General features: G+C 43.3%; 1 protein-coding gene across 3 annotated transcripts; it reads right to left on the bottom strand.

The window, feature by feature from the left end:
* Positions 1 to 13,963: 13,963 nt before the first annotated feature.
* On the bottom strand, positions 13,964 to 69,529 carry tma16 (translation machinery associated 16 homolog). 3 transcript variants are annotated; one of them, XM_048534383.2, is made up of 8 exons: positions 69,395 to 69,498; positions 65,261 to 65,337; positions 54,209 to 54,318; positions 49,186 to 49,223; positions 47,902 to 47,986; positions 44,021 to 44,169; positions 15,380 to 15,422; positions 13,964 to 14,656 (listed from the first exon to the last, which is right to left on the bottom strand). In XM_048534383.2, exons 2-8 carry the CDS (start codon positions 65,324 to 65,326, stop codon positions 14,506 to 14,508), a joined length of 642 nt encoding a protein of 213 aa, XP_048390340.1. In that variant the 5' UTR covers positions 65,327 to 65,337; positions 69,395 to 69,498; the 3' UTR covers positions 13,964 to 14,505. The 3 variants fall into 3 exon arrangements, with proteins under 3 accessions (XP_048390340.1, XP_048390361.1, XP_048390350.1); XM_048534404.2 differs by lacking the exon at positions 65,261 to 65,337 and having other exon boundaries at positions 69,395 to 69,529; XM_048534393.2 differs by lacking the exons at positions 65,261 to 65,337; positions 69,395 to 69,498 and adding an exon at positions 60,436 to 60,549.
* Positions 69,530 to 72,089: the final 2,560 nt, after the last annotated feature.

Genomic DNA, 72,089 nt, shown 5'->3' with positions numbered 1-72,089 from the left:
AACTTAACTGGGGTAGGGACAAGAAGGGACTGGAGACCCCAAATCCAGCATGTTCCCATCCATTAAATGCCACAACACACCAACCTTTACATTCATTTTGGGAGGAAGGGCACCATTTTTTAGAACATAGAGCTATAGAACTGTACAACACAGAATGTTGTGCCAAACAGGATGCCAATTTAAACTAATCCCTTCTGTCCATATCCTTCTATTCCTTGCATATTCATGTGCTTATCTAAAAGTCCCTTAAATGTCTCTATCTTATCAGCCTCCACCACCACACCTGGCAGCACATTACTACTCAGTGTAAAAAACTTGGGCCTTGCAACACCTTTGAACTTGCCCCCTCTAACCTTAAATGCATTCCTCTTAGTCTTAGACATTTCAACTCTGGGGAAGTTATTCTGTCCATCAATTCTATCTATGCATCTCATAACTGCATAGGCTTCTATCAAGTCTCCCCTCAGGCTACACTGTTCAAGAGGATACAATCAGAGTTTGTCTTTGTGCTCCTTATAGCTCATACCCTCTAATCCAGGCAGCATCCTGGTAAAACTCTACCGCACCGTCTCCAAAGCTGCCACATCCTTCCTGTAATATGGTGACCAGAATTGAATGCACTACTTTAAGTGTGGCCTGACCAAAGCCTTGTAAAGCTGCAACATGACGTCCTGATTCCTGCACTCAATTCCCCAACCAATAATATCAAGCATGCCACACACCTTCTCTACCATCCTATCTACGTGCATGGCCACTTTCAGGGAGCTACAGGCTTGAATCCCAAGATCCCTCTGTATGTCAACGCTGTTCAGGGTCCTGCCATTAACTTTTCTTTAACTTAACATTTGATCTCCCAAAGTGCAGCACCTTATATATACCCAGATTAAACTTCACCTGCCATTTCTCTGCCCATATCTGCAAATGATCTGTATCCTGCTGTATCCTTTGGCAATCTTCTGACTATCCATGACTCCACCAATCTTTGTATTGTCTGCCACGTACAAATCCACCCATCTACATTTTCATCCAATCATTTGTATATATCACATACAGCAGAAGACCCAGTATGGATCGTTGCGTAACACCGCTAGTCACGGACTTCCAGTTTGAAAAACGCCCTTTCACCACTACCCTCTGCCTTCCATGGGCAAGCCAGTTCTGAATCCATGCAGCCAAATCACCATGGAGCCCATGCATCTTAATCTTCTGAGTGAGCCTACCATGAGGGACCTTGTCAAAAGCCTTATTAAAATCCACATAAACAACATCCACTGGTTAACCCTCAATCGCCTTCATCACCTCCTGGAAAAATTCAAGTTAGTAAGACATTACCTGCTTCTCACAAAGCCATGCTATCCCCAATTAGGCCATGCCTTTCCAAATGCACATAAATCTTATCTCTAAGAATTCTCTCCAATAGCTTCACAATCACCAATGTGAGTCTCCCCAGCCTATAGTTTCCTGGATAATACCCATTTCCCTTCTTGAACAGAGGAACAACATTAGCTACTCACTAGTCCTCCGGGACCTCTGCAGTAACTAGCGAGGATACAAAGATCTTGCTTAAGCCCCCCGTAATCTCCCCTCTTGCCTCTCTCAATAAACTGAGGTAGATGCCATCGGGCCCTGGGGTCTTATTCACCTTAATGCTCTTCGAGAGACCCAACACCACTTCTTTCTTGATCCCAAAATGCCCCAGCATATTAGCATGCTCCACAAAAATCTCACCATCCTCCATATTCTTCTCCTGGCTGATTACCAATGGAAAGGGGAGGCCATGGTCTAGTGGTATCATTGCTGGACTGGTAATCCAGAGATTCAGATAATGTCCTGCGGACCTGGGTTTGAATCCACCATGGCAGATGATGGACTCAATAAATATCTGGGAATTAGAGTCTAATGATGACCATGAATCCATTGTCGACTGTCGGAAAAACCCATCTGGTTCACTAATGTCCTTTAGGGAAGGAAACTGCCATCCTTACCTGGTCTGGCTTACCTGTAACTCCAGACTCTCAGCAATGCGGTTGATTCTTAAATGTGCTCTGAGGAATTAGGGATGGGAAGTAAATGCTGCCTAGCCAGCGATACCCTCATCACATGAATGAATTTTTAAAAAATTAGGGTCTAACCTATATGCTCTGCTTCCAAGCACAACTTCCTTCTTCTATCCTTGGATGGTCCGACCTTCTCCCTTCTCTTATTTTTAATGTATGTATAGAATGCCTTGGGATCATCTTTAACCCTACTTACCAAGGTCATTTCATGGTCCTTCTTGCTCTCTTAATTCCCTGCTTGAGTTCTTTCCTGCTTTCTTCATATTCCTTCTTTATATCTTGGCCCAGAAGTTCAATAAACTCCGTTGGATAAGTTAGTATACAGTCACAGAATCATCATGGCGTAGAAGGAGGCCATTTGACCTGACAAATACATGCTGTCTCTCTGTACAGCAAACCAGTCAGTCACATTTCTCTTTTCTAGTCCTGTCAGCTCTGGAAATTTATTTTTCTTAAGTTTGTATCAACTATGTTTGAATTCATTCATTGACTTCGCTTTCATTATCCCTGTAAGGCAGTGAGTTTCATGTCATTACAACTCAACAAATGGAAAACAGAGATTCTTTGTCAACCTTATCTAAACGTAACATAAATATTGTACACCTCTATCAAATCCAGGCTAAACTTTCTTTGCTTCAAGGAGAATAACCTAGCTTCTCCAATTTATCCTCGCAGTTAAAATCGCTCATTTCTGGAACCGTCCTTTTAAATTTCCTCTGTACCCTCACAAGATGCATCTTCACTGAAAATTGATAACCAGAACTGGACATAATATTCTAGTTACGGCCTAATAAGAGCTTTATCAATGCTCAAAGTAAATTCCCTGTTTTTCTACTTAATACATCTATTTCTAAAGCCCTTTCCTAACTGCTCTCTCAATATTTCCAGCTACTCTGAAAAATAAATGCATACAAATCCCAGGAAATAGAAGAACATTTGTAAGCAAATTTCTACCTGTGCATAAGAGAACAGTAATACTGGGAAACTTTATCCCAATACCAATCGGGTTTCAAACAATATAAAGGGACATTGAAGGTGAAAAATTCGTGAACAGTATCCAGAATTCTTTTTAAACAATATGAGACAAGCCCTATGAACAGAGGTGTAATTCTGTATTTATTTTTGGGAAATGAAGATGGCAAGTAGGTGACCATATTGGGGATAGTGACCACAATTCTGTTAGATATAGTATTGTTCTGGAAAAGGGCAGAAATAAATCAGGAGTAGAAATTTTAAATCAGGTAAAGTCAAATTTTATAAAACTGTGAGGTAATGTAAGTGAGCCCCATGTTGTCTAGAAAAACACAGGGGAAGATTATACAGAAAACTTTTGATAGTCAAAAAAACACTCAAAACTGCAGATAGCCAGAAGAGTATAGGTAAGAGTACAAGGATTAAATTTATAACAAAAAGGAAATCAAAGAGAGAGCATGAAAAAAGACCAGGGAAAAGGAAAACCCAAAGATATTCTAAAAGCCTTTAAACAGCAAAAGGATAGTTAAGGAAAAAGTGGGAACTTCAGATATGAAGAAGGGAACTTGTGTGAAGAATTTTAGATTTTTTGTTTGCATCCGCATTCACAAACAAAAGAGATGTTGTGGATATACTAATCCAAGAGGACCAGTGTGAAATATTGGACAAAATAATCATAACATTAATCATAGTGTTCGCGGAGTTAGAATCCTTCAATGTCGATAAGTTGCGAGGTCAGATGGGCTGTTACCTGGTATGTTGACGGAGGTCAGGGAGGAAATGAGTTGCATAGTGGTTAGCACTGCTGCCTTACAGCACCAGAGACCCAGGTTCAATTGCACCATCAGGTGACTGTACATGTGGACTTTGCACACTCTCAATGTGTCTGCATGGGTTTCCTCTCGTTACTCCTGTTTCGCCGAACAGTCAAAAGATATACAGCTTAGATAGATTGGCCATGCTAAATTTCCCACGGTGTCCAGGGAAATAGGTGGATCGGTCATTGAAAATGCAGCATTACAAGGACAGAGACGGGCATGGGTCTGGGTGGGATGTTGTTTGGACAGCTGGTGTAAACAGGATGGAGTGAATGGCCTGCTTTCAAACTGTAAAGAATCTATGACCCTAAGGTTCTGCTGTTCCTTCACTTGATTTTTAACAGTGTCCATACTGCAATTCACTATCCCTTCTGTCAAAATGTATTGCTTCAGAGCTTTTTGTGTTAAATTCTATTTGCTTGTCTGCCCAAAATGTTAGCCTATCTCTATTCTATTGTAATCCATTAGTATCATCCTCAACATTTGTCACCAAATTTGGTATAAAAGGTAAACTTCAAAACATTGCTGTCGGCTCCAACATACAAGTTTTATACTTATTCATATTTATATAAAAGTAGAAATTCTAACACAGACTTTGGGAAAAAAAACCTATCATCCAGCTTACAAAACAACCATTTATCATCTGATGAAGGGTCTAGGCCCGAAACGTCAGCTTTTGTGCTCCTGAGATGCTGCTTGGCCTGCTGTGTTCATCCAGCCTCACGTTTCATTATCTATTTATCATGACTTACTGGTTTCTGTTCTTAAGCCAAAGTTTTTGTCCAAGATGACACTAAACTTCCTATACCATAAGCTTCAATTCCAAGACCATAAGAAGTAGCAGCACAAATAGGCCATTCAGCCCATCAAGTCTGCTCTGCCATTCAATGAGGCTATAGCTGATCTGATAACCCGCAACTTTACTTTTCTGCCTTTTCCCTTGATTCCCTGACTAAAAAACTGTCTAGCTCAGTCTTGAATAGTCAACACAGTCTCAATAGCCTTCTAGAACATAGAACATAGAACAGTACAGCACAGAACAGGCCCTTCAGCCCACAATGTTGTGCCGACCATTGATCCTCATGTATGCACCCTCAAATTTCTGTGACCATATGCATGTCCAGCAGTCTCTTAAATGACCCCAATGACCTTGCTTCCACAACTGCTGCTGGCAACGCATTCCATGCTCTCACAACTCTCTGCGTAAAGAACCTGCCTCTGACATCCCCTCTATACTTTCCACCAACCAGCTTAAAACTATGACCCCTCGTGCTAGCCATTTCTGCCCTGGGAAATAGTCTCTGGCTATCAACTCTATACTGTAGAGAAAAATTCAATGGGTTTATTTCCTCCTGAGTGGAGAAATTCTTCCTCATACTTGTCTTAAACGTGTGACTCCTTATTTCGAGATTAGGCCTTCTGGTCTTAGATTCTCCCACAAGGGAAACTTCCCACATCGATCCTGTCAAGTCCCCTAAGAATGCTTCAAGGTTATCTTTCATTTTTCTAAACTGCAATGAGTACAGTCTTAACCTACTTAACCCCTCCTCATAAGATAGTTCCTCCATACCAGAAATCAAGTATACGAGCCTTCTTCTATTTCTTGTAATATATGTGGAACATATATATTGAGCACTGTTATAGAAGATCAGGATTTTGACCCATTAACATTGAAGGAATACTGTTTTAGTTTCAAGTTTGGTTAGAAACTTGCAGCTGATGGTATTCCCCTGCATTTGTTTCCCTTGTGTTTCTGGGAGGTAGAGATTGCAGGTTTCGTTTGGAAGATGCTGTTGAAGGAGAATCTGAAGCCCTGCCTCCTGTGCCATAGCTTAACCAATGTACTGATCCGCCCCATCTTCCTCATTGCAGCTCAACTCTAGAAGAAATCTAAAGATGATTTTAACTTGTTTCTGAGGTCCTACTTTATAGCTTACTCCTTTGCTGTTGAAAATCTAACCTGAAGACCTCAATATTTGTTATCTAGTTACAGAAATGGCTGTCTACCTCTTTCTTGTTTCTGTCACAAACTTGAAATCATCACACTAGCCCTCTTAATGCCAAATTCAATAGATGCCAAGATTAGCAGCCCACTTGCCATGTTCAATACTAATTATAGCCCATTTAATCTGTTTTCATACTTTATGTTGTCCACATAATTTTCAACTGGACATAACCTCAGCAAAGTTTGCACCAGATATGAAGAGGTGGATATGGGTAGACAGAATTGATTGCAGATGGGACTATGCTGATACAGCAAAAGACAATCTGGTAAAGGCAGGAAAAATGCGATGCTAAATGTACATTCATTCATCTTTTTCAGTCCACACTTGCTAGGATGACAATGAAGGCTATAATCACAGAATCCCTGCAGTGTGGAAACAGGCCATTTGGCCCAACAAGTCCACACCGCCCCTCTGAAGAGCATCCCACCCAGGCCCATTCCCCTACCTAACCCACCTAACCTAAACATCCCTGGTCACTTTGGCCAATCCATCTACCTACACATCTTTGGACTGTGGGAGGAAACCCCTGCAGACACAGGAAGAATGTGCAACGCCACACAGTCACCTGAGGGTAGAATCGAACCTGAGTCCTTGATGCTATGTGGTAGCAGTGCTAACCACTGAGCCATCCCTATAAACAAAGATTAATTAAAGTTTGTAGATTCGAGTATTGGGCCTTATCCTTCATGGGCACAATTCACTCTACATGAAGCTTCTCCTCCAGTGAGGAGGAAGGAGGGAGAAGGAAATGAAGAAAAGTCAGTTAGCAAGGGACAACCAACAATGGTCCACTGGTCCTGTGGTCCTGCAAGGCAAGGGACCTGCGCAAGGAAAGATATTTGCAGCAGAGAGATAAAGGTAGGTGAAGACAGTACCCTGTCAATAGTTTCAACAGGGGAAGGACAATCTACTTCCAAATGACAGCTTGCCAGTACCCTAAAACAAATCTCCAGAGTCAGTCACAATATTGACCAGAGAGTGTGTTTCCAATTATGTTGATACCCATCCTCTGCCTGTCACTTTGGAAGTTACTGTGGCCTTGATTTTTTTCTTTAAATGTTTTTGTCCTTCCATGCCAGGCAGCCATTTTCTGGTGTTGTGGCCTCCATAGCTGATCCTGCGGGAAAAAGAAGTCTCATCTGTGCACTGAGGTAATGGAAACTGCAGATGCTAAAGAATCCAAAATAACAAAGTGTGGAGCTGTATGAACACAGCAGGCCAAGCAGCATCTGCTTGGCCTGCTGCGTTCATCCAGCTCCCCACTGTTATCTCATCTGTGCACCACCCTGTTCAACACAATTTCTAGGATGTAGCCCACAAGCAGGATACTGAATTCTCACTGCTTGCCGTGGTGGGGCATCTGTCAGCTACTGTACATAGAACTGCACAGCAACATACAGATTGATTCTTTGAAATTCAAATGTCACTAGCTACTGACCATTAGCCTGGGACCTTTGGAATACTTCTCCAAAGAAATCATCATTATATCACTGCCTTTCTTCAGTATAATGGGGTTTAATGATGTCCGAGAATATGCCCAAAGTGAAACTTGTTCCTGAGAAACACGAACTAAGGGGTAGCAGGTGAAAACATGCTTTATCATGGGTATTCAGAAACAAGTAGAGGGGCTGAATTATAACCCCCCCCCCCACCATCCCAAACAAATGAAAGTCAGGGATAAGCCACTAAAAATATCACACTAGGTGCCAGTCAATAACAAGCTGTTCCAGATGCCAGCAGCGTGGAGGGAGAGTACAAGAAGAACCTGGTCTCCACCCCCATTGTGGGCCAAATAGCTTTCTTCTGTTCTATACTTTTCTACTTCTGATGTTAAAACCAGCTAACATGAATGCCCCACCAAGAGCAACACACTTTGAGATGAGGGCCACTGAGTCCTATGACAGCGCGTAGGAAAGGCAATAGGTCAGATAAGAACATAATATGGGGACAAGTAGGCCATTCGGCCACTCAAGACTTCCCACCATTCAACAAGATCACGGCTGACCTGTCCTAGATCACACCTAGTTTTTGCTAGCTCGTCACAGCTGTCAATTCCTTGTTATATTTAAATATTTTCATTGATCAAGCCACCACCACTGTGGTAGAGCATTACAGACATTCACTACTTTTGAGAGAAATTCCTTCACAGTGGAAGGGGAAAGGAGCAGTTACCAGGGGAAGATATTTAACTGGGGTAAAGGAAATTATGACACCATCAGACAGGAGTTGGGAAGTACAGATTGGGAGCAACTGTTCCACAGAAAGGGCACAGCAGACATGTGGAGACTGTTTAAGGAGCAGTTGTTGCGAGTGATATATAAATTTGTTCCTCTGAGACACGTAAGAAGGGGTAAGATTAAGGAGCCTTGGATGACAGGAACAGAGGTGCTTCTTGTCAAAAAGAAAAAGGCAGCGTACGTAAGGTGGAGGAAGCAAAGGTCTAGCACAGCTTTAGAGGATTACAGGCTTGCTCGGAAGGAGCTCAAAAGTGGACTGAGGGCGGCCAGGAGGGGGCACGAAAAAGGCTTGGCAGGAAGGATTAGGGAGAACCCGAAGGCATTTTACTCATACGTGAGGAATAAGAGAATGATCAGGGAGAAGGTAGGGCCGATCAAGGATAGTGTAGGGAACGTGTGCGTGCAGTCTGAACAGATAGTGGAAGCCCTAAATGAGTTTTTTGCTTCGGTTTTCACTAAGGAAAGGGACCTTGTTGTTTACAACATACATACATACGTTGTGTATGAGAACTTTGAGGAGCAGGAAAACAGGATTGAACAGATCAAGATTGAGGAAGTTGATGTGCTGGAAATTTTTGGCAAACATTAAGATTGATAAGTCCCCAGGGCCTGACCAGATTTATCCTAGGTTGCTCCGGGAAGCGAGAAAGGAGGCTGCTAAGTCGCTGGCGAAGATCTTTGCCTCCTCACTCTCCACGGGAGTCATACCAGAAGATTGGAGGGAGGCAAATGTTGTTCTTCTTTTCAAGAAAGGGAATAGGGAAATCCCTGGAAATTACAGACCAGTCAGTCTTACGTCTGTGGTCAGCAAGATTTTGCAAAGAATTCTGAGAGATAGGATTTATGACTATTTGGAAAAGCAGAGCGTGATTAAAGGGAGTCAGCATGGCTTTGAGAGGGGCAGGTCATGCCTTACAAATCTTATTCAGTTCTTTGAGGAAGTCACGAGACAGGTTGACGACGGTCGAGCAGTGGATGTGGTGTACGTGGACTTCAGCAAGGCATTTGGTAAGGTTCCCCATGGCAGGCTCATTCATAAAGTCAGGAGGTATGGGATACAGGGTGATTTGGCTGTCTGGATTCAGAATTGGTTGGCTGACAGGAGGCAGAGAGTGGTTGTAGATGTTAAGTATTCTGCCTGGAGGTCAGTGCTGAGTGGAGTCCCGCAGGGCTCTGTTCTTGGGCCTCTGCTCTTTGTAGTCTTTATAAGTGACTTGGACGAGGAAGTTGAGGGGGGGTTCGTATGTTTGCTGAGGACTCAAAGGTTGGAGGTGCCGTTGATAGTATCGAGGGCTATTGCAGGCTTCAGCAAGACATTGACAGAATGCAGAGTGGGGCTAAGAAATGGCAGATGGAGTTCAACCTGGATAAATGCGAAGTGATGCATTTTGGAAGGTCGAGCTTAAACGCTGAATATAGGATTAAAGGCAGGATTCTCGGCAGTGTGGAGGAACAACGGGTTCTTGGTGTTCAAGTGCATAGCTCCCTCAAAGTTGCCACCCAGGTGGATAAGGTTGTTAAGAAAGCATATGGTGTTTTGGCTTTCATTAACAGGGGGATCGAGTTTAAGACCCGCGAGGTTATGCTGCAGCTCTACAAAACCCTGGTGAGACCACACTTGGAATATTGAGTCCAGTTCTGGTCGCCCTATTATAGGAATAAAGTAGAGGCTTTGGAGAGGGTGCAAAGGAGGTTTACCAGGATGCTGCCTGGACTGAAGGGCTTGTCCTACAAGGAGAGGTTGACTGAGCTCGGACTTTTCTCTCTGGAAAGAAGGAGGAAGAGAGGTGACCTGATCGAGGTGTACAAGGTAATGAGAGGCATGGATAGAGTCGATAGTCAGAGACTTTTCCCCAGGGCAGGATTGACTGCCACGAGGGGTCATAGTTTTAAGGTGTTAGGAGGAAGGTATAGAGGAGATGTTAGAGGGAGGTTCTTCACCCAGAGAGTTGTGAGCGCATGGAATAGTTTGCCAGTGGTAGTCGTGGAAGCGGAGTCATTAGTGACATTTAAGCGACTGCTGGACATGTACATGGACAGCAGTGAATTGAGGAGAATGTAGGTTAGGTTATTTTATTTTTGGATTAGGACTATTCCACAGCACAACATCGTGGGCCGAAGGGCCTGTACTGTGCTGTACATTTTTACGTTCTATTTTCATTTTAAATTAGTGTCGCCTTGTTCTATAATTATGTCCCCTTGTTTGAGATTTCCCCACTCAACATCTATTTCTAAACTCTAAAGAACAAAGTCCAAATCTTTGTTAGCCGTTCATCATCAGTCAACCCACTTCAGCCAAGCCTACTGAATCTCGAACTACCTCCAATCATTTCTAAAATACAAAGGCCAAAACTGTAACACTACTCCAGCCTTACCAACACCCTGTACTGTTGCAACAAAACTTCTTTATTTTTAAACTCCAACATCCTAGCAATGAAGGCCAAAATTCCATTTGTCATCTTCATTAGTTGCTGCACCTGCTCGCTAACCTGGTGCGTTCCATGTACAGGAACACTCAGATCCTTCTGTTGCACTCTTTTGGAGGCTCTTCCCAATTAAATCATAGGATGCCTTCTGTTTCTCCCGACCAAAGTGTATGACTTCACACATCCAGATTCAATCACTGAATTTAAATTTCACCAGACAGATCGTTAATCTGGATTGTTGGAATACTTCTCCAGCAACATTATTATTACGTCACTGCCTTCCTGCAGAAAAACAGAGTTTAATGGTGTACAAGAAAATGTCCAGTGAAAATTGCTCCTGATAAACACTAACTGTGAGATAGCAGGTGAAAATGCATATTATCCTCATTAGGACTATTCAGAAACAAGTGAAGAGACTGAATTTTCATCTCCCCACTGCCCTACACAAACAAAATCCCAGAAAAAGCCCCGATAAATATCACACTAGGTGTCAGTCAATTGCAACAAGCTATTCCAGATGCCAGCAGAGTGGACGGAGGGTAGGACAGGATCTTGGTCTCCACCCCATTGAAGCTTGTTTAAAAACTTAAAAACTTAAGCATTCTTAACAAGGCAATGGTTTAATAGCAATGTCACTGGGCTAATGTTCTTGGGATGAGAATACATATCCCATCATAACAGATTGAGAAATGTGAATTCAATAAAGACGTGAGATCTAGCCTCGTTGAGGTCATGTAACCACTAACAATTATTGTAATAACCTCTCTGGTTCACTAACACCTTTCAGGCAAGAAATTCCACCATCCTCTTGCAGTCAGGTCCACTTATGACTCTTGAATGTGGTTGATTCCAAACTGCCCTTGAGCAATGATGAATGTGCAGTAAGTGCTGGTCTAGCCAGCAATGCCCACATCCCATTAAAAATACAACATTAAAAAGATAAAGATTTTGAATGAGGTGCACAGGATGGTAATGATCATTGAATGGAGGCGAGTTTCAGGACATGGCTATCCAGGCATTATCACAGCTCTAAGAGAGAATAACATGGTCTTTTCCAAGGGAAGCTCTCAACGTTGTTCAAGTCACAGACACAGTGGTCACTAAGTGCATGGGCTTTCAATGGAGCCTATACCCCCTCACATCTCACGGACAGAAAAGTGGCTAATTTAGTAAAGGACAATTGAGTAGCCACTGGCCAAATGGAAGGCTCCAGTATGCAACGGGGTTACAACCATCAGTACTGGAGCTAGTGGCATTGCAGGGTAGCACACTACTCAGGAAGGCCAGAACCCTGGGCATCAAGGTGGTACAGCAGAAGGAAGAGGAGCAGGCAGGCAACAGAAGCCAAAATTTCCTACATGAGAACTATCAAATTCATCCACCTGAAAAGGCTCAGGAAATTGTAACTCTTCTATTCTTTTCAGTTATAAGCTTACTAATCATGGAACCTTTTTTGTTAAAGAAAACTGTAAAAATCATAAAGAAATTCTTGAAGAAACAATATATTTTAAGTACATTCATTAAACAAGAACCTTATTAACATCAGAGATAATGGGAACTGCAGATGCTGGAGAATTCCAAGATAATAAAATGTGAGGCTGGATGAACACAGCAGGCCAAGCAGCATCTCAGGAGCACAAAAGCTGACGTTTCTGGCCTAGACCCTTCATCAGAGAGGGGGATGGGGAGAGGGAACTGGAATAAATAGGGAGAGAGGGGGAGGCGGACTGAAGATGGAGAGTAAAGAAGATAGGTGGAGAGAGTGTAGGTGGGGAGGTAGGGAGGGGATAGGTCAGTCCAGGGAAGACGGACAGGTCAAGGAGGTGGGATGACGTTAGTAGGTAGCTGGGGGTGCAGCTTGGGGTGGGAGGAAGGGATGGGTGAGAGGAAGAACCGGTTAGGGAGGCAGAGACAGGTTGGACTGGTTTTGGTATGCAGTGGGGTTGGACTGGTTTTGGGATGCAGTGGGGTTGGACTGGTTTTGGGATGCAGTGGGTGGGGGGGAAGAGCTGGGCTGGTTGTGTGGTGCAGTGGGGGGGAGGGGACGAACTGGGCTGGTTTAGGGATGCAGTAGGGGAAGGGGAGATTTTGAAACTGGTGAAGTCCACATTGATACCATATGGCTGCAGGGTTCCCAGGCGGAATATGAGTTGCTGTTCCTGCAACCTTCGGGTGGCATCATTGTGGCAGTGCAGGAGGCCCATGATGGACATGTCATCTAGAGAATGGGAAGGGGAGTGGAAATGGTTTGCGACTGGGAGGTGCAGTTGTTTGTTGCGAACTGAGCGGAGGTGTTCTGCAAAGCGGTCCCCAAGCCTCCGCTTGGTTTCCCCAATGTAGAGGAAGCCGCACCGGGTACAGTGGATGCAGTATACCACATTGGCAGATGTGCAGGTGAACCTCTGCTTAATGTGGAATGTCATCTTGGGGCCTGGGATGGGGGTGAGGGAGGAGGTGTGGGGACAAGTGTAGCATTTCCTGCGGTTGCAGAGGAAGGTGCCGGGTGTGGTGGGGTTGGAGGGCAGTGTGGAGCAAACACTGCATCCCAAAACCAGTCCAACCCCACTGCATCCCAAAACCAGTCCAACCCCACTGCATCCCAAAACCAGTCCAACCTGTCTCTGCCTCCCTAACCGGTTCTTCCTCTCACCCATCCCTTCCTCCCACCCCAAGCCGCACCCCCAGCTACCTACTAACCTCATCCCACCTCCTTGACCTGTCCGTCTTCCCTGGACAGACCTATCCCCTCCCTACCTCCCCACCTACACTCTCTCCACCTATCTTCTTTACTGTCCATCTTCGGTCCGCCTCCCCCTCTCTCCCTATTTATTCCAGTTCCCTCTCCCCATCCGCCTTATTAACATCAGTTCACTTTCACATCCTTCAAGAGAGGTAATTTTATAGGATATTTTCCTTTGACAATTTGCAATTATATAGCACAGTATAAACATATAAAATATCTCAAGGCACTTCATAGGAACATTATCAAACAAAACCAAAAAAGAGAATTCAACTTTATTACTCTCAGCTTACACGAGAGATGTGTGATCCAAAACAAAAAATTAGCTGAAATACTTTTGTAAAGTCCATGCCAACAATTCAAATACAGAATATTGCTCAGGTAGTTCATAAATAACATTGCAGGGAATTCTGGTTTAATTTCTAATTGATATAAATTCATTTTCTTATTGATAAAAATCTTTACCCCTCCCCAATCCTTTTTAGGGCAAAAAATTTTGATGCGTGCCAGGATTTGTTTTAAGTAGGTACTGGACTTAAGACTAATCTTTCTCGTCAGAACCCAATCACTCCTCGTCCTGCCACATCAGCAACATTTAAATATTGAATTGGTCATAATAATGCCAATCAAAAAATCTAAGGTATTTATATATTAATTTCTCTAGTTTTCTCTACTTCCTATTGAGCAATCTAAGAATCCCATTGCTATTGAGCAATCTAAGAATCCCATTGCCTTTTTATTGAATTAATGATAAAATCTTCTTTAAATAAAAAGCAATTCCTGTATTTACCAAACTGTGGCAGAAGAGGAGAAAAAAAACAGCTTTACAATTAAGTTTAGAAACTGTAACTTCACAAAATAAATGTTTTCACAATGTTGGGAAAATGAAAGAAACATTCTCAGCAATAGCAACACAGCAGTGAAGGATCAACAGAAACATGCAGCATTTTAAACATTTCATAGTACTTGCTTCTTTTAATAAATATTGGTTTCTGAGCCAACTTCCTTTTGTAAATATAAAAAAATGTACTCGATAATAGCTAATTCAAAATGAATTAAAGTCTACATCGGATATTTTGATGGAAACCACTTCATATGCAATAATGAGGCTTGCTGTACAGCTTCTTGAGACCATACATTCAAGGTAGGAATCTGAAGAAGCTAACTCATGGATCACATTGGTCAATACCTGGTCAAGTGGCTTTTCCCTAATGATAATTTGGCAATCTCTTATTTTATTTCTGTTTCCTTAATGTTCTGACACATGCTCTTGATCCACCTCATTTTGCGAACCTACTCCTCTTTCATCTTTGCTTCTTTTCTGGTTAGCAGCCGAATCTTTTATTGAGAGTTTCTTCATCTTCACATTTGGAAGCTTTTTAAAATTTCCATCCCACTCTCTTGAGAGTGAAAAGAAAAATGAATCAGAAAAATTAAAGCAAAATGAAGGTTCTGAATACAAAAGACTCAACTGATAGCTTTCTGTTGTAAGCTCTATTCATTAAACACACACTTGAATCAGTTGGTGGCTTGCTTGCTGGAAAATCAATGTTGTATGCTCAAGTTGACACAGGACCAATAACACTACTTAGTTTGATACTCCAGGACAGAGGGAATGTTTCCAAGAAGGTCTGTATTAGCACATGATGTTCCTTTCACTACCATGCAATGTCAGTTTAATTAATAATTCAGACATCTGTCCAATTATTCATGTACAGAAAAAGTCATTTAATTATGTCTAGAATTTAAAAACAAATGACCGGTATATTAAATAGGTAAGCATTAACTGAGTTTTAGGTGGATGCAATCAGATACCCTGATAAAATATTTTACTCCTCACTTATTCTATATCTTGTTGTAATTCCAATTCGGGAGTTTCAATCTATTTAGAATATGGCAAATTCAGCAGGCTAAACCTATGTCATCTGCTTGACTTACTGAAATCTGAAAAGATGTATCAAATCAAATAACTGAATACCAGCTCAGTATATTTTAACACACAAATAAACTGTTCAAAACCACTTAATAGAAGATATTACAGACTAACAATTCTCTTTTTTGATGCTCTATAGTTAATTTGTAGATTGGGAATTGAGACAATAAAGTAAACATAGTTCTTTTACCTGAAAGCTTTCAAATGCTTTGTATTGATAATATCTGGTATTTCTACAGAAAGAAAGAAACAAATCATACACAACATAGCTTTTTTTCTGCAACAGTAAGAATTTTTTTAAGCTATCAAAGCCGTATATAAATTAATCCAATCACTGAAGTTGTTTCAGGGACTGTAATGTATGAAATTCTGGCCTCGGTTTTGCAATAAGTAGACCCAGGTATTTGAGGCAGTCCAGAAAACAGATGAGATTAATATATTTAAAGGCATGTGAGCTAAGAAAAGGGGATAAACAGTGAGTCTTTTTTACTACGGAGAACTGAAAATTCAGGTGAGATATTAATCCAGTATTGAAAATCCATGCTGTTTCTACTCCTACAATGAGACTTACTCTCATGATACGTTGCACTAGTCTGTCTTGCAAACATCCTCACACATCCATCATTTGCGACCACTCATGTCAGTCAATAAATACCGAGGTTTATCCATTTTTCTGTTGCCCTCCACTTTGCACTTCAATATCTCTGGAGATTTTTCAGCTCTAATTATATGGCCAAAATCATGACATGCTGTCTTTTGGACATCATTGCTTTTAAAAGATTAAATTTCTGCTCTTGTAAATTCAAATACGTCTTAAGCATTGCTAAAAATATTCTGGAGGTTGAAGCTTTATGCCTTATACTTATCAAAAGTCTTGACACAAGAAACAACGAGGGGACAAAGAAGGCCCCATTTTATACAGAATGAGAAGAGGATGCTGATTAATTGGGCCACATTGGAGTGGAGATGCAGCAAGAACTGTCAACTGTCAAATTTAATTCTCAGACCAGACAGGTGGATTCTGATTGGTCAGCACCATGTCATAAGGCAACAGAAGAGTTTGGCTATCTCCCTTAATCTTAATATTAGTAAATGGTATGATGCAAGCTCAAATTCCTTTTATTCGTGTAAAAAAAAGGGGTCCCTAGCATACGTAAATACATCACACTACAAACCCAAGTGATAATCTTAAATTGGTTTCTGTCACAGAATATGATTTCCAACAGCAGAATAACATGTAATAGTGGATATACTGGAGGATTGCAAGGAGAGTCTGGTTGAATATGAGCAGCACATGAATGATCAATGGGATGTGTTATTTGATAAGGTTGATCACTTACTGGGATGTACGGCTTATCATATCTGGCATCACACTGGCACAAGAACTCATGAAATTACTCATTTATGTCGTACATAAAGCAATTTTTTTGACTAGCAGTGCTGTTATTTCAGAAATCCACCATGGATCCTTGTCTTATCCTGTTATGAAGCAATCTAGTTTCATTTATTTTTCAAACTTTTGAGACATCTTCTCTTTCCAATAAAGAACAAAGAACAAGGAAAATCACAGCACAGGAACAGACCTGTTGGCCCTCCAAGCCTGCGCCAATCCAGATCCTATATCTAAACCTATTGAGAATCTGAAATTTCGGTCCAGGCACAAGATGGCTGCTGGTGCGAGTTAGCAAGAAAATGGCTTCCAGCCTGGGAATTGTAAATTCTGCTAGAGCTGCTCTTTTAGCCTGTGAACTCAGAGCTCTGCTAGAGCTGCATAAATAAAGCAGTAATGATAAGATAATGTAGTACTAACCATTCTAGCTGACCTTTGGTAGCAAATGTTATGACGCTGTATGGCGAGGGAAAAAGTAACCTCAGCATTGTGACGTAAGTTGTTTACCAGTTAATACTACTGGATTATGTAACTGTCAAAGAAGCAATATCATGTATTGATTGGTAATTGTTTGAATACACTATGCACCCTGCTTTAAGAAAAGTATAAAAATTAACCTATGATGTGCAGCTCCTCCGAGGAATATGGATGTGCTCAACTTCTGCGTTTCGGGATGATCTGTACCTGGCTGATGGAGGAAATAAGAGTCAAGTTTTAAACAGCCAGACCGACTGCGAGTGTTCATTGACTGAGCACGGAACAGAGACCCCCCACCAGGGGTCTAGATTTACATCTGGTGCCATGACTCTGATTCGGTACGGACGGATTGTGGTGTAAAGAGTCTTGAGTCCTCCACTATTGAGTCCAGAGGAATCGGCCGGCCAGACGTGAATATTTTCTCCATCTGGATTTTCTTTCATTCAGGTAGTGGTGGGCTTGAACCCTTGCTACCTATAGTCTAAGTCCAGCCCGAAAAAGCTTCGGTCTGGTGAAGTGCAGAGCAAACCAAGGAGCGGCGGGCTCCGTGCACGAGCAAACCAAGGAGCGGCGGGCTCCGTGCACGAGCAAACCAAGGAGCGGCGGGCTCCGTGCACGAGCAAACCAAGGAGCGGCGGGCTCCGTGCACGAGCAAACCAAGGAGCGGCGGGCTCCGTGCACGAGCAAACCAAGGAGCGGCGGGCTCCGTGCACGAGCAAACCAAGGAGCGGCGGGCTCCGTGCACGAGCAAACCAAGGAGCGGCGGACTCCGTGCACGAGCAAACCAAGGAGCGGCGGACTCCGTGCACGAGCAAACCAAGGAGCGGCGGACTCCGTGCACGAGCAAACCAAGGAGCGGCGGACTCCGTGCACGAGCAAACCAAGGAGCGGCGGACTCCGTGCACGAGCAAACCAAGGAGCGGCGGACTCCGTGCACGAGCAAACCAAGGAGCGGCGGACTCCGTGCACGAGCAAACCAAGGAGCGGCGGACTCCGTGCACGAGCAAACCAAGGAGCGGCGGACTCCGTGCACGAGCAAACCAAGGAGCGGCGGACTCCGTGCACGAGCAAACCAAGGAGCGGCGGACTCCGTGCACGAGCAAACCAAGGAGCGGCGGACTCCGTGCACGAGCAAACCAAGGAGCGGCGGACTCCGTGCACGAGCAAACCAAGGAGCGGCGGACTCCGTGCACGAGCAAACCAAGGAGCGGCGGACTCCGTGCACGAGCAAACCAAGGAGCGGCGGACTCCGTGCACGAGCAAACCAAGGAGCGGCGGACTCCGTGCACGAGCAAACCAAGGAGCGGCGGACTCCGTGCACGAGCAAACCAAGGAGCGGCGGACTCCGTGCACGAGCAAACCAAGGAGCGGCGGACTCCGTGCACGAGCAAACCAAGGAGCGGCGGACTCCGTGCACGAGCAAACCAAGGAGCGGCGGACTCCGTGCACGAGCAAACCAAGGAGCGGCGGACTCCGTGCACGAGCAAACCAAGGAGCGGCGGACTCCGTGCACGAGCAAACCAAGGAGCGGCGGACTCCGTGCACGAGCAAACCAAGGAGCGGCGGACTCCGTGCACGAGCAAACCAAGGAGCGGCGGACTCCGTGCACGAGCAAACCAAGGAGCGGCGGACTCCGTGCACGAGCAAACCAAGGAGCGGCGGACTCCGTGCACGAGCAAACCAAGGAGCGGCGGACTCCGTGCACGAGCAAACCAAGGAGCGGCGGACTCCGTGCACGAGCAAACCAAGGAGCGGCGGACTCCGTGCACGAGCAAACCAAGGAGCGGCGGACTCCGTGCACGAGCAAACCAAGGAGCGGCGGACTCCGTGCACGAGCAAACCAAGGAGCGGCGGACTCCGTGCACGAGCAAACCAAGGAGCGGCGGACTCCGTGCACGAGCAAACCAAGGAGCGGCGGACTCCGTGCACGAGCAAACCAAGGAGCGGCGGACTCCGTGCACGAGCAAACCAAGGAGCGGCGGACTCCGTGCACGAGCAAACCAAGGAGCGGCGGACTCCGTGCACGAGCAAACCAAGGAGCGGCGGACTCCGTGCACGAGCAAACCAAGGAGCGGCGGACTCCGTGCACGAGCAAACCAAGGAGCGGCGGACTCCGTGCACGAGCAAACCAAGGAGCGGCGGACTCCGTGCACGAGCAAACCAAGGAGCGGCGGACTCCGTGCACGAGCAAACCAAGGAGCGGCGGACTCCGTGCACGAGCAAACCAAGGAGCGGCGGACTCCGTGCACGAGCAAACCAAGGAGCGGCGGACTCCGTGCACGAGCAAACCAAGGAGCGGCGGACTCCGTGCACGAGCAAACCAAGGAGCGGCGGACTCCGTGCACGAGCAAACCAAGGAGCGGCGGACTCCGTGCACGAGCAAACCAAGGAGCGGCGGACTCCGTGCACGAGCAAACCAAGGAGCGGCGGACTCCGTGCACGAGCAAACCAAGGAGCGGCGGACTCCGTGCACGAGCAAACCAAGGAGCGGCGGACTCCGTGCACGAGCAAACCAAGGAGCGGCGGACTCCGTGCACGAGCAAACCAAGGAGCGGCGGACTCCGTGCACGAGCAAACCAAGGAGCGGCGGACTCCTTCATGTCATCATTTTCAGATTGAACATCAGTAATGCATTTATATTGTTGTCTGGCACACCACATTTTAGGTACAAGTCATAAGATAAAGAATACAAACCCGCAGCTTGTGCAGACCCTATCTCCTGTCGTACTAGGCCTAAAACTAAACAGAGAAACAGGAGACAGAATACGGAACAGACTGCTCGTGGACAAAAAGAGGGAGGGCAGGATTCTTTTAAAACTCACAGGGGAGGCCTGAAAAAACCTCCTCAGGTACACCCATCCAGAATTCCCTCTATGTTAAAACCCTTCTCCAGGCAATCCTCCGTAAACAATTGGCTATTATCAAATGCACTGCCCACGCCGCCGATGATTCTGTAGTTACTTAGGGTAACACTCGGGTTGATCAGGCTGCCACAGATCAAACTTTTATTGTGCCCTCTATGAGCAAGCAGGCAATAAATTGCTTACCTCCTTCGAACATGACGGGCGTGCCAGATGTTGTCACTGTTCAGCGTTTCCAGGGGTACGCCCCTAACTCTGGAAAACGATTATGGAAAACGCATGGATGTTTACATTCTGCTTCCTCGGGCCACTGGATCACTCCAGTTGGCCAAGTGTGTACACCTGATGCTTTGTTACCAATGATTATTGACTGGTCAAGGAGTGCGGTGCGTAACAGGAAAACACTCATCAGGTGGTCTATTTGAGTGCATTCAGCTTGATTTTATTGAATTGCCACATGTATATTGCTATAAGTATTGTCTTGTTACTGTTGATGCATTTAATAGATGGATTGAGGCCTTTCCAACCACTAATAATGAAGCCTTGACAGTGGTAAAATTACTACTCTCAGAAATTATACCAAGGTTCAGTTTACTTCGATAGGTTAGTTCAGACAATGGCCCCCACTTTAGGAATATTAATGATGAAATATGGTCTCATTTTGGGATCCGCCACCGGCCTCATTGTGCGTATCGCCCTCAGGCTGCAGGGCTTGTAGAACGTTATATCCAGAGTTTGAAAACTACACTTGCCAAATTGACTTCTGCGACCGGTCTCTCCTGGGTTCAGTTGTTGCCTTAGGTCTTATTCCACCTGCATTGCACTCCCGCAGGCAAAACTCGCTGGTCCCCAGCCGAAATCAGTCGAGCTTTCCGGGAATGATGCCCCTTCCCCAGTTCATTTCCACCACATGACTGAAGACATGTCCTCCTATGTTCTTACTTCGACTAAAATTTTCTGAGATCTTCACTCCCAGGTCCGTGCTGCTTAGGAGAAGCTCCCCTCCCTTGACACTGTTCTGATTGTTGAACCCGGTTCTCATCAAGAATTGGACGCGCCGCGGTCTCCAACCTCGATGGGACGGGCCCTTCCAGGTTCTCCTCACCACCCCTACTGCAGCTAAGGTTGCCGGGCGCTCCGCCTGAGTTCACCTTCATCATTGCAAGGTCATCGGTCGAGTCCCTTTCCAAGGGGGTTAGATGATGGAGATGGAAACGATGAGGAACCAGGGAAGGAACTGGAATCAGCTGGTAACAAACCAGACTCCCAAGATACAAACAAAACTACATGTTTCAAATAGTAATTCTTCTTTTGTTTTAGATATCCTAATCCTTGCCCCAGGATGACCAGAAGGAATCTCCCGGCCATTCTAGATACACCAACAGCAGGAAATGTTCAAAGGACAGAGCCACTGGATTCACCCGTGTGATTGTAAATGATGGGCACTGTAAAAGAATTAAAGACTGCTATTGGACTTTCCATTGTCATGGGCGCCTTTACGGCATTAAGCCTAAAGGACAATTTTTTTAAGGCTCATATCCTTTTATATGGAACCCGCACTGTGTGTTACCCAGTTGCCCTGTCAGCCGAGGCATTTTTTGTAGCCACCCCTGGATGGACCCCCTTTGACTTATATACGACTGATACGACTAATGCCTCATGTGTAGGCCAGACTGGTACATACCGACAAAGTACTCACGAGAAATGTGTAGAGCTGATAAACTCAAACAGTACACAGTCCCCCAATTGTATAGGAACTCGGGGAAAGAATGGCACAACATGTTCGAACCCGCTAAGTTATCCGTTTTGCATTTCAGGACAGGGATGGGGGTGCACATCTAGTCCCCAATGACCCCTCCTGTGTGCAGATGCAGTGCTCCCACCAACATTGCCAAGTGAACAAAGGCCTGTTCACGTGCACTTGTGTTGAGCAAAGATGTCTGACCTGCTGGTAGACAGTTTATTTGTGGCCGCTGTAATGGCACATGTCAGTTCAGCCATCTGGACGTATCCATTTGATACCTACCAACCGGTGGGATCAGGTGGAGACTCCAGCCAGCCGGAGAACTGGTAGTACAAGCAATTCATGCAGGAAAATAATTAGGAGGTCAAATGCTATTGAACTAAGAAAGGCTTTGTGCTCCTCCTTAACGGGGTATTCACAACAGCCACCCCGGCCCTTCCAGTCCTCTTTGCAGTTGGTACCAACGGACCACTTACTGTCCCATGCCCCCAGTGAGTCACACTGGAGTCCTCGCTTGGCTACTGGTTCCTCGGATCCCTGCCTCTACAGGAATCACCGGGAGTCAGTAGCATTAAAAACAGGAACTACCTTATTTGTGAATTAACCATCCTCCTCCTTGGAGGCAGAGTATTGGCAGGCCCTGGGGTCAGGCTTGGACTACCCTATTCTATGCTCTTCCGCCTTATGGTGTGGTCATGGAATGACCAAAGCGGGGAGATGAGAATCTGAAATTTGGGTCCAGGCACAAGATGGCTGCTGGTGTGAGTTAGCAAGAAAATGGCTTCCAGCCTGGGAATTGTAAATTCTGCTAGAGCTGCTCTTTTAGCCTGTGAACTCAGAGCTCTGCTAGAGCTGCATAAATAAAGCAGTAATGATAAGATAATGCAGTACTAACCATTCTAGCTGACCTTCGGTAGCAAATGTTATGGCGCTGTATGGCGAGGCAAAAAGTAACCTCAGCATTGTGACGTAAGTTGTTTATCAGTTAATACTACTGGATTACATAACTGTCAAAGAAGCAATATCATGTATTGATTGGTAATTGTTTGAATACACTATGCACCCTGCTTTAAGAAAAGTATAAAAATGGCTTCGTATTAACCTATGATGTGCAGCTCCTCCGAGGAATATGGAAGTGCTCAACCTCTGTTTTCTGGATGATCTGTACCTGGCCGATTAAAGAAATAAAGAGTCAAGTCTTAAACAGCCAGACCGACTGCGAGTGCTCATTGACTGAGCACGGAATTGAGACCCCCCACTGGGGGTCTAGATTTACACTGTCGCCTATTTCCAAGGTTTCATATCCCTCTGCTCCCTGCCCATTTACATATCTGTCGAAATACATCTTAAATGACGCTATCGTGCCCACCTTGACCACCTCTGCTGGCAATGCACCCACCACCCTCTGTGTAAAGAGCTTTCCTAGCATATCTCCCTTAAACTTTTCCCCTCTCGCCTTGAAATCGTGCCCTTTAGTGAGTGAGTCCCCCACGCTGGGAAAAAGCTTCTTGCTACCGACCCTGTCTATACCTCTCATGATTTTGTAGGCCTCAATCAGGTCTCCAATCAATCTCTGTCTTTCTAATGTAAATAATCCTAATCTACTCAACCTTTCTTCATAGCTAGCGTCCTCCATACCAGGCAACATCCCCACGAACCTCCTCTGCACGCCCTCCAAAGCATCCACATTCTTTCAATAATGTGGTGACCAGAACTGCATACAGTATTCCAAATGTGGTCGATCCAAAGTCCGATACAACTGTAACATGACCTGCCAATTCTTGTACTCAAGCACCCCGTCCGATGAATGAAGCATGCCATATATCTTCTTGACCACTCTATCGACCTGCGTTGCCACCTTCAGGGTACAATGGACTTGAATACCCAGATCTCTCTGGGCATCAATTTTCCCAGGGCTTTTCGATTTACTGTATAGTTTGCTCTTGAATTGGATCTTCCAAAATGCATCACCTCGCATTTGCACGAGTTGAACTCCATCTGCCATTTCTCCGCCTAACTCTCCAATCTATCTATATTCTGCTGTATTCTTCAACAGTCCCCTTCACTATCTGCTACTCCACCAATCTAAGTGACATCTACAAACCTGCTAATCAGACCATCTGTACCTTCCTCCAGATTATTTATGTGTATCACAAACAAATCTGAGGCAGATTGGTCACCACTCAGGGCCAAGCTATACAGGTGATAATTTGATCAGAATATGTTATTTATGCTACCAAATGGAAACGTAGGTGCATTAGTCAGGTTACATTTCAAGAGGTGAATAATGCAAATAAAATGATCATACCCGAGGAAGATGAACTTTTCTATGAATGTTTCATGGGTAAAATTTGTGTAGCTTTTAGTGTAGAATAATTATTCAGTATGTTTATGTTTTTTTCCAGAACAAAACTGCATCACTGTTTATTGGTTTTCAAAGCCTAAGCAATTTTGTGTTAAACATGTATGAAGAAACTAAAATTCCATACAAGTAGGATACCACAATATAAAGTTAAACTGTGCTCGTACTGATGAGGAATATTATGAATTGTTCTTTTTTTCTCCCCAAGAACTTATGATAAAGAATTTAATCAACATCTTCAGTGACTGTATACAATATTTAAATATACATTGTGACCAGTGGAGTAGTTGGGCAGAGGGAGACAGCATACTTCTCGTACCTTGATCGTAACACACACCATAAGCACAGAATTGCAACAGAAAACTAGTGAGTAACATCAATCTTCTCCCAGTCACTCCTTTACCAAAAGCTTCAACTTATAACATATTACTTGCCACTTTGAAGGACTAACAGTGCCAAAATAAAACTGTTGTTGGTGCATCAGAAAGCAAGGTCCTTGGCAGGTATTTTGTCTTGTGAATGTCAAATTTACAGCAGGGAGACATGCCATGGAAGGAAAAAGGAGAATTTGGTTCACATTTGTTACAAGAGCATACAGGACAACAATTTATCATCTAGTTTAAATGCAGACCTTGGCTCTAACTTATTCTTTTTGTGAACAAAACTACAGAAGTGCAGTTTCTCCTTTCAGGGAACTTTCTCTGACTCTCAGAACCGTAGAAATGACACAGCAAAGAAGGGGACCATTCAATTCATCTTGTCTATGCTGTCAAATGTCTCTCAGTTATCCTTTCTAATCCCATCTTCCTGCATACGGCCCAAAACCCTATAGTTTACAGCACTTAATGTGTAGATCCACGTATTTTTTCAAAGAGTTTAGGGTCTCTACCTCCACCAACTCAGGCAGCAAATTTCAGACACCCACCATGCTGAGTAAAAAAAATATGTTCTCATGTGCCTGCTAATCCTTCTGCCACTAAGCCTGAATTTAAGACCCCTGGTATTTGAACTCTGCTGAGAGAAACAAGTTCCTCCTGTCTGCAGTCTTGAGAATCTGAAACTTGGCTTCTCAGTGCAAGTTAGCACAACAAAATGGCTTCTAGCCTGGGAACTGTAAATTCTGCTAGAAGTGCATAAATAATGCAGTAATGATAAGATAATGCAGTACTAGCCGTTCTAACTGATCTTCGGTTGCAAACGTTGTGGCGCTGTGTGACGAGATAAAACGTAACCTATGTGTTGTGACGTAAATTGTTTACCAGTTAATATTATTGGATTAATTAACTATCAATGAAGAAATATCATGTATTGATTGGTAATTGTTTGAATACACTATGTGATCAGTTTTTGGATTAACTCTTAGAACAACATGATGCACGGTCTCAGGAACAGAATCTTCTCCCTTAAGATCTGCCCAGGTTGGGTAATGCATGACTTTCTCTGATATCTTCTTAACATCAAATGAATGCAGTATGGCAGAGCAAACAATGACCTGCAACCTTTTGCCATCAGATGTCACTTGAGGGATCTGAGAGTGTATTCTTGAAATGAAGTCTGAGTAGCCTTGAGTAAGCAGTCCATCAGCTTCATCCTACACCAAGAATCTAACTTGGGATAGATTTGGCTTTCCTGTTGAGACAAGGTCGTCTCTTCTTCCAGGAGTTCTGGCAACAATATCCACACCTTGTTCCAGGACAGCTAGTTGATCTTTTGCAGAAACACCTCCAATAATCAGAAGCTCCCTTAGTTTGGGAATAGAAATATTTTTCTTGAACTGCTTAACATTATTCATGGTTTGTTCAGCCAGTTCCCTTGATGGTTCAATATTGAATGCCTTTGGAGCATTTGGTAAGATTTTTAGTTTGAGTCACTTGTGCTGTACCAGATGTGGTGACTTTACAACATGGCAGTCGATAGCTTTGTCTAGTGCTGTAAAACCATCTTTTGGAGGGAACTTGAATTCTTCCTCACCAAAGTTAAATTTAAGGTCAGCATTCTCCACAGAAAATGGATTCTCAGTATCTCTACCTCAACCATGATGCCCTTCAGCCTTCTCTATTCCAAGTAAAACAAACCCAACCTCTCTAAACTCATTTGTAGCTACAATTCTCCAGTCCTGGCAATATTCTAGTAAATCTTCGCTGCACTCACTCCAGACCAATTAAGTCCTTTCTGCAAAAACAAAATTTCATCATTATATCCCTACTTTTGTATTCTATGCTCTTCAATGCAGGAGAGCATTCTTTATGCTTTCTTTACAATCTTATCTACCTGTACTGTTACCCTTTGGGACTAGTGCACTTGCACATCAAGATCTCTCTCTTCATTTACACCTCTCAGTATATTCCTGTTTATTATGCATTCCATTTTACTGTTTGAACTTCCTAACTACATTACCTCATACATATCAGCGTTGCCATTCTGCTACTTTTCCAACCACTCCACCAGCTATACCATTTTGGAGCTAGCCTCTACACTATCCACTACACGGCCAATTTTTGTGAAGTTGCAAATTTCCCAACTGCGCCCACCAGATTTAAGACCAAATCCTTAATGTGTGAAATAAACAACAGCAGTCCCAACACCGAGCCCAAAGGAGTGCCACTTGAAACTGCTTTCAACTCGCAAGGGCAGCCATCGACCACTAACCTTTGTTTCTAGTTACTGCGCCAACTTTTGATCCAATTCAATACATTATCCTTTATCCCATGGGCTTTTATTGACCCTGTCCTGCACCTTACTAAAATCCAGGGAGACAACATCCACTGCACTGTCCTCATTGATCTTCCTTATCACTTCAAAAAATTTATAATGCATGATCTTCCCTGAACGAAGGGAAATAGTCCCTTCCTTTCTTGGTGACAGTTTAGTCAATCTTTCAGGACTGATTTTAACAATGTGCCCACAGCCTAAATCAGGCTAATTAGCCGATAATTGTTTGGCTTTTCCTTTGTACCCTTTTTAAACCACAGAACCACATTTGCATTCCCCTAGTCCTCCGGTATGTCACCTTTGTCTAGTGAAGGTTGGAAAACAATCCTCACCCCAGCTATCATATCACAGAATCCCTACAATGCGGAAGCAGGTCTTTCAGGCCATCAAGTTCACAACCACCCTCAAACAGGGCTCCACTCAGAGCCATACCCCGACTCTGTTCCTATGACACTACATTTCCTACAGCTGATCATTCTACTTATACTTCCCTGGACACTACAGGCAATTTAGCATAGCCAATCCATCTAACCTGAGACTGAAGTGCCTGGAGGAAACCGACATAGACACAGGGAGAATGAGCAAACTCCACACATTTGCCAAAGGATGCAAATGAAACTGGGTCTTTGGGTTTTGAGGCAGCAGTGCTAAACACTAAGCCACTGTGCTGCTCTCATTTCCTCCCTGATCTCCTTCAATTTACTACATAATAATCAATGTGACCCTGGCAACTTATCCACATTCAAGGATTCTATGATTAATGTTATGCTTATTTTGTCCAATATTTCATACTGCTCCTCTTGGATTACTTTATCCACATCATCCCTTTCCTTTGTGAATGCTGTGGCTTTAAGAGCTGTATTTCATCCTTTTTTTTAAACAGAGGTTTTAAGGCAAAGGTATCAAGCAGTCTATGACAGCCACTAAAGTAACCAGCTTGTGAAGTCTTCAGCTTTTAAAAAAAATGGAACAGTACAAGCAGTCTGAAAGGGTAAGCTCCAATAGAACCAGAATTTTTAGTTTCTCCTTTTAACAGTTCCTGTTGGGGTGTTGACAAAGTGGAACCAGTCCAACCTGTCTCTGCCTCCCTAACCGGTTCTTCCTCTCACCCATCCCTTCCTCCCACCCCAAGCCGCACCCCCATCTACCTACTAACCTCATCCCACCTCCTTGACCTGTCCGTCTTCCCTGGACTGACCTATCCCCTCCCTACCTCCCCACCTATACTCTCTCCACCTATCTTCTTTTCTCTCCATCTTCGGTCCGCCTCCCCCTCTCTCCCTATTTATTCCAGTTCCCTCTCCCCATCCCCCTCTCTGATGAAGGGTCTAGGCCCGAAACGTCAGCTTTTGTGCTCCTGAGATGCTGCTTGGCCTGCTGTGTTCATCCAGCCTCACATTTTATTATCTTGGAATTCTCCAGCATCTGCAGTTCCCGTTATCTCTGGAAGCTGTTGTTTCCTCTCTCTTTTTTTGGCGGGGGAGGGGCGCAGTGGGGGAGATTCTTCCTGCTTTTGGACTTGCATGTAAGATCATTTATTTTCTGAATTTACCTTTCACCAAGAGTGTATTTAAGGGATCTTACTATATTAGAACAGTTAATTAGTAATAGCTGCTGTATCTAGTATTCTGTGGTAATGGGAACTGCAGATGCTGGAGAATCCAAGATAACAAAGTGTGAAGCTGGATGAACACAGCAGGCCAAGCAGCATCTCAGGAGCACAAAAGCTGACGTTTCAAGCCTAGACCCCTCTGAAGAAGGATCTAGGCCCGAAACGTCAGGTTTTGTGCTCCTGAGATGCTGCTTGGCCTGCTGTGTTCATACAACTTCACACTTTGGTAGCTAGCATTCTGTTAGGTTTTGCAAGAGAGTTAAGTTATTCCAATTCCTTCTTTCTTTTGTTGTATCTTAACGATAGTGGATGAATAAAGTGTGATTTGTTTTAAATCCAGTGGTTTGGCCAATCAAATTACATCCAGAATGCAACATCTTACATCTACCTTTAAAATGAGAAAGTTCGGGTCTAGGCTAGGGGTGGCACCGTGGCTCAGTGGTTAGCACTGCAGCCTCACACCACCAGGGACCCAGGTTCAATTCTAGCCTCGGGTAACTGTCGGTGCAGAGTTTGCGCATTCTCCCCGTGTCTGCATGGGTCTTTTCTGGGTGCTCCAGTTTCCTCCCACAGTCCAAAGATGGGCAGGCTAGGTGGATTGGCCATGCTAAATTGCCCATAATGTTCAGGGGTGCGTGGGTTACAGGGGGATGGGTGTGGGTGGGATGCTCCAGGAGGCGGTGTGGACTTGTTGGGCCAAAGGGCCTGTTTCCACACTGTAGGGAATCTAGTCTACATTCTTAATATATTTTCAGGGGGGTTTGGTTTGGTCCATAACAACGTGTAGGGTCAGATTAAAACAAGTCAGCATGGTTTTAGTAAGGGGAGGTCGTACCTGACAAACCTGTTAGAATTCTTTGAAGAGGTAACAAGTATGTTAGACCAGGGAAACCCAGTGGATGTTAACTATCCAGACTTCCAAAAAGCCTTTGATACAGTGCCTCACGGGAGGCTGCTGAGCAAGGTGAGGGCCCATGGTGTTCGAGGTGAGCTACTGGATCAGATTGACGATTGGCTGTCTGACATAAGGCAGAGAGTTGGGATAAAAGGCTCTTTTTTGGAATGGCAACCGGTGACGAGTGGTGTCCTGTAGGGTTCAGTGTTGGGGCCACAGCTGTTCACCTTATATATTAATGATCTGGATGAAGGGGCTGGGGGCATTCTGGTGAAGTTTGCCGATGATACGAAGATCGGTGGACAGGCAGGTAGTACTGAGGATGTGGGGAAGCTGCAGAAAGATTTAGACAGTTTAGGACAGTGGTCCAGGAAATGGCTGATGAAATTCAATGTGAGCAAATGTGAGGTTTTGCACTTTGGAAAAAAAACAGGCATGGGCTATTTTCTAAACGGTGAGAAAATTCGCAAATCAGAAGTGCAAAGGGATCTGGGAGTGTTGGTCCAGGATTCTCTAAAGGTTAACTTGCAGGTAGAGTCCGTAATTAAGAAAGCGAATGTAATGTTGTCGTTTATCTCAAGAGGGTTGGAATATAAAAGCAGCGATGTGCTTCTGAGGCTTTATAAGGCTCTAGTTAGGCCCCATTAGGAATACTGTGTCCAATTTTGGGCCCCACACCTCAGGAAGGACATATCAGCCCTGGAGCGTGTCTAGCGGAGATTCACACGGATGATCCCTGGAATGGTAGGTTTAGCATATAATGAACGGCTAAGGATCCTGGGATTGTACTCATTAGAGTTTAGAAGGTTGAGGAGAGATCTAATAGAAACTTACAAGATAATGTATGGTTTAGAAGGGGTGGACGCTAGGAAGTTGTTTCCGTTAGGCGGGGAGACTAGGACCCGTGGGCACAGCCTTAAAATTAGAGGGGGTAAATTTAAAACTGAAATGAGACGACATTTCTTCAGCCAGAGAGAGTGGTGGGCTTGTGGAATTCATTGTCGCAGAATGCAGTGGAGGCCAGGACGTTGGGTGCCTTCGGAATGGCAATTGGTGACGAGTGGTGTCCCGCAGGGTTCAGTGTTGGGGCCACAGCTGTTCACCTTATATATTAATGATCTGGAGGACATTCTTGATCTCAAAAGGAATCAAGGGCTACAGGGAGAGCATAGGGAAGTGGTGTTGACATGCCCATCAGCCATGATTTAAATGGCAGAGTGGACTTGATGGGCCGAATGGCCTTACTTCCACTCCTATGTCTTATGGACACAAAATTTATTTAAAATTCTTCTCATACCCATAGCATCTTCACACAAGTTCCCTTCTTCATATCTGATGGTTCCACTTTTTCTTTAATTTTTGCTTTTTACACAGGGGAAAAAAATTTGTTGGGTTTTCTTTCCTCACTGATTTTTTTCATGCCCTCCCTTTGATTTCCTTTTGGTTTTAAATTTGATGCCTGTATTTTCTACATTCCTCTGGTTATCCGCAGTTGAGTGTTTTTGTGACTTTCTTTTTCTATTTAATCTTTCCCTGTAGATTTCTAGGCAACCATAAGGTCTAGATTTGGCAGTGCAATTCTTATATTTGGAAAGGGTTTGTCTGCTTTGTGTCTTAAGGATCTCATTTATTAGTGCCTTACCACTGATTTATCCTTTAGGAATCCTGCCCACTCTATCTCAGCCACATGACTTGTCAGTTTTGTAAAATTTGCCTTTCCTCAGTTTAAAGCATTTACTTCTGATTTATCTCTGTCCAGAATAATACTAACAGAATTGTGGTCACTATCCCTGATATGATCGCTCACTGTCACTTCACCCACTTGCCCATTTTCATTTCCTAAAATTAAATTCAGAATCGTCTCCTTTCATTGAACTTGTCACATACTGCTTAATAAAAATGACCCTGGACACAGAGCATGAATTTTTCACCCAAATGCCCTTTAAATTGTTTGAAACCGAATTGATATGGGGATAGTTAAAGACTCCCATAATTATTGTCCTCTCATTCATGGACAGAAACTTGTCTCCATACCTGTTTTTCTATCTCCCACTCACTGGGAGTGTTTTCTGTAGTGTGACTGCCCCTTTTCTATTTCTAAGTTCAACCCATAAAACCTCATTTGTTAACCTGTTTAGTACATCATCCTTTATCACAACTGTAATTGATTTTTCACTCAATACTGCTATCCACTGCCTCGCTTCTTATATCAACAACTCTATCCTACCTGAAAACTTCATATCCAGGGACAACAAATTGCCGATTATGCCCTGATTTTAACCAGGATTCCGTTATAGCAATGACTTCTTGCTGCCACGTGCCAGTGCTCTTAGTTCATCTGCCTTGGCTGTAGGCATTTGACATGCTTGTCTTGATCGGTCAGAGCACCCAGCACAGGAATTAGGACAGCATGTTACGACTGTTCAAGACATTGGTAAGGCCACATTTGGAGTACTGTGTACAAGTCTGGTGACCCTGTTAAAGGATGTTATTTTGAGTGCGAGCAGCAGCGGAGGGGGAGGAAAGGGGACAGACAGTGCAGAGATCCCCTATGGGCATTCCCCTCAGCAATAAGTATACCGTTTTGGATACTGCTGCGGGGGGGGGGGGGGGGGGAATGACCTACCAGAGGAAAGCCATAGTAGGCAGTTCTCTGGCACTGAGCCTGACACTGTGGCAAAGAAGGGAAGGGGGCAGAATAGAAAAGTACTCATGGTAGGGGACTCGATGGTTAGGGGAAATCGACAGGAGATTTTGTGGTCAGGATCGGGATTCCTGGAAGGTATGTTGCCTCCCTGGTGCCAGGGTCCGGGACGTCTCCGATCGGGTGTATAAAGTTCTAAAAGGGGAGGGCAAACAGCCAGAAATCGTGTTACATATTGGCACTAATGATATAGCCAGAAATAGGATTGAGGATATAAAAAGTGATTTCAGGGAGTTAGGATGGAAGCTGCAAAGCAGGACGAACAGAGTAGTGTTCTCTAGTTTACTACCGGTGCCACGAGATAGCGAGGCGAGGAACAGAGAGCGGGCGCAGCTTAACACATGGCTGCGCAGCTGGTGTAGGAGGGAGGGCTGCAGATATGTAGATAATTGGGATGCCTCCTGGGGAAGGTGGGACCTGTACAAGAAGGACGGGTTGCATCTGAACTGGAAGGGGACCAATGTCCTGGGTGGAAGGTTTGCTCGAGGAGTTCAAGAGGGTTTAAACTAGTATGGCGGGGGGTGGGAACCTGAGCTGTATACCGGAGGTGAGAGTTGATGCAGGTGAGGCAATAGCAAGAGGTAGACCAGCTAGTGGGAAGGATTTTCCTGGGAAGGAACCAAGGGATCAGTTAAAGTGTGTTTGCTTTAACGCAAGGAGTATCAGGAATAAAAATGATGAACTTAGAGCATGGATCAGTACCTGGTGCTATGATGTTGTGGCCATAATAGAGACATGGGTTTCTCAGGGGCAGGAATGGTTGCTGGATGTTCCAGGGTTTAGAGCATTTAAAAAGAATAGGCAGGGGGGAAAGAAAAGGAGGGGGTGTAGCACTACTAATCAGAGAGGATATCACAGCTACAGAAGCTTCCATTGTCGAGGAAGATCTGCCTACCGAGTCACTACGGGTGGAAATTAGGAACAGCAAGGGAGCAGTCACCTCGTTAGGGGTTTACTACAGGCCCCCCAATAGCAGTAGGGAGATTGAAGAAAGCATAGGGCGGCAGATTTTGGAAAAGTGCGAACGTGGTAGGGTTGTTGTAATGGGTGACTTTAACTTTCCCAATATTGATTGGAACCTCCTCCGAGCAGAAGATTTGAATGGAGCTGTTTTTGTAAGGTGTGTTCAGGAGGGTTTCCGAACTCAGTACGTTGACAGGCCGACGAGGGGAGAGGCAATTCTAGACTTGGTGCTCGGAAACGAGCCGGGGCAGGTATCAGATCTTGTGGTGGGAGAGCATTTTGGTGATAGTGACCATAACTACCTCACGTTCTACACAGCTATGGAGAAGGAGAGGATTAGGCAAAATGGGAGGATATTTAATTGGGGAAGAGGAAACTATGATGCGATTAGACATGAGTTAGGAAGCATGGACTGGGAGCAACTGTTCCAATAGTAAAGGCACTCTGGACATGTGGAGACTGTTTAAGGAACAGTTGTTGTGAGTGATGAACAAATATGTCCCTCTGAGACCGGCACGAAGGGGTAAGATAAAGGAACCTTGGATGACGAGAGTGATGTAGCTTCTCGTCAAAAGGAAGAAGGTAGCTTACATAAGGTGGAGGAAGCTAGGGTGAAGCTCAGCTCTAGAGGATTACAGGCAGATGAGGAAGGAGCTCAAAAATGGTCTGAGGAGAGCCAAGAGGGGGCACGAGAAAGGCTTGGCAGAACAGATTACGGAGAACACAAAGGCATTTTACACTTATGTGAGGAATAAGAGAATGGTCAAAGAAAGAGTAGGGGCGATCAGGGGTAGCATAGGGAACTTGTGTGTGGAGTCTGAGGAGGTAGGGGAAGCCCTAAATGAGTTTTTTGCTTCTGTCTTTATGAAAGAAACAAGCTTTGTAGTGAATGAAACCTTTGAAGAGCAGGTGTGCATGCTGGAATGGAGAGAGATAGAGGAAGCTAATGTGCTGAAAATTTTGTCAAACATTAAGATTGACAAGTCGCCAGGCCCGGACCAGATTTGTCCTCGGCTGCTTTGGGAAGCGAGAAATGCAATTGCTTCGCCACTTGCGAAGATCTTTGCATCCTCGCTCTCCACTGGAGTCGTACCTGAGGACTGGAGAGAGGCAAATGTAATTCCTCTCTTCAAGAAAGGAAATAGGGAAATCCCCAGCAATTACAGGCCAGTCAGTCTCACGTCTGTCGTCTGCAAGGTGTTAGAAAGGATTCTGAGGGTTAGGATTTATGACCATTTGGAAGAGCATGGCTTGATTAAATGCAGTCAACACGGCATTGAGGGGGGCAGGTCATGTCTCACAAACCTTATCGAGTTCTTTGAGGATGTGACTCGAAAAGTTGATGAGGGTGAGCTGTGGATGTGGTGTATACGGACTTCAGCAAGGCATTTGATAAGGTTCCCCATGGTAGGCTCATTCAGAAGGTCAGGAGGAATGGGATACAGGGGAACTTAGCTGTCTGGATACAGAATTGGCTAGCCAACAGAAGACAGTGAGTGGTAGTAGAAGGAAAATATTCTGCCTGGAAGTCAGTGGTGAGTGGTGTTCCACAGGTCTCTGTCCTTGGGCCTCTACTGTTTGTAATTTTTATTAATGACTTGGATGAGGGGATTGAAGGATGGGTCAGCAAGTTTGCAGACGACACAAAGGTTAGAGGTGTCATTGACAGTATACAGGGCTGCTGTAGGCTGCAGCGGGACATTGACAGGATGCTGAGATGGGCTGAGAGGTAGCAGATGGAGTTCTACCTGGATAAATGCGAGGTGATGCATTTTGGAAGGTCGAATTTGAAAGCTGAGTACAGGATTAAGGATAGGATTCTTGGCATTGTGGAGGAACAGAGGGATCTTGGTGTGCAGATACATAGATCCCTTAAAATGGCCACCCAAGTGGACAGGGTTGTTAAGAAAGCATATGGGTTTTGGCTTTCATTAACAAGGGGATTGAGTTTAAGAGTCGTGAGATCTTGTTGCAGCTCTATAAAACTTTGGTTAGACCGCACTTGGAATACTGCGTCCAGTTCTGGTCGCCCTATTATAGGAAAGATGTGGATGCTTTGGAAAAGGTTCAGAGGAGGTTTACCAGGATGCTGCCTGGACTGGAGGGCTTATCTTATGAACAGAGGTTGACTGAGCTCAGACTCTTTTCATTGGAGAAAAGGAGGAGGAGAGGGGACCTAATTGAGGTATACAAGATAATGAGAGGCATACAAGATAATGAGAGGCATAGATAGAGTTGATAGCCAGAGACTATTTCCCAGGGCAGAAATGGCTAACATGAGGGGTCATAGTTTTAAGCTGGTTGGAGGAAAGTATAGAGGGGATGTCAGAGGCGGGTTCTTTACACAGAGAGTTGAGAGAGCATTGAATGCATTGCCAGCAGTTGTGGAAGCAAGGTCATTGGGGACATTTCAGAGACTGCTGGACATGCATATGGTCACAGAAATTTGAAGGTGCCTACATGAGGATCAATGGTCGGCACAACATCGTGGGCTGAAGGGCCTGTTCTGTGCTGTACTGTTCTATGTTCTAGGAAGGATGCAGAAAGAAGTACAGGGATATTACTGAGACTGGAGGGTTTAAGTTATGAAGGAGAGGCTGCATAGCCTAGGGCTTTTTCCCCATGTAGTGTAGAAGGCAGAAGAGGGACCTTATACAGGTTTACAAAATCACAACAGGCATAGATAGGGCGAATAACCAGAGGAGGGAGTCCAAAGCTAGAAGGTAAGGACTATCAGATGCTTTCCTTTTCTTCTTAATTGTTCCCTGTATTTTTCTTGACAACCATGAGGGTCTAGATTTGGCAGTGCCATTCTGATATTTGGAGGGGCCATGTCTGCTTTGTGTCTTCAGGATCTCACATTTTAGTGCCTCCCGCTGGTTTACCGCTGATTTATCCTTTAAGAATCCTGCCCACTGGACAGAAAGGGTCACTGGACTCGAAACGTTAACTCTGATGCTGCCAGATCTGCTGAGCTTTTCCAGCAACTTCCGCTTTTGTTCCGAATCTACAGCATTTGCAGTTCTTTCGGCTTTTGTCCAGAGCTAGAAGGTATAGGTTTTGGGTGAGAGGGGAAGGATTTAAAAAGGGACATGAGGGGCAGCCTTTTCACACAGAGGGTGGTGCATACACGGAACTAGCTGCCAGAGTCATAGAGGCATACGGATCCTTTAGTCTAACTCGTCCATGCCAACCAGATATCCCAAATTAATCCAGTCCATTTCCCAGAATTTGGCATTTCACTCTAAAACCTTCTTATTCATATATGCAGCCAGAAGCCTTTTAAATGTTGTAATTGTACCAACCTTCAATCATATCCTCTGGCAGCTCATTCCAGACACACACTATCCTCTGAGTGAAAATGTAGCCCTTTAGGTCCCTTTAAAATCTTTCCCCTCTCTAAAGCTACGCCCTCTGGTTTTGGACTCGCTTACCCCAGGGAAAAGGCCTTGTGTCTTTAACCTAACCATGCGCCCCATGATTTTATAAACCTCTAAAAGGTCAACCCTTCGGCTTCTGACGCTCCAGGGAAAATAGCCCCAGCTAATTCAGCCTCTCCCTACAGGTCAAGCCCTCAAACCCTGGCAAGATCCTCATAAATCTTTTCTGAAATCTTTCCAGTTTCACAGCATCCTTTCTATCACAAAATTGAACCCAGTATTCCAAAAGTGGCCTAGCCAATGCCCTGCACAGTCGCAACATGAACCCCCAACTCCATTACTCAATGCATTGATCAAAAAAGGCAAGCATATCAGATGTCTTACAAAAACCAAAAGAGCTGCAGATGTTATTAGTCAGGCACAAAAACAGAAGTTGCTGGAAAAACTCAGCAAAGCTGGCAGCATCTGTGGAGAAAAAAAAAAATCAGAGATAACATTTCGGGTCCAGTTACCCTTCCTCAGGGCTGACTGTAGCTAAGAAAATGTCGGTTTATACACAGAAAATAAAGTGAGGGGGTGTATGGGTTAGGGAGTAAAATGATAGGATAACAGCTTTAGTCAAAACAGAGAGAACAGCTGTTGCACAGACAACGAAGTTGAAAATGATCTGGATAGGAGGGTGAATCGCTGTTAATGGGGACTGTTAGCGGGTAATGGCAGGCTATGCGAAAACAAGGCCCGGTGTGAGTGGTAGTGGGCTAGGACATGGGAGGGTTTAGACCCCAGAATTATTGAATGCGATATCAAGACCGGAAGACTGCAGGGTCACCAGGTGGAAATTGAGGTGTTGTTCTATCAGCGTGCATTGAGCTTTGCTGGAATACTGCAGCAAGCCAGAAACAGAGATGCTGGCAGGGAACTGGGTGGTGTGTTGAAGTGGTAGGTGACAGGAAGGTCAGGTCTTTTTTGTGAGCAAAACATAGATGCTCTGCGAAGCGGTCATACAGTAAAAGCTTCATTTCCCCTTTTTAGAGGAGACCACAATCTGAGCAAAAAATACAGTAGTTGAGATTATAAAAAGTGCAGGTGAAGTGTTGTTTCACCTGGAAGGTATGTTTAGGACCTTAGATATTGTGGACGGAGGAGGTAAATGGGCAGGTGTTATACCTGCACCAGTTGTAGGGTAAGGTGTCATGGGGCTATTGGACAAAGGTGCTGTTGGGATGAAGGAAGAGGGGACCAGTGTATTTAGGAGGGAACAGTCCCTGCGGAAGACGGACAAGGGAGGGGAGCGGAATGTGCGACTGGTGAGGCAATCTTACTGGAGGTGGTGAAAATGGCATCTGATAATCTTCTGAATGTGGATGCTGGTGGGTTGGTAGGTGAGGACAAGGGGAACCCTCTTGCTCTTGTGGGAGGGAAGAGAAGGGATGAGGGAAGAAGTGCAGGAGACGGGTTGGACCAGGTTGTGAGCCCTGTTGACAACCGTCCACGGGTGAGGAAGAAAGTGGACATTTCTGAAGTTCCCTTTCAAAGCTGGCCTCATGTGAACATATGCAATGGAGATGGAGGAGCTGAGAAAATGGAATGGAGTCTTTACAGGAAGCAGGGTGCAAGGATGTATAATAAATCCACCAACTCACACAGCTACCAGCAGGCAGGGAAGATGCGGTCGAGTGAGGGAGCCTTGGCTCTCAAAAGGAGGTCAAAAGACTGGTTAAGAGGAAGAAGAATGCTAATATAAAGTCTGGGAAACAAGGAACAGAAAAGGCTCTAGAGGGATACAAGTTATCCAGGAAGGTGCTGAAGAAAGGGCTTAGGAGAATTATAAGCGGGCATGAGAAAACGTTGGCAGATAGGATCAAGGAAAACTCTAAGGCTTTTTAAATGTACATGAGGAATAAAAGAACGACCAGAGAAAGGGTAGGACCGATCAAGGATTGCCAAGGGAATTTGTGCACGGACCCTAAAGAGATAAGAGAAATCCTTAACCAATATTTTTCTGCAGTATTTACAATTGAGCGGGACCTAATTTTAGAGGAGGAAAGTGAGAAAAAGGCTGGTAGGCGAGAGGTGGTGATGTTAGTAAGGCAGATGTACTAGGAATTTTGAGGAACTTGAAAATAGATAAGATGGGATTTATCCAAGGACTCTATGGGAAGCGAGGGAAGAGGTTGCACGGCCTTTGGCGATGATATTTTCGTCCTCACTGTCCATGGGTACAGTGGCAGAAGATTGAAGAGAAACGATCGTCAGTGCCTCGTTCAAAAAAAGGGATTAGGGATAAGCCCAGAAATTACAGGCCAGTTAGTCTTACGTCAGTGGTGGGCAAATTATTGGAAAGGGCTCCGACAGGTAGGATTTAGGATCACTTGGAAAGGCACAGTTTGATTCTTGATAGTCAGCATGGATTTGTGAGGGGTAGATCATGCCTCACAAACCTTACTGAATTCTTTGAAGAGGTGACCAAACACGTGGATGAAGGTAGAGCAGTATACATATGGATTTAAGTAACACATTTGATAAGGTTCCCCATGGCAGGCTCATGCGGAAGGTAAGGAGGCATGAGATAGGAGGAAATGTGGCAGATTGGACTCAGAATTGGCTGACCCTTAGAAGACAAGAGGTGGTAATGGACAGAAAATATTCAACATGGTGCTTAGTTACAAGTGGTGTACCACAAGGATCTATTCTGGGTCCTCTTCTATTTGTGATTTTTGTAAATGATTTGGATGAAGGAGTGGAAGGGTGGAACAGTAAGGTCGCGAACAATACCGAGGTGGGTCGAGTTATGGATAGTGCGGAGGGCCGTTCTAGGTTACAAAGGGACATTGATAGGATGCAGAACTGGGCTGAGAAGTGGCAGTAACCCTGAAAAGTGTGAGGTGATTCATTCTGGAAGGACAAACTTGAAAGCAGAATACAGGATTAATGGAAAGATTCTTGGCAGTGTGGAGGAGCAGAGGTATCTTGGGATTCATATCCACAGTTCCTTGAAAGCTGCCACCCAGGTGGATAGAGTTGTTAAGAAGGTGTACGGTGTGTTAGCTTTCATTAATAGAGGGATTGAGTTCAAAAGCCGTGAAGTTATGCTCCAGCTATACAAAAGCCTGGTTCGGCCACATCTGGAGTATTCTGTTCAGTTCTGGTGGCCTCATTACAGGACAGATGTGGAAGCGCTGGAAAAGGTGCAGAGGAGATTTACTAGGATGTTGCCTGGAATGGAGGGAAGGTCTTATGAGGAAAGGTTGAGAGAGTAGGGCTTTCCTCTTTGGAGCAACAAAGGATGAGAGGTGACTTAATAGAGGTGTACAAAATTATCAGAAGTATAGATAGAGTCGACAGCCACAGACTTTTTCCTGGGTTGGAGGTAGCTCATTGTAAATGATTTGGATGAAGGAGTGGAAGGGTGGATCAGTAAGGTCGCAAACAAGAGGCATAGGTTTAAAGTGAGTAGAGGTAGATATAGGGGAGACGTCAGAGGTAGGTTCATTACTCAGAGAGTGGTAGAGGTGTGGAATGCATTGCTGGAGAGGGTAGTGGAGTTGGCCTCATTAGGGGCATTTAAGTGGCTATTAGATATGCATATAGACGATAGTAAAAAGTGGGGTGGAGGCTGGATAGACCTTAGGATTAGTGTCAAAGTTTGGCACAACATCATGGGCTGTACTGTTCTATGTTCTATAAAAAGAGAATTCCAGCCTTTGCAGAAAACCAGAACAGTTTCTACAGGGATGCAGACATCCAACTCATACTAAGTGGGTTAGTACCACTCTTCATTCCACTGCAACTTTCACAGAACCCCTTATCAGTCTCATTCATTGCACACTACTTCTAACCACTGGTTGCAAGGCCTTTTCTCTCTCTTTTATCTCCTAGCAAGTGCTGGCACGATGTCCACAGTCCCTGCAAAGAATGGTGTGCTGCACTAAAAGCCATCTCCTCAGCCTCCAAAGTCTAGACTGCAGAGCTATCAGAGGACACTTCGGCAGGGCTGCTTCCTGCACCCCTCACCAGTTCAGGTACTGACATAAGCCGTGGATATCCAATAAATGGTAAGTTGATCTGCAAATGGCGCACAGTAAGATGGGATTAGAATTGGCTGTGAAAGATGCTGTAAGAGGGGGACAATAAATTAGTGAAATGAGTTAGGCTACATGAGAAACCGTGCTAGGCTTGTGGCAAGGAACCCTCTGAAGAAAACTCAAAAAAACTTAAGCGTCAGTATGATGTCTAACTTCATAGAACATTACAGGCCCTTCGGCCCTCGATGTTGTGCCGACCTGTCATACCAATCTGAAGCCATCTAACCTACACTATTCCATATGCTTGTCCAATGACGACTTAAATGTAATTAAAGTTGGCGAATCTACTACTGTTGCAGGCAAAGCGTTCCATACCCTCATTACTCTGAGTAAAGAAACTACCTCTGACATCTGTCCTATATCTTTCATTCCTCAATTTAAAGCTATGCCCCCCTCGTGCTCGCCATCACCATCCTAGGAAAAAGGCTCTCCCTATCCACCTTATCTAACCCTCTGATTATTTTATATGTTTCAATTAAGTCACCTCTCAACCTTCTTCTCTCGAAAGAAAACAGCCTCAAGTCCCTCAGCCTTTCCTCGTAAGACCTTCCCTCCATGCCAGGCCACATCCTAGTAAATCTCCTCTGAACCCTTTCCAAAGCTTCCACATCCTTCTTATAATGCGGTGACCAGAACTGTACGCAATACTCCAAGTGCGGCCGCACCAGAGTTTTGTACAGCTTCACCATAACCTCTTGGTTCCGGAACTCGATCCCTTTATTAATAAAAGCTAAAACACTGTATGCCTTTTTAACAGCCCTGTCAACCTCGGTGGTAACTTTCAAGGATCTGTGTACTTGGACCTGAAATCTCTCTGCTCATCTACACTACCAAGAATCTTACCATGAGCCCAGTACTTTGCCTTCTGGTTACTCCTACCAAAGTGCATCACCTCACATTTGTCTGCATTAAACTCCATTTGCCACCTCTCAGCCCAGCTCTGCAGCTTATCTATGTCTCTCTGTAACCTACAACATCCTTTGTCACTATCCACAACTCCACCGACGTTAGTGTCATCTGCAAATTTACTAACCCATCCTTCTATGCCCTCATCCAGGTTGTTTATAAAAATGACAAACAGCAGTGGACCCAACACCAACCCTTGCGGTACACCACTAGTAACTGGACTCCAGGATGAACATTTCCCATCAACCACCACCCTCTGTCTTCTTTCAGCAAGCCAATTTCTGATCCAAAGTGCTCTATCTCCCTCAATCCCATTCCTCCGTATTTTGTACAATAGCCTACTGTGGGAGACCTTTTTGAATGCCTTGAAGTCCATACACACCACATCAACCAGTTTACTCTCATCTACCAGTCCACAAAAAATGTACCATAGATCAATGCCCATGCTGACAGTCTGTGGCACATATGGAAACATGACGAATTTGTAAGGCAATGGATTTCGCTGTCTCCATTGTCCCTCATCCTCATGCATTCCTATTCTTTCCACGTGCTCTGTACTGAAATGGGTTGCTGCAATGAAGTGGTCAGTGATGTCTGGGACAGGCAGCCAAAGCATGAAGATCATCAGGAATTCAGATTCCTCCAAATCTTCATCCTGTATTGTGCACTCCTCAGTGAAATGTTGTTTCCCTCCAAAGGGCCTTAAATCAGTGGGTCCTGCAGCTTTCTCCTCCACAGATCCAGATACTTAGACCACCTACTGCAAGTGTGCTCACAGCTATTTTCCTTCTAATTGCATACTTTAGAATTCCAACATAATATAGATTGATAGTGACTTCCACTTCTGTGTCAACAAGGCCTTGAGCATCCCAATTCTTCTGTTAGCCCTTCCTGTGAATTCCAGAAGCTTTGAACCTCCCCTAGGTGCATAGTGAACAGTTACACAAGCCTTCACATAACCCACTTTTCCCCACCATCCCTGGGCATTTGACATCACGCACTCCAACCTCCCACATAAAACTACTCCCCTCAGACTTCAAGACATCTGTGCCTGCCTGCTGCACATGCAGTGTTTGCCACGTAACATGCTGACATGTGCACGAATGAGACTGATGTGGCACACCGCCATACGTCAAGATTGTATGCATCTTTGACTGAGGATTGCTAACTACTGAACAGCAAGGTCAGCTGTCAGGTTGTGAGGCTGCACGAATTAACACGTCAAGGAAAGTCACAGATTCTGTGAGGATACAAGTAGGTGCTAAGTGAGTGAGCACTAGGATAGTAAGCAAGCAGCCCTGAGATGCAGCCTGGTCCCATCTATGAGTGCAACACGTCCTAGCAGCAACTTCTCAATGCCAGCTGCTATTGCACTTGGCAACACAGGTCTGTGCTTCCTAAGCATGCTACAGTTGGATTAGAGATGTACCGTGATGATCATAAAAGGCTGACAAACTTTGGATGACAATGTTAATGGAAGTTGGGATGTGTGCATCCAGTCGATCATGATGGTCAAAACGGAGACCAATTGCAACCAGAGGCTAGTTGAAGTCATTAGGTGCCCACTGTGACTTCTATATCAAAAAACTCTTGACCCTTAGTGTGTTTGCGAAGATAGGAAGCTGAATACGAATGAGATAACATACAAGTAACAAGCAATAATCCTCCTTAATTGGCAATTTGCCACTTCCTGATGAGAAATTGACCACACTGCTCTGCAAGTTAATAGAAGATGCCAAATGATCTGACACTAACAACTTTAATTGTGAAGACAAAGTGTTCACTTGTCAGGACACTGTCCATTGTGTAATGTGCAACCAACAGCATGCTAAATGGAAAACTATGACAGTCTGAAACTGGAGTCCTGAGATATATTCTGGGCAGGCAGAATTGCAAACTTTCACAATATTTATTAACCTGTGATCAAGATCATCCCACACTCTAGAAGATCTCACACCAATTAAGCTCATTTATAGCATATTGCAAGAGGAGCTTAGTTTTGAATAATGCACCAACCTTGTGAACCTACAATAAATGGCCCTTAAGTGCAAACTATGAAACCAAACTGCAAACAAAGCAAAGCACTCCAAAACCAATGGAGTAAACCCAAACTCAATACCCCTACCACATCCAATGATGCATGAAAATGTACTAAGGAGGACACTTCATTCAACTATAGGCAAGCAAGTGCACAAGACAACGTTAAAGGGATTGTAAACCACTGCAGCCAAAAATCCAAACAAATGATCCTGCTTGACCTCATTCCAAAAACCCAGAAATTCTGGTTCACTCATTTGACACTCAAAGCATTTCGGAACACTGAATATTGCAAAAGTGAAAGGCCCTGATTGCATATTAGCTGGAGTGCTGAAGATTTAGCAGGACAAAACACCCAAGTCTGGGTTTTTAAAGAAGTGTTTTTTTTGTCCTTCGATGGTAGTATCAAGGATTATGGGGTAAAATTAATGAAGTTGAGGTGCAGCGCAGCTATGATTTAGAAGAAGATTGGACATAGTCAAAAAGCTGACTGACTTAACTGTTCCGAACGTCGTGAAATTAAGGCACAACATGGAGATAAAAATGAAAATCACTTTTGCCCTTGTGGTCACCTTCAAAAACCCACACTCCAACAAACTTTGGAGCACAATGTACCTTCAATGAAACACTTACCAAAAAAATCAATCCTTTAAGAATCTTTCATAGGAGAGGACTGGTAATGCAACAAATTAAGTTCTCATACCTATTCCATTTTCTTCATACCAAATTCTTTCACATTCAATGCTGTGTTTGAGAATGGCTTCCCGAGCTTCATGCTGTCTTCCTTGTCTGTCTTTGATGCTATTTGTCAATTCAATTTGTTCTAGCTCAGAATCGAACCTGTGCAAATACCTGCAGTAGGAGTAGTTTAAGTCAGATCTGAGTGAAAAATCATATGTCACAATAAATGCTGCAGAGTTAGCCTCTTCATTCCATTGTATTGACTGCCACCAAAAAAGTTTCAGCAGGCTTTTGAAGTTTTGTTCTACTTTGGTGCCTGATCAAGCAAGGCACCTTCTACAGGGTATGTGAAGAAGTTCAAGCACTGCTGAGGCTCTTCCATGAAGGGGAATTTTAAGGCAAAAATAAATGGTTCAGGTGGGAAGTTAAAAGTCAAAAAATTTGAAACAGGAACCAAAGCAAAATTGAATCAACAAATTACCAGTTTTGACAGAAGTAGAACTTGGAACTGACAAGTCATCTGCTCATGGAAGATGGGCTGGCCACATAAATATTTTAATGAAACTGCTTGATTCTACGTGTGCACACTTTAGTTGGTTTTCCCTGGACTTGGAAATCTCAGCAGGTGGGAACGGCCAAATCTAAAAAAAAGCTGCCTTTACAGCAATTTTTTTTGGCCAGGAGGCAGACAATAATCTGCCTGCTTCCCCTAAATCTGTCGTCAAATATTAGTAACTGCTATCATTCTTCGGTTATGATCTATTGTCCAACTACTCCCCATGACTATGATTAGAGTTTCAGCACCCCTTCATTCCACTAGAGCCACCTGTGTTCAGATTAATATTCTAGGGCCTTGAATTGCAACTGTTCCAACCCAATATTCAGACAGTCTGTCAATTAAAGTAGGAGATATAAAGTAAAGTAGAGTGAGAAAACTAGATTTAAAGCATATACATGAAGCAGAAGATTGAGAAAATGGTCATTAAGAAGAATAAGATTGGCAGAAAACATAAAAGCATTTTTTAATATTTAGTATTCCCAATACTAAATAATGACTAATGAAGTTAAATCTCTAACATTGTAATTGCCATTTATCACTTTAAAAATTCACTTCTTGAAGTATGTACCAGCCTTAACAGTTTATGGCAACCAAGAAGTGGGATCCGTCTAGATTCTGCATGTGCAAAATCCTGTCTGATCTATTCCAAAATGACAGTTAGCATTAGGAGTCTCACCATTATCATCAACACAACATTCAGGTCACTATTTTAAACTGACCAATACCCTTTTAGTCAAAATAAACCAAAAAACAGCGAGTGCTGGAAATCAGAAATTGCTGGAAAAACTCAAAATTTAGAAGCTTCTGAAGGAGGGTCACTGGACCCAAAACATTAACTCTGCTTTCTTTCCACAGGTGCTGCCAGACTTGCTGAGTTATAGAGTCATAGAATTACGCAGCACAGAAACAGACCCTTCAGTCCAACTCGCCCGCACCGACCAGATATCTTAAACTGATCCAATCCCATTTGCCAGCATTTAGCCCATATCCCTCTAAACCTTTCCTATTCGTGCACCCACCACATTCCTTTTAAATGCTGTAATTGTACCCACGTCCACCACCTCCTCTGGCAGCTTGTTCCACGCACAGACCACCCTCTATATGAAAACACTGCCCCTCAGGTACCTTTTAAATCTTTCTCCTATCACCTTAAACCTGTGCCCTCTAGTTTTGAACTGCTTAACTTGGAAAAAAGACCTTGGTTATTCACCCTACCTGTGCCTCTCATGTTTTTATCAACCTCTGAAAGGTCACCCCTCAGCATCTGATATTCCAGGGAAAATAGCCCCTGCCTATTCAGCCTCTCCCCATAGCTGAAATCCTTCAATCCCAGCAACATGATCATAAATAGGTCAAACAACAATAAGTCAAACAACATCTTTGATATAGCATGAAGAGTACAATTGAACACAGTAATTTGGCACAGGTGTTCAGTGGTTAGCACAGGTGCCTTACAGCACCAGGGCCCGGGTTCGAATCCACCCTCCAGCGACTGTCTGTATGGAGTTTGCACATTATCCCCGTGTCTGCGTGGGTTTCCTTCCACAATCCAAAGATGTACAGGCTAGGTGAATTGCCCAGCATTCAGGGATGTGTAGATTAAGTGGATGGATCTGGATGGGATGCTCGAGTGTCATTGCGGACTTGTTGGGCCAAAGGGCCTGTTTCCACACTGTAGGGATTCTATGATCTAAAGGTGGCCTCACTAATGTCTGTCCAGCCAGAAATTTACGTCCCAACTTTTATACTCAATGCAGTGGTTAGCACTGCAGCCTCACAGCACCAGGGACCCAGGTTCGATTCTAGCCTCAGGCAACTGTCGGTGTGGAGTTTGCACATTCTCCCCGTGTCTGCGTGGGTTTCCTCCGGGTGCTCCGGTTTCCTCCCACAGTCCAAAGATGTGCATGCAAGGTGGATTGGCCATGCTAAATTGCGCATAGTATTCAGGGGTGTGTGGGTTATAGGGGGATGGGTCTGGGTGGGATGCTTCAAGGAGCGGTGTGGACTTGTTGGGCCAAAGGGCGTGTTTCCACGCTGTAGGGAATCTAATCTAATCTAATCTAATCTAAACTAAATCAATATTTTTCCAGCAATTTCTGATTTTGTTTCTAGACCCTTTTGGTGACTCCCTAAAAGGCATGCTTATGAATGGTACATAGTCATTGGGCAGGGGTATTGTCCCACTTTCATCAGAACTGGTTATATAACCGGCCAAATGTTAACAGTCACATTCTCTTTACACATGCTGCTTTTACCTCAGGTTTGCAGTATTTGTAATACTTCCTTTTCATCTCTTCAGGCAAAAGTCTACCAAAAGGGAGTTTCTAAGTAGAATAAAGAGCAAGCACCACCCCATCTCAGACTACAAAATCTGTGCAAAAACTCAGAAAACATAGTGGCCTGCATTTTGAAATTAAATAAAAATTACCATCTCCAACGTTACTAACATATTACTAAAATCTCTGTGCAGGCTATTACTGTTGAAACTGAAATTAAAATAGCCAATAATTAACTAAACTAAATCATGGAAAATACCATTTCTTAACAAAAATAAACTTTGATGCATGTAAAAAAATAAGCAAAACAAGGATTAACCCAACACTTAGACCTACTAAGACTCACGAGTATATTCACTTCTTCTGTAATTCAAACAAGTATGTTTCAATTATCCTGAATTCACTTTAATTTCTCCTGACTGTTTCAGCTTTTCACCAAGATTCAAAATTTTATTGAGGTTATTCGATGAGCTCTTGGTTAAGCAATGTACCAGCTTTCATTCAAAACCTCACACTGTGGACTCCTCTGTGCAAACTTCGGAATGCTGCAATTGTGCCCAGTGCTTTAAAAATCAGGATACCCTGATTCTTAAACATTGCTACGCTTCTTGTTCTGGTTTTCGGCACTCAGCCCCTGGCAAACTCTAACTCTCTCTCTGCCTCTCTATGCCAACTGCTTGTTCTCACAACCAAGATTTCCTTTTCTAGTTCAGAGATGGGCAAGTCTTTTCCATTATGATCGCTGTAACCAAAACAAGCTAAGGTTTCCACCCACAATGTACAAATCAATCAAAATCAGTTTAAAGTTCAGGGTTTTGTTAACATTTCAATTGCTGCCATTTTGGTTTTCCATTTCAGGTATTTTTTTGGCAAAGTAAAGCTGTTGTCAATAAAAGTAGCATCTACTTTTAGGCAAAATGGTAAGAACCAAAGAAAGTAGGAAGTACGCAAATGATTTGTGTGGCATCTCGCGGAACAAAGGTGCGTTAATGCACTGCACCGTTCAGTTCCAACTCCACGTCGAGCAAAGGAAGTAACGTTCTGAAAATTATCCAAACTCTCTCTTACTTTTCTATTATCTCGCAGGCTTCTTGCTTACTGTACTCAATCTTGTTAGGGTCCAGATTTCTTTGGAACCACAGCAGCTTTTCACCTGTATCAAAAACAGTTTTTCCAATTATGAAAGCAGATGAATTAATAAAATAGTTTCAGAACTTTAGCACACATTTGAATATAGTATATCATCTCCATCAATTGTTTATGGAAACAAACAAAAATAATTTAGCAATGACTATTACAGAAAATGCTAGCATAACAGATCACAACCATCCACCCTCACCAACCACCCACACCCTCCCCAACCCTTTCCCCAGCTACCAAACTCACACGAGCACCCAGGAAAGTTGTAGCAGGATAAACTATTCATTGTTCAAAAGTAAAACTCCAGCATCATGTGTGTTGAAAGCTAGGCAGATTAGGAAGCTCTTGAACTGTGCAAAAATCCCTACATACAAGGTAAGGAAATATCTATCGAATACCAGTGCACTAATTGGGAACACAAGAAAAACTGAAAAGAGAAATGACCATTTGGCCTGCAAAAGATATTAATTCATTAAGTCAAAAATAACTAATATTCTCATCATGACTACTTCTCAACTCATTTAAAAAGTGTTACAAGGCAGAGAGTTGGGGATAAGGAGAACTATATAACTGGTCTCAACAAGTGTTAAGAATATTCTTACAAAAAAAAATTGGATCCAAACACGAGACTGAGCCAATTCTGATTTCTGCAATTAGATAGGAAGCTTGTCAAGATGAAACTTCCTCTAAATAATACCTAATTCTCTCAATTCGTCATGAGCTATTTAATTGCCCATCTGCCTCATTAGATGCTAATTATGCCAATCATATTCCTAACAAGATAATCATCTAACTGCTTTCTGAAAGATTTAATTTAGTACTGAATCTTAAAAATTGGTAAAACATCTATAGAAGTTAGGTTAATGCATTAAACTTTGAGAAGAACCAGCTACTGGAACATGAATTCAGCACCACGTTCAGTACAACGGCAAAAGTAAAGTTTTTACTGGTACCATTATTTCAGACAAGAATCTGAAGAACAAGGTTTGAAACTTGTACACATGAAAGCACAACAGTACGCAAATATTCACCTGCAAATAAAAATGTACAGATCTGCTAAATATTGGATTGTGCAACATGAGTAACTTTGACATTGTACAACATAAATCTCAGTTTACTGTCACGATGAAGCTGAAGTTCCAAACGTTCCTCAACTTCAAATTTTACAACTATCTTCCATTTTCAACCCCAACCTACAGCTTTATTACTCACCAATTATGTTTAGGCGGATAGCCTTTCCACTCTTTATCCTAGATAGAAGATTTTAAGAACAGATATTACATTGCAAAATGACAGTAATTTGTTAAGACATTTTGTAAGAACATTATTGATGGCATTATAAAAATTTTGTTCCAAAATCCACTGGAGTTAAGCCACCAGTGGCTTGGGAAAAAGATGGTAAGTATGTATCTAATCTACACTTACGCTCCTGTTCAAATGCTTAATGGTTGTGGGATGACTGTGATCCATCAACCAGCAGCAGAATTGATCAGAGTGAAAAGATCACATCTTTTTTTTAAAATGGTATTTCTAAATGTGGTCTGAAATCAGAAAATAACTATTTTAAAAGCAAGGATTGCTTTTCAATTGCTGCATGTTTTAAACACAAATAACTTGGGATTCATCAGAAGTACCATTTACACAGCTGCCTTTTCGAGCAGTGGTTAAAAAGTGGCTGTAGATTAACAGTTTGAACAGCAAACAAGATACAGAAGTGATCAGGAATCCACCAGCATTGGAAATAGCTCCATTCTCTGCAGTAAAAGCCACTTTAAACCTGAAGAAAACTGCTTTATCTTTCTTTCAGCAGTTGCTGTAAGCTATGACTTTTAATTGATAAGTCAGAGATCATTTGCAAGTGAAACAGCAACCTGTACCTCTTGCATATCAGTGGAAGCACCTGGGAAAGGACAACCAAAAAGTAGCATTCTGAGCAGCAGATGAATGCATCCAGGACTCGGTCACCTGCCTCCCTGGGGTGGGCGTCCATGTGCATGTGCTTGTGTAGAACGAATTTATAAGGGTCTAGAGTTTTAATTTGTGCCGATGGTTCATAATTGATCTCCCATACCTTCAGTCAATTGTTGGCAATAAAAGTAACTTTTCCCATACTTTCTGTGAACCTGCATCTGAAAGTCAGGTTAATTGGGGAATCTTTGTAAACATTTTAAAATCTTTAACTTTTGTGATGGCTCACAGAATAGTGGGGTTTGAATTCTAGCATGCTACCCTACTAAGACATGGCATAAGCAATATTTATTTAACTATGTATGTATGTTTTACAGTTAATAATTTCAAGATTTTACACATAAATGTATAAACAAAACACCTCAAATATTCTATTAAAAAATTCCAAATACTATTTAATTGTTGACTATTAAGCAGTACACCATTCTCAACAACACAATTAAGTAATTATTAAGCTGTTTAGTACTAAACTCAGCTAAGTAAATCTGAACAGTTCTAATTTTCATCTCATTACATGTAAACTTGGTTAGTTATCAACAACAGCATGAGGAAATAGAACAGGAAAATTCGCCCAGCCTTCCTACTCACTTAAATTGATACCCAATGACAGAACAAATAAAAAAAAGATAAAAATCAAGCTTATCAACAGTGCCCAATCAGCTGGTGAAACTTTCTGTCCAATCTGACCCACAAATAATGAGCATATTGGTGAAGTGCCAGATTAAAGGATTAAACTGGAGTGGCAGGACAATGAGAATCTACCTCCGAGATATTAGAAAGGGTAACAAGAAAGAAATGAAAGCTAGAAATTTTTTTTAAAAAGTAGACAGCATAGTGAAGAAGGGCAAGTAGGATTATACTGCAAAGAAAAGTTGGCAAGTTGTTTAAAAAGAAAACATCTAAAAATATACCATATCCAAATCCCAGGGCACCTGCAAGAAGTTGGACAAATTAACAGTGCAAATGGTTGTAAACTGGTTGGATTTAATTGCAATTACAGATACATGGCTGACAGATGACCAGGGCTGGGAACTTAATCTCCAAGAGTATTCAGTATTTGGAAAGGACAGACAAAATGAATGTAAGTGGGACAGCACTGTTAATAAGAATGAAATCAGTACAAATATGACAAAGTACAGAAGAAGCAAAAAATTTAAATTTCGAGTTGGATTTTACATGACAGGTGTGAAACATGACCGGAAGTTGTCTCAAAAGAGTAGTGGTAAGATAGCGGATGGCATTTCTGGGAAATTACAGAAGCATATAAAGGAAGCTACAGTAATCAAAGGTGTCTTAATTTACACACTTAGGAATTCCTGGAGCGTATGTAGCCAATCAATGAGGGAACAATCTTTCCCAGATTGGTTATTTTGCAATGTGGCGAACTTAATTAATAATCTTGTGTAAACTCCTTTCAGGAACAATGACCCTAACATGAAGAATTTCTATCCACTGAAGAATTCTAAGTAGTCTAATCGATAGCCTAAGTCCTAAATCTAAACAAAATAAAATGTGAAGGAATGAGGTGCGAGTTGGCTGTGATAGATCGGTTAACCTTATTCCAAGGCATTACAGTGCAACTGTTGGCAGTTGCTAACATTTATGGTACAACTGCATGCATTGCAAAAATTATATTTTCCTTTCCAGCACAAAAGCAAAACAGAAGTGGCCTAATCAGGGCTAAGAAACAAAATTGAGGACAGTATTAGATCCAAAACATTAATAGAGGGATCAAGTTCCGGAACCAAGAGGTTATGGTGAAGATGTACAAAACTCTGGTGCGGCCGCACTTGGAGTATTGTGTACAGTTCTGGTCACCGCATTATAAGAAGGATGTGGAAGCTTTGGAAAGGGTGCAGAGGAGATTTACTAGGATGTTGCCTGGTATGGAGGCAAGGTCTTACGAGGAAAGGCTGAGGGACTTGAGGCTGTTTTCTTTCGAGAGAAGAAGGTTGAGAGGTGACTTAATTGAAACATATAAAATAATCAGAGGGTTAGATAAGGTGGATAGGGAGATCCTTTTTCGTAGAATGGTGATGGCGAGCACAAGGGGGCATAGCTTTAAATTGAGGGGTGAAAGATATAGGACAGATGTCAGAGGTAGTTTCTTTACTCAGAGAGTAGTAAGGGAACGGAACGCTTTGCCTGCAACGGTAGTAGATTCGCCAACTTTAGGTATATTTAAGTAGTCATTGGACAAGCATATGGATGTACATGGAATAGTGTAGGTTAGATGGGCTTGAGATCGGCATGACAGGTCGGCACAACATCGAGGGCCGAAGGGCCTGTACTGTGCTGTAATATTCTATGTTCTATGTTCATAAAACATTGCTAGAAAAATGAGCAAGCCTATAGACTGGCAGCAGTTTAGAATTGAGCAAAACAGCACTAAGAAATTGATTAAGAGGGGAAAAACATACTTGCATGAAACATAAATGCAAACTGTACAAGCTTCAAATAGTTTGCATAAACTACATATATAAAAGGATTAGTGCATACAAATGTAGTCTGAAACAGGAGAATTAAAAATGGAGAATGAGGAAGTAGCACAACAAATGAATACCTATGTTAGTTTTGTCTTCGTAAAAGATACAAGTAACTTCCCAGGGAAGTAAAGGTCCAATTCAGAAAGGGATAATAATGGAAATTCCTATTAATTAAAACAAGTGCTGCAGAAATTAATGGACTGGCAGCTAACAAATGTTCAAGACCTGATGATCTACATCCCAAGGTATCAAAGGAGGTGACCATAGAGGTACTTGATGCATTGCTTATCATCGTCCAAAATTCTGTACATTCTGGTACAGTCTCTGCAGATTAAAGAAGGGAATAAACAGGAATAGCAGAGCATAGCAACATTCTGCCCTTATTATGAGTGGCACATCAGTTCAGTGGTTAGTACCACTGCCTCACAGTGGCATGGACTCGGGTTTAATTCCAACCATAGGTGAATATCAGTGCGGAGTTCGCATATTCTTCCTATCTTCTGTGTGGGTTTCTGCCAGGTCCTCCAATTTCCTTCCACATTTCAAAGATAGGCAAATTAGGTAGATTGCCATGTTAAATTGTTGGAGTAGACTGGGTGGATTAATCATTAGATATGTGGGGTTATAGGGATTTTTTTCTTATATGTCTCTTGTTCTGTCTTTTTTTTAAAATAACAAGCTGCAGCTGAAAGTTCATATCCCAACTTCAGTTCTTAGTTGCAAACTAAAAAAAGAAAAAATAAGGAAAAGTAGTAATGGTCTCATTAGAAACCATAGGTTCTGAGGTGAGGTTTCCATGGCCAAACTACTCAAAGCCTGTCCATTATCTATAAGGCAGACATGTAATGAAATACTCTCCACCTGCATGGATAAGTGCAGCTCCAACAGTTAAGCAGCTTGACAGCACCCAGGATGAAACATCCTGATAGACTTATACTCAACGCAACGCCTTCTACTCAACCCAGCGCCTTCAACATTCATTACCTACAGGCACTGACTGTACCCAACCACACGGTCATCGCAAAACTTGTTACAAGGTGTCTCCCAGAATGCTGTTGCAAGTCAACCACATTATTCTGGGTCTGGAGGCCAGACATGTAGATCAGGCCAGGAAAGGACCCCAATTTTCTTCCCAAAAAGACATGAGTGAACCAAATGGGTTTTTCCTGGCAATCGACAATAGATTCATTGTCATCATTAGACTCTTAACTTCAGATTTTTTAACCAAATTCAAATTCTACCATCATCCATGGTGGGATTCGAACCCAGATCGCCAGAATATTAGCTGACTCACTGGATTAACAGTCCAGCAATAATACTACCAGGCTATTGCCTCCTTGACATTCAAATAATAAATAATCCTTACATTCAAAGATTTATCCTGATAACTGTTTCAGAGATAGTAGGAACTGCAGATGCTGGAGAATCTGAGATGACAAGGTGTAGAGCTGAACGAACACAGCAGGCCAAGCAACATCAGAGAAGCAGAAAGGCTGATCTTTCAGGCCTAGACCCTTCCTCAGAATTTTCAGATAATATTCCATAGAAAAGCACAAGATACCTTCTTTCAATAATTTTGCATGAGAAAATCTAATATGCCCAGCATCAAAAGCAGTTTTGGTAAAGACGAGAAGACAATTTCCAGCAAGAAAATATGGTGCCAATGAACAGTCTTTCATACAGAAGAAAGTAGGAAAAATATATCAGATAGAAAAAAATGCTTACTAATGTTTCATATAACAACATCTTAACAAGTTATTCAAAATCACACAATCACATACTTGTCCTTTCTTTGCTGTTTATGCATCTCCCGGACCATCTGGCCAGCCTTCCTACTGTATGGATGGGTAACATTATGTTTTGGCCCATTCTTAGCCTTTAGCACTTTAGGCTATAAAAACAAAAAGATATCATAAATTAGCAATTTCAACTTGCTCAGGAGCTTTGTGGTTAATTTCGAGACGTCAACGTAGCAGATATTTGATAAACTGAGCAGATTAATATCAGATCAGATCTTCTACACGAACTCGACAGCTTGACAAGCAATAACTTGCACTATTCTTTTATGGCGTATCAGGCAGAAAAGAAAGCACTTGTTATGACAACAGGATAGTGTATTTGTAATACTGTGCATGCTGGATGGCATCATTTACAAAGATCATTTACAATGATACTACAAATAACAAAACAGTTAATTTGCTATGAAAGATTGATTATAATTAAAACATACTTGCCTTTCTCATTGTTTAGTTGGAAGCAACAAAATAGCATGATTAACCAAGGAGCAAATACAATCAGGTTACTCACCCTGCAACTAAGTGGTTTTACAAAATACTAATGAAATTTCAATTAATTTACTTTTTAGCTATTGCAATATTTGATCACTGAAAACAGATGCACCTGTTTTTCATCAGCAACTGATACCAGTCACTTCTCTCCCTTGGTGACCCTCTCCAGGTCATGTTACAAACAGTAGCCAACAGAGAAGAAACGAGAACTCAAGGAGCCCAGGGCAGTCTCCATTTAAACTTCTCTCTCCTTCAACAACCTTCCACCTTGTTTTTCCTTCCCTTGTGTCCTGCCTGGAACCAGTTTATCACAAGTGACATGATTTCTAAGTATTTCTAAGCACATGCATCTTTTAAATTCTTGAGTTGTCCACAAGCATTCAAGTTGACAATTCAGAGAAGGCAGCTAACACAAAGCAGTGATAGGGGAGGATGGTGGTGCTATGGTGACGACATTAGCCTAGTAATTCAAAAGGACCCAATGTTAATGCTCTGAAGACATGGGGTCAGTTCCCAGCATGGTATCTGGTAAAATTTTCATGTAATTATTAAAAAAGTCTGGAATTGCAAACTTGTTTCAGTAATGGTAACCATGAAGCTATATCAATTGTTGTTAAAAATCATGGTTCATTAAAATCAATTAGGGAAGAAATCTATCATCCCTATACATGACTCCAACGACTGATAAATGCCCTCTGAAATGACAAGCCACTCAGTTCAAAGCCAAATAGAAATGGGCAACAAATTTTAAACTTTGCCGATGGTGCCCAGATTCCATGAGATAAATTTTAATGCAATTATAAGGTGAGCAATTTGAGCACCCAATAAGACAGCAGCGAAAGATTTTGCCACAAAGAAAGCATGAGTTGAAGCTGACAATTAGATTGCTGCTAGGTGAGGTCATCACACAATACCTTTCACAGGCACAATCCAATTGCCGTTGGTCACTAGAGGAGCAGAAGAATGACTATTGCACCAATAGAAATATTGAGAGTTGGGGCACAGGCCTTGAGCACAGCCCTAGGAATCAAGTAAATGTCTTTGGCTCTAACAAGAGGCAGCAATGTAAGTTAAACTCCTGTGCTCCAAAGCTCTGGTTACGCTTGTCCAAATTCAGAACATGCTGTTTAATTTAACACAAGAATATAGTAAGAGTCCTAGCCTTTACATACACATTAAAACTTCTAGAAGTTTCTAGAAATAGGCCTTAGAGATGTTCATCAGCCCCCTCTCAAGTTCTCACTGGTTTCTACACCTTCAGCAGTCCCTGGGTATCCATCGCGTCCATAATGATGGGGCCTTGCTTATCTGGCTTCCATGATGCGGAGGTGACGGCATTGGACTGGGGTGAACAAAGTCAGAAGTCGCGTGACACCAGGTTACAGTCCAACAGGTTTATTTGAAATCACAACCTTTCGGAGAGCAGCGCTTCAAAAACGTGTGATTTCAAGTAAACCTATTGGACTATAACCTACTGTCTTGTGACTTCTGACCTTATCAAGTATCTAGCAGCTAAGGCAAGAGTTCCACATTTGATGTCATTTGCTGCAGACCATTGGACTCTGCAAAAAGAACACGGCACAGGACACCTTGGCCTCAGGTAAGGTCATACTCCAATCATAATCAAGTAATGAACTGCTTTTCTCAAAGTTTTCTGTAAATCCTTTTCAGTCATTATGTTTTAGGTTTTAGTTGTAAAACGTTAAATAAGCCACAATCAGGTTTATAAAATAAATTTACAAATATAAAAATAAAGATCGGTAAGCTTCGCATAAACAGGAAGGAGAGATCACATCCAGAGTGAAACAAAGCCCAAATGAATAGGTCGTTTGGGGACTCTGGAGGCAGCCTGGGAATTCAGTGCAGAAAGGGAGAAGTGCCTTTTGGTTCATAGTTTGCATGGTGTTTTTCTACAAGCTAAATTTGGTCCAGCACAAACGTTACAGGAAAACTTAAAAGTTCATTGTTTGGTAATCATGCCATTAAACCACCTGTTATTACAGGTTACTCTCAGATTGATGGTAAACAGGAGAAATATTTACAGATTACAAATGAAATGACCAGCAGGAAATTTTAAAAAAACACAAATTAGGAACTAAGTAAATAAAACTGAGATGCAATGGGCTAGGCAGCGTATTGTGCCTGCATGATGTGGGAGCTGGTGGACCCCAGTAAGGCTCATAATGACCACATCTGTAGCAAACATAAGTTGTTGAGGAATTTCACCTCAGAGTTTATGAGCCTAAGCTCTGAATCCTACAAGACATTAAGAAGTGGGAAGAGTTGCTTGGTTGCTGTGTTTCATGAGACAAGCATACCCCTTAGATTAACTACCTCGAGTTCGGTGGGCAGCACAGAACGGTGTGACTACAAGTAAGGCATTGGAGGGATCCAGAAGAATCCTCAGCCCATGGATTTGTCTAGCAGGTTTGAAATCTTTGCTCCCTGTGTGGATGAGGGTGGAGGTTGTATGGAGTTAACAAAGCTGTTTCTTTATTTTTTAAATATGTTGAAGATTTTGTACCTAGGTACTTTGTATCTCAGATGGTGCAAAGGACTGTAATGCAGAGCTTTTTATTTCTTTAATTTTCTACTTTATTCCTAAGGTCCTGTACCGAGGTACGTTGTAAACTTTTCACTGCACTCATTTCAGCACGTGACAGTAAACTTAATTCTAAATTCTAACGTTTCAGAGAGCCATCCAACAGTGGGAGGATAAGACTGAAATGTTGTTGTAATTAGGGACAATACAGTTGGGGAAACAGATATTGTTCACTGTGGCCAGGATCAAAAGTCCCAAAGGCTACATTGCCTGCCTGGTGCCCAGTTCCAGCATATCTTACCTGGGCTGCAAAGGAACTTGGAGTAGGAGGGAAAAGATCCAGTTGTCATGATACAGGTAATAATAATCGGTAAAATGAGGAAAGGAAGGAAATATGAGCAGCTGGGGGCTAAATTGGAAACCACAACCAAAAAGCTAATAATCTCTGGAATACTACCTGAGCCATGAGCTAATTGGCACAGGGTCAACAACATTGAGATGTGCCTCTTTTAAAGACTGGTTATGGGAGAAATGGGTTTGAATTCATGGGACAAAAGCAGAATTTGCTGGAAAAGCTCAGCAGGTCTGGCAGCATCTGTGAAGAAAATCAGAGTGAACACTTCCAATCTGGTGACCCTTCCTCAGAGCTCAAAACAGAGAGTATGGAAAGGGTCAGGAACCTAACTTCAGGCACAGCAGATAAGGAATCAGCTATGAGAAGGGGGGAGGGTTGTCAAGGCAGGCTGAGTATGTTGTACTGAAATGTGTGCAGTATACAAAACAAGCTTGTAGCACAGCCTTAAATGGTATGATCCTGTGGGAATCACAGAAACATGGCGATAAAGGGAACAGGACTGTTAAGAAAGCATATGGTGTTTTGGCTTTCATTAACAGGGGGATTGAGTTTAAGAGTCGTGAGATCTTGTTGCAGCTCTATAAAACTTTGGTTAGACCGCACTTGGAATACTGTGTCCAGTTCTGGTCGCCCTATTATAGGAAAGATGTGGATGCTTTGGAGAGGGTTCAGAGGAGGTTTACCAGGATGCTGCCTGAACTGGAGGGCTTATCTTATGAAGAGAGGTTGACTGAGCTCGGTCTCTTTTCATTGGAGAAAAGGAGAAGGAGAGGGGACCTAATCGAGGTATACAAGATAATGGGAGGCATAGATAGAGTTGACAGCCAGAGACTATTTCCCAGGGCAGAAATGGCTCGCACGAGGGGTCATAGTTTTAAGCTGGTTGGAGGAAAGTATAGAGGGGATGTCAGAGGTGGGTTCTTTACACAGAGAGTTGTGAGAGCATGGAATGCGTTGCCAGCAGCAGTTGTGGAAGCAAGGTCATTGGGGTCATTTAAGAGACTGCTGGACATGCATATGGTCACAGAAATTTGAGGGCGAATACATAAGGATCAATGGTCAGCACAACATTGTGGGCTGAAGGGCCTGTTCTGTGCTGTACTGTTCTATGTTCTGTGTTCTATAAGGATACACTTCCTATGAAAAGTACTGGCAGACGTCCATGGGGTGGGGCTGCCTTGTTAGTAAGAAATAAAATTAAAATTGATACTAAGCAGCAATATAGGATAGGGTAGCACAGAATCTGTGTGGGTAGAAATAAGGAATTGCACAGGAAAAAAGTCCTGATGGAAGTTATGTGTAGTCCTCCTAGCACTAGTCAGGATGTGAAACCAAAAAAAAATCTGGAAATAGAAAAGCTACGTAAGAAAGGCACCATTATAGTAATTACAGGGGATTTACATATGCTCACGCTGGGGGGAAGAAAAAAAAAATCAAGAAAATCAGAAAATCCTAATAAAAGAATTTGTGGAATGTCTGCAAGATTTTTGTTTGAAGCAGCTTCTGATACAGCCCACCAGGAAACAGGCAATTCTGGATTTGATGATGCGTAATGAGGCAAACTTGATTAGTTGACTTAAGTCATCCAGAAGAAACAGTGGTTCAGAAGTTAGCACTGCTGCCTCACAATGGACCTGGGTTCAATTCCAGCATCAGGTGACTCTCTAAGTGGAGTTTGTACATTCTCCCTGTTTTCTGTATAGGTTTCCTCCCACAGTCCCAAAACGTGCAGGTTAGGTGGATTAGCCACGGGGGTTGCCGGTAATGGATAGGGTGTGTTAGGGTGGGTGAGATGCTCTTCAGAGAGTTAGTGTAGTCTTTGTTGGGCCAAATGGCCTGTTTCCACACTGTAGGATTCTCGGATCCTATGAGGCAGTGATGACCTAGTGTTAGTGTTATTATCACTAGATTATCAATCCAGAGAGCAAGGTAAGGTCCTGGGGACACGGGTTTGAATCCCATGGTGGAATTTGAATTCAATAAAAATTTGGAATTAAAAGCCCAATGATGACCATTGTTATTTGTTGGAAAAACCCATCTGGTTCACTTAAGTTTTTTAGGGAAAGAAACGGTCGTCCTTACCTGGTGTGGCCTACATGCGATTCCAGACCCACGGCAATGTGGTTGACTCTCAATTACCCTCTTGTCAATAACTGCTCATGCAAACAGCAGTGCCTTCATTCCGTGAATGAATAAAACAATTGATAATACAATAGAATTCATCCTGCAGTTTGAGGGTCAGGATGGAATCAGTTGTAACAATAACTGAGTATAGGTATCTACAAGGTCACGAGGGAGGAGCTGACCAGAGTTGATTGGATGGGGAGCCTAGCAGGGGAGACAATAGAGCGGCAATTACAGGAGTTTCTGGGGATTGTTTGGTAATTCAACCCAAAGGAAGACGAAACATGCGAAGGGGAGGGCGAAGCAACTGTGGCTGACAAGGTAAGTCAGGGACAACATAAAAGCAAAAGAAAAAGCATACAATGTGGTGAAGATCATTGAGAAGCCTTTAAAAGTCAACAGAGGACAACTCAAAAACAATAAGGCTGGGCCGGGAGATAAAATAGGAGGGCAAGCTAGCTAGTCATAGAAACACAAAATGTAAGGGAGAAATAAGAGTGGACACTGAACCACTGGAAAAGGAGGCTAGAGAAGTCATAATAGGGAAGAAACAAATGGCAGAGAAACTGAATTGGTATTTTGCATCAGTCTTCAAAGTGGAAGCCACCAGTAACATGCCAGACATTCGGAGCAGAGGTGGTGGCCATCACTAAGGAGATGATATTGGGAAACTGAAAGATCTAAAGGTGGATAACTCACCCAAGACCAAACGATTGCCATCCTATCTCTTACAGTGATAGCAAAGGAACTGTTGGTGATCTTTCTCGAATCAGTAGAGCCAGGGAGAGTCCCAGACGACTGGAATATGTGACACCTGTTTAAGAAGGGAACGATGGGGGCAGACATTGGAAATTATGGGTCACTTATCCCAACCTTGATCATTGGTCAGATTTTACAGTCCACGATTAAGGATGAGACTGGGGAGAACATGAAAGTGCATGAATAGAGACATGCATACAGGATTGGCGGATTGGCAAAAGGCAGAAAGTAGGGCAAAAAGGGGTTATTTTCAGGAAGGTTGCTGGTGACTAGTTAGGATTACAACTATTGCTAAGGTTGCAGATGACAAATATAGGTGGAGGGACAGGTGATTTTGAGGAAGCTGTAGAAGGACTCGGACAGACGAGGACAGCGAGCAAAAGTGGCAGATGAAATACAAAGTGAGAAAGTGTGAGCTTATGCAGCTTCATAGAAAGAAGAGGTATAGGCTATTTTCTAAATAGGCCAAGGCTTCTGAAAAATGAAACACAAAATGGACTTAGGAGCCCTAGTTTAGGATTTTCTTATGGTTAGCATGCAGGTTCAGTTGGCAGTTAGAAAAGCAAATCCAATTTTAGCATTAATGTCTGGAATATAGGAGTAGGCATATACTGCTGAGGCTGTACAAGATTCTGGTCAAATCACATTTGAATATTGGTAGCAGTTTGTGTTCTGTATCTTACAGGAGGTTGACAACAATGGTCCTGGGATTCAGGGCTTGACATTTGAGAAGCACTTGAGGTCTCTGGATCTGTACTCGCTCGTGTTCAGAAGAAAGAAGGGGAAATCTCATCAAAAGTAGAGCATCCTAAGAGGCCTAGACAGAGCAGATGTGGAGAAGATGTTTCCACTGGTAGGGGAGACTATGACCCAAGGGCACTGAGTCAGAGTGAAGGGTCAACTTAAAAGGAATTTCTTCAGCAAAAGGGTGGTAAATCTCTGGAATTCATTGTCACAGAGGCTGTGGAGGCCAAGTCATTGAGTGTCTTTAAGACAGAGATAGAAAGGTTCTTGATGGGTAAGGGGATCAAATTTACAGGGAAAAAGCAGAGAAAGAAGGGTGAGAAGCATATCAGCCATGATTAAGTGGTGGAGAAAACTTGATGGGTCAATTGGCCTAATTCTGTTGTATACACTTATGGTCTGAAGTCACAATTGTCCCAGGGGATCACAGGGTTGGCCTCTCATCAAACAAACAGAGTGTACTGGTAATGATTAAACCTGAGGGTCACCACACCTCAGGAGAGGAGAGACATTGAGGAGGAGATGCCTTCATATTAATTGCAGCCAGCGCAGGAATAGAAGCAGCAGCCACTGCTGGCATCACTGTACGTGGCAAACCAGCCCCTTGAAAATAAACCCATTAATGAAATCAAAATAAATAGGAATACAAATAGGCCATTCGGTCACTTGAGCCTGATCCACCATCCATGGCTGATCCAACATCCCTCATATCCACTTACCTACAAGCCTCGACTCCTCCATAGACTATTGATCAATTTCAGCCTTAAATGTACACAAGGATTCTGCCAACACAGTTCTCTATGGCAAGGAGTTCCAAAAATACACAACCCTCAGAGGAAAATTCTTCCTCAACTCAGTGTTAAATTGTTGCCCCTTTAATCAGGCACTGTGGCCTCTAGCTCGACAATCTCCGAAGAGGGAACACATCCTCTCAACATTTATCTTGTCCAGTCCCTTAAGAAACCTGGATGTTTCAATGAGATCACTTCCCCTTCTTTAAACTCCAGTTATGCTCATAATACAGTCCCTCCATACCAGGGATCATACTAGAGAACCTTCGCTGAACTGCCTCAATGCAATATCTTTCCTTAAATAACATGCCTAAAACTGCTCACAGTACTTCAGACGTAATCTCACCAGGCCTTGCACAATTGCACTAAGACTTCCGAACTCATTTTCCAACCTCCTTGAAATAAAGGCCAACATTCCATCAGTCTATTTGATTTCCCGCTGCACCTGTGATGTGGCTTCCTGTGTTTCATAAACAAGTACCTTTTCATGGTTTATGTCATCTAGTCTTTACTAAACAGATGATGACCATTCCACCCATCAAAGTCTAAGCCAGTTCAATGCAGACTAATCCAAATGGTCCCATACCCCACTGTATAACTATTAAATGCCCGTCGATTTTCTGAAATCACTGATAATCACCACCTTGTAAGGTAGGAAGTTCCAGAAGCTCCAGAGCCATATTGGTTTTGAAATATTATAATTGTTTCTCTCCACAGATGCTGCCAGATCTGGTGAATGTCTCCAGCGCTTTGATTTTATTCCAGCTCATTACAGGTTGCTATGCAAAAATGTTCTTCCTGAAATTTCCCTTGCAATTCTTGCCTGTTAAACCTGTACCTTATTTATCATGACATTAAATTAAGTAACTAGTTTTTCTAATTCATCTAAACTCATCACCTCTATCAAACCTCCAATCAACCTCCTTTGGCAACAACCTTGCTTCCCCAACTTAACTTGATTGCTAAAATCCCTCATCCCTGTTCTGACTCAAGTGTGATGATCAGAACTAGATGCAATACTGTACAATAATTGATGCCTCAAAGCTTAACTTCCTTACTTTTGTAGCTCATGTACTTTTGTAGCTTATGAAGCTCATGTTCACAAATGCTTTTCTAACCACCCTCTCAATATACCCTACCAGCAACAAAGGTCAACATATATACCAGATCCATCTGACCCTGTGCAGTATTCTGAACTGCATCATTGAGTCTACATTGTCAACTATATCACCTTAGATTTATTTGTATTAAATGCCATTCACCATTTGTTTTCTAATTCTGTGAGCCTATCTACATCCTGTCTCCCTGATTTGTATGAGGCCCACTATCAGCCATGTCTCCAAGTGTGGAAGCATCACTGACACTTGAAATCTTTGCTTTTGTTTTATACATTAGAAGAATACAGAACAGTGGTCCAGGAACTGACTCTTGAGCAAAACCCTTTGCTAGTCACCCTTCATAAACAGCCTTTCAGTGCATCTCACTGATTTCGGTCTCTTCTATATCCAAATTGTGACCTCTTATTCTACAAACTGAAAATAATGAACAAAAAACACAATTCATGACTTGTAACAAATTGTTGAACACATTGTTTTGAAATGGGAGGCTTGGCAGATCAGTCAATCAAAACTGACAAACACCAGGGGCCGAAAACTGCTCTTGTCTCGCAAAGACTGGGAATACAAGAAGAAAAGTCAGAGCATATTTATATTTCACAGACAGAAACTTTTGATGAGGTAACAAAGAGACTGAATGAGGACAAAGCTGTTGTTGTACATTTGGGCTTACAAAAGACATCTGATAAACTGCAACACAGAATTAAAGCAAAAGTAAAGCTCCTGGCGTAAAATGCTCAGCAGCTACAGCAATACAAGGAAGGAAGAGTCGAGGCAAACAGTTCTTCAGAACAGAGGAAGGCTCACAGTGGAATAGCCAGAGATTAGCCCTGCTCTGCCTGATAGATATTAACAAACTAGACTTAGCACGCAATTTCAAAACTTGCAAATGATTCAAAACTTAGAAATATTGTGAATTATGTCAAAGACAGTTTACAACTTCAAAAGGACAGGTTATTGGAATGGGAGCACAAATGATGGATGAAATTTAATGCAGAAGTGTGTTGTGATTCATGTAAATAGGAAGAACATGCATTACAATATAAAGAGCACAATTCTATGTGGGGTGCAGGAAGAGAGGGGCCAAGGTGCATGCATTCATGAATCATTTAAAGTGGCAGCACAAGTAAAAAAAGCAGCTGATACAATGTTCTGTGTTTTCTCAAGAGCAGCATAGAGTACAGCAGCAAGACAGTCATGTTTAATCTGTATAAAACATACTATCATTTTCAACAGGAATATCACTTTTGAGTTCTGGGCCCCATATTTTAGAAAAGATGGGAAGCCATTAGGTAAAGTGCAAAATAATTTCACAAGATTGGTTCGCAGGATGGGGAACAGATTGACCAAGTTGGGCCAGTTTTCCTTGGGAAAGGTTGAGAGGTGCTTCAAGTGTCATGGCAGCCTGGTTAAGAAGCTAAGAGCCTCACAGGATCCAGAACAATTTGGAAAACTGGATCCAAAATTGGTTTAGTAGCAGAAACCCAACAGTGAAAAGATATTTGTTAGACCTCAGCTGGAGTACTGTATACAAGAATGGTTCCAGAAATGAGAGACTTCAGTTAGAAGGTTAGGCTGAATGGATGAGAATCTAGATAAAAATCACACGCAAAGGTACTGAATGGGGAAAAAGCAGATTGGCACAAGATAATGATTCTCCTCTGAAGAAACAGTGCAGTTACAATGATTGAACCAGCCTTCTTCTATTCCATAAAAATTGCGATGGTCGAAGGGTGTCTTTTTGACTGGAAGTCTGTATCTTTTGACATATTACAGGGCTCAATGCTGGGGCCTTTGCTGATTAAGGTGTACATTAATGATTGTCAGAGTTGTCAGTAGGTATGACATGAAAATAGTTGGCTTGCTACGTTTTGAGGACCAAAGTCTTAAAGATGATATAGACAGGCTGGTCAGACGAACTTAACATTGGCAAATAGAATTTAATCCTGAAAAGGAAGTGAAGTGATGCATTTTGAGAAGACTAACAAGACAAGGGGGTATTGGTAGGGCTCTAATACGGATAGAGGATAAGAAGCACCTTAGTACAAATATCAATAGATCCTTGACAACAGGAAAAGTAAATAAGGTGGTTAAGAAGACATATGGGATACTTGCCTTTAGGTTAGTCAGCATTCCCCCAGTTTTTAGTTCTTCTGAACAGACCTCTGGAGGTCTGTGCATACCAGTGCCTTCTGCAACCAGAAATCAATGCCACAATCGGCAACAGCGCACCAATTACTATGCGTGGAATGTCAGAACAAGTTCAAATATGCACAGCCTTGCAACTTAGACAGAAGATTGTTTATGAAGGAAATGTGCATAATGTTAATCAGGCCACAGCTGGAGTACTCTGATAATGTGAACTGCAGATGCTGGAGAGTCCAAGATAACAAAGTGTGAAGCTGGATGAACACAGCAGGCCAAGCAGCATCTCAAGAGCACAAAAGCTAATGTTTCGGGCCTAGACCCTTCATCCGATGAAGGGTCTAGGCCCGAAACGTCAGCTTTTGTGCTCCTGAGATGCTGCTTGGCCTGCTGTGTTCATCCAGCTTCACACTTTGTTATCACAGCTGGGGTACTCTCCTGGTTCAGAATCTGCCCACTTACATACACAATTCCTCTGACACTTTACGCCAGTTTCAAAATTTCCAATTTGCAGGCTCCAGCCACCTCCTCTTCACCACAGATGTGCAAACACTTTATATGTCCATCCCCCACCAGGAAGGGATCAGGGCCCTCGTTTCTTCCTGGAACAAAGGACTGAACCGTCCCCATCCACCACCAGCCTCCTCCGTCTGGCTAAGCTCGTCCTCACCCTGTACAACTTTTAACTCCTCTCATTTTCTTCAAATCAGAGGGGTGGCCATGGGCACCTTCAAGGATAATGGGAACTGCAGATGCTGGAGATTCCAAGATAATAAAATGTGAGGCTGGATGAACACAGCAGGCCAAGGCACCTTCAAGGATCCCAGTTATGCTGGTCTCTTTGTTGGGTACATGGAACACTCTTTGCTCCAGTCCTATTCCAGACCCCACCCACAACTCTTTCTCCAGTATATCGATAATATCATCAGTGCTGCTTCTCTCTCTCGTCCAGAATTGGAAAAGTTTATCGATTTTGCTTCCAATTTTCACCCTGCTCTCATTTTCACCTGGTCCACTCCTCCCTTTCTTCCCTCAACATCTGTTTCTATTTCTGGGGATAAGCTGGCCACCAGTATCCACTATAAACCTACCAACTCCCACAGTTACCTCGGCTACACATCCTCACATCCTGCATCCTGTAACTAATCTACTCCATTCTCACAGTTCCTCCATCTCCGTCACATCTGTTCTAATGATGCCAAATACAACAAGGGTGCTTCTGAAATGACAAACTTCTTCCTCAACCAAGGATTCCTAAGCACTTTTGTTGACAGGGCCCTCAGCCAGGTCCAACGTATCTCTCACATTTTGGCCCATACCCCCCTCTTCCCTCCTGCAGCAGCATTAAGGTCCCCCTTGTCCTCTCCTACCATCCCACCAGCATTCACATCCATTAGCCACCATTTCCATCAGCTCCAGCAAGGTGCCACCACCAGGCCCATATTCCCCTTCACGCAATCTCGTCTACTTCATTCAATGCTCACAATGTGATATCATCTACATTGTGGAAATGAATCTTTGATGGGTGACCACTTGGCAAAACATCTACATGCTGCAGGCAATTCAGACCTTAAGCTTCCAATTGTCTGCCATTCCAATACACCACCCAACTCCTTGCTGCAACCCCACACATCCGACCTTGTTAACACATAGTCGGCGATTACACACAATCCACTGTGAACCACGAACAGTCTCCATTCACCTTCTAGCCAGATCATTATCCATTCCTTTGTCTGTCCAACTTTGGCCTCGATCCTCACTCATTGTTTATTCTTTATCCCCTTCCCCAAACCCTATCCTCTGCATACAAACTGATATTTTCCTAGCTACCACCAGTTCTGAGGAAGGGTTACTTGAATTGAAATGTTATCTCTGATTTCTCTCCACAAGATGTTACCAGACTTGCTGAGCTTTTCCAGCAATTTCTGGTTTTGATCCTGTGTGCAGTTCTGGTTGGCAGACTATAAGGAGGATGTGATTACCCTTAAGATTCACCAGGATGTTGCTTGGACTAAACTGAATCAGCTATGAAGAGACTAGATAGGGTGGGGTTGTTTTTCTTGGAGCAGATGAGGCTGGGATGTGGGATCTGATTGAGAAGTACAGAATTGAGGGTAGATGAGCAGAAACATTGCACAGGGTTAATGACCAAAGCCACAGTTTTAAGATAAAGAGCCGAGGAATCACAGAGGTTTTTAAGAAAGATTTTTTTTTCCATACACAAGGCAGTGTAAATCTGAAACTCACTGCCTGAAATGAGTGCCAGAGGTAGGAACCTTCAGAGTGTTTCAGTTATTAAGCTGAACACTAGAATCACTGAGGCATTACAAGCTTACAAGCCAAATACTAGAAAATCGGAATAGAACAGAGATTGATATATTTGGGTCCTCTTTTAGTTGTTATTTATATGAATTATTTGGATGAGAAGGCATGGTTAGTAAGTTTGCGGATGACACCAACATTGCTGTCAAAAACAGAAGTTGCTGGAAAAGCTCGGCAGGTCAACTGGAATCGGTGAGGAGGAATCAGAGTTAACGGTTCAGGTCTGGTGACCCTTGCTCAGAACAGAAGAGGAGCTCGGAGGGTCACCAGACCCAAAACGTTACCTCTGATTTCTCTTCACAAATGCTGCCAGACTTGCTGAGCATTTCCAGCAACTTCTGTTTTTGTTTTTGATTTACAGCATCTGCAATAACAAAGTGTAGAAGCTGGATGAACACAGCAGGCCAAGCAGCATCAGAGAAGCAAGAAAGCCAGCGTTTCGGGCCTAGACCCTTCTTCAGAAAAATTTTTCAGCCTGAAACGCCAGCTTTCTTGCTTCTCTGATGCTGCTTGGCCTGCTGTGTTCATCCAGCTCTACACCTTGTTATCTCAGATTCTCCAACATCTGCAGTTCCTACTACCTCTCTACACTATCTCCAGTCCTTTTGGTTTTTATCAATCCACATGGTGGCATTGTGCAGTGAAGGATGTTTGCTATGATTACAAAGGGGCCTTGATCAAAATGGGGCAATAGGCTGCAAAATAGCAGATGAATTTCAATCTGGGTAAATGCGAGGTACTGCATTTTGGTACAACAAACAAGGGTTAGGTTTATGCAATTAATGGTAGGGCCTTGGGGTTGAGTTGTAGAACAGAGTAACCCAAGGGTTCAGGTAAATAATTATTTGAAGTTTGCATCACATATAGACAGGATGGTTAAAAAGGCATTTAACACACTTGCCCTCATTGCTCAGTCCTTAGAGTATAGGAGTTGGGAAGTCATACAGGTCATTCATTGGTGATGCCTTTTCTGGAGTACTGTGTCCAGTTCAGGTTGCCCAGTTATAGGAAGGATATTATTAAGGTGGAGTGGGTTTAGAAGAGATTTACCAGGATGTTGCTGGGTATAGAAGGTATGAGTTGTAAAGAAAGGCTGGATAAACTGAGACATTTCCCACTGGAGTGTATGAAGTTGAGAGGTGACCTTCTAGGTAGTGTAGATAGGGCTAATAGCAAGTTTGTTTTCCCCTAACGTCAGGATTTAAAGCGTGAAGGCACATTTTCAAGGAGAAAGGAGAGATTTTAATAAAAGGCCTGAGGGGCTTTTTTTTACAAAGGGTAGTTCACGTGTGGAATGAACTTCCTAAGTGGTGGATGTGGGTACAATAACAACGTTTAAAAAACATTTGGATACGTACATGAATAGGAAATCTTTGGAGGGATATGGGCCTGGAGAACGCATTTGGAACTAGTTTAGATTAGGATTACATAAAGCATAATGGACCGAAGGGTCTGTTTCCGTGCTGTTTGATTTGAGAACAATCTTCACGGACAAGATGGGTCGAAAGACGTCTTTCTGCTGTTTAAAAGCTCGAGACTATACTCAAAGTCATGAGGAGTCAGCGCATAGTAGAAAGAAAAACTATTTATAGTGGTGGAAGGATCACGATCCAAAACAGTAAAAATATGGGGAAAATCTTTTCCACGGAGCGCACAGTCAGGATTGGCACGTACTGGTGGAGGAAGGTCAACTGAAATGTTGAAAGTTAATTCAACTCAGCACGAAATTTGAGGCGCCTCAAAGGAACACAGATAGCCGACCAGCCGTACAAACGCACTCACCATTTTGAAGCCGTTCACGCTACATCCACCGGAAAGAACTCAGTGCACTCCCTTCTCGTCGTCCCCCTACCCGTTCAATATCAACAGCAGATTAGAGGGTTCCGGAATGGCACCGGCGCATGCGCAGTATTGAGAGAGTAAAGAAACTTGAAGTACCGGTAAGCGGGCCTGGGCATATTATGGTGGGGAATGAAGAAAAGGGTAGCTAAAGACAGGGAGGATGAGGTGAGGTGGCAGACCGGGAAAAAATGGGTTAACACTGGAGCTGGAGGAGCACGGCAGGCCTGACAGCACGAAAGCAGACGTTTTCTGAAGAAGATAATAAAATGTGAGGCTGGATGAACACAGCAGGCCAAGCAGCATCTCAGGAGTTGTGCTCCTGAGATGCTGCTTGGCCTGCTGTGTTCATCCAGCCTCACATTTTATTATCTTGGAATTCTCCAGCATCTGCAGTTCCCATTATCTCTGATACTGTTTTCTGAAGAAGGGTCTCGACCCGAAACGTCAGCTTTCCTGCTCCTCTGCTGCCTGGCATGCTGTGTTCGTCCAGCTCCACACTGTTATATCTGACTCCAGCATCGGCAGTTCTTACTATCTCATGGGAAGTGGGGAGATAGGATGAAGAGAGTGAAAGGAAGTGGGGAGGGGGAAGGGACAGGGCGATGTAAGGAAGGATTGGAGGGGAGAGGGAGGAATGAGAGGATGAATGTAAGGAAGAGAGTGGTGAAAGGAAGGAGGGGACAGCAGAAAGTGGAGAGGAAGAGAAAAAGATGGCAAGACAAAGCAGTGGGATGAAGGCTAAGGAGAGTAAGAGAAAGGAAAGGGGTTATGAAAGAACGTAGAAGGGAGAACAAAGAATGAAGAAAATTTCAGCACAGGAGCATGCATTTCGGCCCTCCAAGCCTGCACCAATCCAGATCCACTACCTAAACCTGTTGCCTATTTTTCCAAGGATCTGTATCCATCTGCACCCTGCCCCATTTATGTATCTGTCTAGATACATTTTAAATTACGCTATCGTGCCCGCCTCTACCACCTCCACTGCACCCTCTCCAAAGCATCCACATCCTATTGGTAATGTGGCGACCAGAACTGCACATAGTATTTCCAAATGTGGTCGAGCCAAAGTCCTGTACAACTGTAATATGACCTGCCAACTTTTGTACTCAATACCCCGTCCGATGAATGAAAGCATGCCGTATGCCTTCTTGACCACTCGATTGATCTGCATTGCCACCTTCAGAGTACAATGGACCCGAACACCCAGATATCTTCGTGCATCAATTTTCCCCAAGGTTTTTCCATTTACCGTTTAGTTTGGTCTTGATTTGGATCTTCCAAAATGCATCACCTCGCATTTACCTGGATTGAACTCAATCTGGCATTTCTCTGCCCAACTCTCCAAGCTATCTATATTCCGCTGCATTCTCCGACATCCTCTTCACTATCTGCTAGTCCACCAATCTTAGTGTCACCTGGAGCTAAGGAATGGGGATGGAAAGATGAGGAAGGAAGGAGTGGGGGTGAGGAAGGATTTGGCACAAAAGAAGGAAGGAGCATGGGAAGGGTGAGAAGGCGAGAGGATGGAGAATCAAGGTGCACTGTGACAATGAGGAATGGGATGAGGAGATACTGCAAGAGGAAGAGAAATGGCGAGGAGGAGAGTAAAGAAAGGTAAGGAAATGGGGGAAGGAGGAGGAGGAGGGATGGGGCAGGGTGAGGAAAAGGAAGGAAAAAGAATGTAGGGAGGAAATATTAGAGAGGGCAAGGATAAGAAAAGGCTGGTAAGGAATAATGAGGGGAGGGAATAAAGGAATAGTTTAAGGGGAGGAAAGAGGGTAAGGGAGGAAGAGGTGGAGAAATGACAAGGGCATGTAGGTAGGAGGAACGATCATAATCATTATCATAGACTCCCTACGGTGTGGAAATAGGGCCTTTGGCCCAACAAGTCCACACCGACCCTTGGAACATCCCACCAAGACCCATCCACCATAACCCACCTAATCTGCACATCCACCATAACCCACCTAATCTGCACATCCCTGAACACTAAAGGCAATTTAGCATGGCCAGACCACCTAGCCTGCAAATCTTACATTGTGGGAGGAAATCAGAGCACTTGGAGGAAATCCATGCATACACGGGGAGAATGTGCAAAATCCGCACAAACAGTTGCCCAATGGTGAAATCGAACCCGGGTCCCTGTCGCTGTGAGGCTGCAATGCTAACTACTGATCCACTGTGCAAAGAGGGAATGTGCTAGATTGGACAGGTAAGGGGAGTTAGGTAGAGGATGATAGCTGAAGGGGAGGAGAGAGTTTAACGTGGATCGGGAAATGGGAAGGCCTACAAGGGTGGTTGAGGAAGAGATAAGGACTGGAAGATCAGTGGGTGAAAAGACGAGGGTGAGGAGAGGTATAAAAAGAAGGAAGAGCAGAGGGATATTAGGGGAATGGAAAAGAGGCAAAAGAGATGAGGGGTGGATGTAGGACAGGTGGAAAGGGGTAAAGGAGAGAGAGAAAGTGGAGATAGCAGAGAATTTGCGGGGACTGCTCTGTGGACATGGGAAAGGAGAAAGCTGTTCTGCCCTGGGGTGAAGGAGGATCTGTACTCTTCAAAACAATTGCTTATCTTTCATTTAAACTCTTTTATGTCTGGTTCCTATTTATTGGGGAAAGAAATGGTCAAAGAATCC

The sequence above is a fragment of the Stegostoma tigrinum genome, chromosome 1 (genome assembly GCF_030684315.1).
Source record: "Stegostoma tigrinum isolate sSteTig4 chromosome 1, sSteTig4.hap1, whole genome shotgun sequence".
Lineage (NCBI taxonomy): Eukaryota > Metazoa > Chordata > Chondrichthyes > Orectolobiformes > Stegostomatidae > Stegostoma > Stegostoma tigrinum.
This window is presented reverse-complemented; position numbering and strand designations above follow the sequence as displayed.

Coding starts and splice junctions, on each gene's coding strand:
- tma16 (XM_048534383.2), bottom strand. CDS start 65,326: ATGCACAGACCTCCAGAGGTCTGTTCAGAAGAACTAAAAACTGGGGGA. Junction 54,319..65,260: donor GAATGCTGACTAACCTAAAG/GCAAGTATCCCA, acceptor TTGTTTTTATAG/CCTAAAGTGCTAAAGGCTAA. Junction 14,657..15,379: donor AAGCATTTGAAAGCTTTCAG/GTAAAAGAACTA, acceptor TTCACTCTCAAG/AGAGTGGGATGGAAATTTTA.